The sequence below is a fragment of the Hibiscus syriacus genome, unplaced genomic scaffold, assembly GCF_006381635.1.
Source record: "Hibiscus syriacus cultivar Baekdansim isolate YM2019G1 unplaced genomic scaffold, ASM638163v2 tig00110384_pilon, whole genome shotgun sequence".
Taxonomy (NCBI): Eukaryota; Viridiplantae; Streptophyta; class Magnoliopsida; order Malvales; family Malvaceae; genus Hibiscus; species Hibiscus syriacus.
Genome location: NW_024062715.1, coordinates 3,099,379 through 3,171,467, shown reverse-complemented (window position 1 = coordinate 3,171,467; position 72,089 = coordinate 3,099,379). Strand labels below are relative to the sequence as shown.

The following is a 72,089-nucleotide window of genomic DNA, read 5'->3' as shown; positions in this document are numbered from 1 at the left end:
TGACTTCCTCTGACGCCACCATCAACAAATCTGAACCAACACAATGACCATAGTGACATCCATCCACCATCAGTTAGAAAAAGAAGAAAAGAAAAATGAAAACAAATCTTATCCTAAGAAAGTAGGGTAAAATTACCTACTAAATCCATCAACACCAAGCCATCACATGCGTCAAAATTAAAGCAGAAGGAAGAGAAGATGAGGATGCATTAGGTGAGAACCCCAAAGAAAAAAGAAAAACTACAAAGAGTCAAACGCAGAGCATTAGGTGAAAAATAGAGAGAGATCAGAGGGATAGAATCAGGGGGAAATATTTTTGAAAATAAGAAAAAAACAGAGAGGAAAACCAAAACCATTCGAACCACTTCAAAACAAAAGAAAAATAGAGGAGAAGAGCATACCTCAGTCCACACTCGTCAGAGGTAAAAAGGTGGTCATTTTTTCCGAAGGTATTCGTTTAGATCTAGTGGCTTAGGGTGAGTTTTAGGCTATGGGTAGGTCGGATCGAGGTAGAGGGATTTAGAGGAAGCTTTATGGATTTTTTTTTCTCCGGCCACCGTGGGCTCCGCCGCGAGCCACCGTGGCCACCGCCGGTGTAGGGCGACTGTTCCTTCCCTGATGAGGGAAGGTTGATAGAGTTCTCAACTCACACTCTCTTCATTTTTCCTGGGCTGAAACCAAATGAGGGAGTGTGGAAGAAAAGAAGTCGTTTTTGGGCTTATATCTACAAACCAAAACGAAGCTGTTTAACAGGGGTTTTCGTGTTTTCTATTTAGGGGATAATATTCCTTTAGGTCCCTAAGGTCTTGTAATCTTATTTTTGACCCATTTAATGAAGTCCTGTTTTGTTTGATTTCAAGCACTAATGTTTCAGTTTTTACGTTTTAGTCATGTGATTATATGTTATATTATTCTTGTTAATGTATGACTTTTGGAATGATATTTGTAAATTTATCATTTTAGTCACTGATTTACATTTGGTTTATTTATGATTCGGCTTTCATGTTTCTGTTTAATGCAATTTAATCCTAAGTATTATTTATGGGTTATTTACATTTCTGATGCTTGTATTGGTTAATATTTACGATTTAGGCTCTGGTTTATTTTTTAATTAATGTTTAGACCCTTAAGTTTCTATTTTTACTATTTTATCCCTTTAAATTTCTATTTGTGCCATTTTCATCCTTTAAGTTTTGATTTTTGCTATTTTAGTCCTTTAAGTTTCAATTTTTGCTATTTTGGTCCTTTAAGTTGTTGTTGTTCTTATTTTGGTCATTTTAATTTTAAATCTTTACTTTTTGACCATTATATTTTGGGTTACAATATTTGTTTGTATTTATTTCAATCCGTATGTATATTTTGTATGTTATGTATTCATTTGTATCATATGTAATTAAATATGTTTATCTCTACTTATTGTAAATATTTTTATTTCGCATGTTTCCAATCATCATTGTTTTAATATTAGAAAAATGAAAAATTTAATTGTGAGGGAAATTTATGAAGACTTCTCCCAACTAAAGGGAAGATGTCTTTTCGAGGACTTTTCACACAAATGTTGTTTAATATTCGATATTTTTATTCGTTCCATGTTTATTTATTTCGATTATTTTTCACTTTTATTTTGTTTTGTTTTATGGTATTTTATCTTTGCAAAAATTGGGAAATAATGTCTGTTGTGAGGGGAATCTATGGAAAAGTCTCCTAACTGCAAAGGAAGTGCTTTCCCGAAGATTGTTCACACAAAATGATATTAATTATCCGAAAAATTGACACTTTTTGAATAAAGTCAAATGAATAAAAGGATCGTAATTTAAATATATTTTTAGGTTTGTAATTCTCAATATTTAAACAATATATAATCGTTTGGGTACCAAAATTTGGGCGTTGTGGGGGTGCTAACCCTTCCCCACACGTAATCGACTCCCGAACTTTTATAAATGAATCTTTGGTAAAACGCATACCATTTTTTTATTATTAAAGGTTTCCAGCCTACCTAACTTAATGGCTGATGACGACTCCAAATCAAATTATTTTTCAAATCATATTCCATCGCTTTCCTCGAAAACCAACTTTTTTAGTCTAACGGATCCTCCGGGAAAACGCTATGACAGCTTATGTTCGTTTTATTAATTTTCTATTGCTTATGTGATCATTAGCTATAGATATGAGGAATTATGGAATTATCTCCTATGCATTAATTGCTTTAGTGTATGTTTTTTGTATTACCCATTAATTATTATATTTGAAGTTCTAATTTGTTGGGTATTTTGATGGTTATTAAACAAGTTAAACGCTATGACAGCTTATGTTCGTTTATTAATTTTCTATGCTTTGTGATCATTAGCTATAGATATGAGGAATTATGGAATTATCTCCTATGCATTAATTGCTTTAGTGTATGTTTTTTGTATTACCCATTAATTATTATATTTGAAGTTCTAATTTGTTGGGTATTTTGATGGTTATTAAACAAGTTATATATGTCTCTTATGGCGTTTCTTTAATGCACGAGTAAAACTAAAATGTTTTAATATTTTTATGTGAGAAATTATTGATAAACTCGTTTTACTCCAAATCAGGTTCAAGTTGAATGCATACTGATCTTGGTGGCATGTAACACCCTTAACCTGTATACATGTATTATTATAAGATAAAGATGGCACATTAATTATTCAAAACATTTCATGGGTAAATTTTTGTTTCTTTTAAATATTTCCAAATTTTAACATTTATTATAAACAATTAATCACAGAAAATCAAAAATATAATATTTCGACTTCTAATTCATATATGGTTCCAGGCAGTAACAGTCAGTACTATTCTGTTTCATATAATAAAAAAATTATCTAATTTTAAAATCCAATTAATTAATACATAAAACATAATTTAATATAATAATATTTATTCATATGATAAATTTTATATTGTAGACATTTCTTACTAGTATACATGCCAGCTAGAAAATTTAGAACATAATAGGATGTCATTACTGTTACATGTAAATATTCCTTGGTGATTGATGCCAAACTCAACTCCTTATCCTTCTTGCTTCTTTTTACCTACGCCTGAAAATTATCATATGCTAAGTATACACTTAATAAGGCAATCTTAGTAATAGCTAATGTAATACAACACATAAATATAAATAAATAATACTACTCAATGCATTATGATCACTTTACATGTATTTCAGCCATGTTACCATATATTAACATCATATAAACCACATATAAAATTTCTTACCAATATACTTGTCATTCATTCCAAAAGCTTATAAGCTTATTCACCTGTTTATTATTTATTAACCAATAAACCATAGCCCAAATATAAACCTATGAGGACTATGAGTACACGAGTCAAATATGCACCAAGTGTCAATACGCATAAGGTCGTGCCCACCATATACACTAAGTGTCCTTGATTATACACTATATTATTAAACCGAATATGACACGTAAGGTCATGCCCACCACCTGCACTAAGTGTCCTTTATATACACTATAGTGCTAAATCGAATATGACACATATGGTTGTGCCCACCACTTGCACTAAGTGTCCTTTATATACACTGTAGTGCTAAACCAGATATGCAGCCTACTGTTGGACTCTATGGCATGCAATCTATACCACCATCTCTCAATGACTTACTTGGATATATAATCTATATTCATTTCATCCATGGTAATGTATATCAATATAATTCAATATTGGGCAATTCATACCCGAAATAACATTCAATGATAAACATCATATATGTAAGCTAGTGATCAATGCATTTTATATTAACCTTTGACTTATTTAGAATATGTCAAATATATGATAAATGACATAAATATCATGTCAATATAAATAAGGTAGACTAATCGTAAGTCTTCCTAATGACATATGAAACATCTATGTATAATATTATGCATGCATTACAATCACATTGACACTTTATATACAAATAAAATATAAGCCTCACTAAGCTTTAACTTGATCCTTTGCTTTCGATTTTGTTCGATCCCAAATTTTATCATAATTTCCTATTTTGTTGTTATTATTTTGTATTAATATACACTTAAAAATTATTCCATTTATACCATTGGAAACTAGACTTGAGTACGAATCTAACCACATAAGACACTTCTTCTAGTTCAATTTGTACAATCTATAGTGAATTTTCAAAGCTGACTTACGGAAGTTGTTTTGAGCAGAATATTCTACCCTAATTTTGGACTTATCCTCGATTAAAAATTCATATCTTTTTGTATACTCCTCAAAATTAGTAGCTGCTTGTTTTAAACGAACTAGACTGATATAATAATCCAACGGTATAAATATCATCCTCAAATCACTTCTGTAAAATTTACAGTGATTTTCTAAACTTACTATTCAAATCAAAATTTCTAGGCAACTTTCACTAATTAGCATCCTTAGCTTATTCCCTAATTCTATTAGCTTACCAAACGAACATATATGCATGAATCACCAATCACATAACATTTAGAAGTCACTTATGACCATAGTAACTCTGTCACTAGCTCATCGCAAGCCAATGTTTGCTTGATAACATAAATACAAATTAAATATGCATTCACCTAGTGTCCTTGGCTTGCAAACTTTCCTTAGAATGTCACATTCATCCTTAAGCGTCTCCATAGATTTAATATTTTTTTTATCTTGAGTTCAATCACACAATCTAAATGATCATCATTTGCACAACATATATAATTTAACCACATGTTAGAATCTTACCAACATAGGTACAAATTAGAAAATAAATTCCTAAAAATCTTTTGATGCTCATTCGATACTAATTCCATGCCACAACTTAAATGTTGACCTCAAAACTTCAAGTTGACCACTCAAGTCCCTTTTTATCCAAATTCATCGAAACTCCACATAACATTTTTTAACTTTGCATTTTAACTACAAATTATAAATTCTTTTAGAATTCATCTCAACTTTTCCACTTCATTCAAAATGATCTTTTACCATTTCAATTCAAATTCAATACTAAAAATTCCAGTATAGTACAAACACAACTAAACAATTACACATTAACCACATAATTTTTGAATAGGTCCCTCAACTTTTGTAAATTTACAAATTAGTCCAATCAATATTTTGAAGCTTGTAGAACAATTCAAATATCATTCCTAAGCTTAGGGAAATTTTTTCATATTTTCCCTATTTTATTTCTCATGGTCGAATTTCTAGGGTTAGGATTCATGAATTTTCAATTTGTTTCAAGCATGAGTTCAACCTCTAAACAACATTTCAAGGCTTCTACAATTAAACCCCTAACATAATTTAACCAAATCACAAACTTCCCTAAACCCTAAGTTTAGGTCAAACTTTATAGATGCATTTCTAGGTGGTTTTAATCATCAAACAAGCTTGAAAATGATTCTTCAACATCAAAAGCCTCAAAATCCATCATTAATTCATAAAACCCTAACATCTTCTTCACCTACCAAATTTGGGAAATAAGCATTCAAGCAAGATTAGCATGCATAATTGGTACCAAATGATAGAGCTCTTCGAATATAACAATTTTCTATTTCATGGTTTAATCCAACTTCCTGATAAATTGGCTTAAAAATTGAAAATAAAATTTCCCCTTACCTTAGATGAAGCTCACGGCTTGAAGAAGAGAAATTGAGAGATGTCATGAAATTTCTACATTATTTTCATGTACATTTTTCATTTATTAAGCTTAAATGAATTTAAAACTCATTTAATGGGAAATGACAATTTCATCCTTAATGAAACTTGATAATTACAATCATACCTTGCCACTTATATATTATCATCTTCCAAAGTCAAAGATGAACAAATTATTTTTTCCTTTATAACTTTACCCATACATTTTTCCAAAAATTTCAATCTTGCCATTTTCATCCAACGGTACATAATGAACATGGAAATTAATTTCCAAATATAATGATTCATATTATTTTCCATCATTTTAAAACGTGGAAATAATATTTCCAAACCATATTTATCATCCTTCAAAATTTCTATTTGATCCGATTTATCGAATTTTCACCAGATTTTAACACTTTATAGCTTTTAACACTTTATAGCTTTTAACACAAATACCGGATCAAAAATCTGATTCCCACGAAAATGTCATTCTTGGGGTGAACTGTTCATTTATGGGATAAAATTTCTTTTTGGGAAAATTACCAATTTGGTCACTAACCAAATTTTTGGGGTGTTTCGTGGCCGCATAATTTATTGAACCTTTTATTTTGCATTGAAATTCTTATGTCATATGGTTCTAGCATTTTTCATATCCAGGTTTTATGCCTTATTATTTACTATTGTTATTGAACTTTGGGTATTTGACTGTATACTAAAATTTGTGATCGTTTATAGTCGAATGTGTGTATATGTATATATTTTGTGAATTTGGGTATTTTTGGGATAATATGTGATTGGTTTAATTTCTTAAGATCATGTCTTTTAGGACACAGATTAAATGCATACATGTATTTGGTTTTAATTTCTTGTATCATGTTTTGGTTTAATATGGTGAATGCATGATTAAGAAATTCTTGAGAAGTAGTTAAAAGTTGAGATTTACGATTTCTAATAACGTCATTTAGAAAACCTTATTATGGGTTACTTCGAAAATCAAAATGTGATTAGAAAATTCAATTTTAATTTTTGATAGTTCTGAATTATAAAATATATATTTGACATTGATATATTCGATTCAGTTTGATTATAGATTTAATTTATTAGTATGTATTTTGATTTTGACTTTTGGTTAAATATTGATTTATTTTGAATTTGATTTGTCTTTGGTAGTTTATGAAGTTATTAATTAAATAAATGCTTCAAGAATTCTTCAGAAACAATCAAAGACTCGAGTTTCCAATTTTTTATAGCACCATTTATGTAATCTTATTCTGGGTTATTTCGGATATTGTAATGTAATAAAAAATTCAGTTTTAACCTTTGATTGTTATAAAAATATTAAATTTGAATCCTAATTTTGAGACGGCTTACTTAAAGCAATAAGTCGTTAGAGTGACCTCAGTTATGGAAAATATTTGATTTTCATAAATGTTATGTACATGTAACTAAGGATATGTTAGTATTTATCGACCCAAAGGAAGATTAATAGTTGACATAATCACATGTACAACGTTGGTAATAAGCATGTGATAATTATTCAGTTTGATGTGTGAGTAATAAATCAGCATAAAACAAGATTTTGTTTGACATGTTCTTATTATCAGTATTTAATTACCACATCAAATTTCACTTAAGGTGAATATTTTGTTTAAAGATGAAATATTAATGCAGTTTACTTGAAAGATAAAATTAAGAGAAATTAATGGGTTGACAATATTGATATGGTTTTATTTATATTGTTAATGCAATATATGTATATATTCAATTCGATTTTTTTAGTTTTGATTGTTGGTTCTTAGAATATATATATAATTGAAAAAAATTAATTCATATGATGACTATGTTTAATATTTTGATAGATTAGTTCAAACATAATGCCACCAAAGTGACCTCTTTTGTGTAGACTGATTTATTTAAAATATTATGTTGATTATGTGTTTCTTGTGATTAATTCGTTTATTAATAGACCTAAAGGAAAGTTGATATTTTGTCGAATTTTGAACGACACTTGTGGTAATAATATCTGACAATTATAAGGTATTTTATGTGAGCATTACTTTAGTCCAAAGATTAGTCTTTTGTTTTACATACTTTATGTCAATGTTTTATTACTACAATAAGAGTATTGTTTACTGTTAATATTATTGTCCAAATACTTGTCATTGATGTGGTGTTTGGTATCTTGAGATGAGAATTAGTCATTATTTTTTAATTTATTTGTTTACTTAAGATGTGAGCTTCAATTTTGTTTATGTTTTGTTATATATTTAGCTAATTATTTATTTATTGCTATCACAATATCTGTTATTATACATTTTTCTATTCATGCTTAAGAAAATTAATCTCAATGAATGAGAAAATGAACTTTCATAAGGTTTTGGTTGTATGAACATAAACTTTACACTGAGGAAAGAACAATTTCCACCTTTCATGGGGGATCACATCCTTAATTGGTACAAAGAGTTTTGAGAGGTGAAAGTTTTTCAAATTGCATAAGCATAAGTTCAAAGGTCATAAAGCATAATATTTTAGAACCCTTTCATGGGGGATCACATCCTTAACTGGTTTTCTTAATGAAATTGAGAAAAAAAATTAAAAATAAGGTTTAAATGATTTTATATTTTTGGCTTCTTTGATGTCTATAAAGTAAAAGGGTCAAGGAAATGTGAGGGAGAATATTATGGATATGTTTCATATTGCTTCAAGACTTAAGACATTTAAGATTGAGTTTTTCTAAAGAATTTTTGTTCTTGTGATTTCAGTATCACTTCATATAGAGTTTAATCAACTCAAAGTGAGAAATGAACTCTAAATGAGCTCATTTTTCATTGTCATCAAGAGGAAGAAATGTTGAAGCATAATAAGTTTGAAAGCGCTCACTTGAAAAGTGAATATAAAGATAAGGGAAAAAATAAATCCAGAATGTAGTTGTTAAAGGTCTAACTCAAAAGAGACAATAATATGTTACAAAGGATTGTTTTCTTTTTGTAATAAGTTAGGACATTACGCAACTATTTTGGTTATTTAGCATGATTTAAGGATTACAAGTTTTATGAGCTCATAATTAGAAATATTTTTAAGATGAGATCTATAACATTATTTTTAAGGATGTTGAGTTTAGAGGGATAAATAAGGTTTAAGGAATTGCTTTTGAGGGAGAATTGAATTATAACTCAATTCCTATTATCACTTTTGATAATAACCATGTGTTCATACTTGTTGTTAATCAAGAAGTGACTTTAGAACCTCTACAAGATAATATTGAACAACTATCATTTTAAGATGAGAAATTATTACGGAAGAGCAAACTCAACAACCTTAAAGACAAGTGTCATTAAGAGGATCCACGAGATGAGAAAAAATATTAGATCATTATGTTTCTATAAGAAATAATGATGATAGTGGAATGATAAAAGATGATCTAATCAACTTTTGTAATTTCATAAAAGTTCTGGCTCTCAATAGTGGATAAATTCCATGAAGAAGAGTATAAGTTCTATACAAGATAATAAAGTTTGAGGACTTATCCCTTTACCTGAAGGTGCAAAGTTGATTGGTTGTAAATTGATATTTATAACCAAGATGGATGCAAATGGTGATATTGACAAGTATAAGATATGTCATGTATCTAAAGGATATACTTAGAAAAAAAGGCTTAATTTTGTAGAGACTCTATTTGATTTCATTGAAATACTCTTTTAGGATAATCATGATACTTGTTGCTTATATTTAATTTTGAGTTACTTAAGCTGGATTTCAAAATTATGTTTCTCAATGGTAACATTAATGAAATATTTTATACGATGCAATTAGAAATTGTATACTGGTACAAAATTAATGATATACAAATTAAGGAAATGCATTTACGATTTTAAGTATAACTCTCATTAATTATATAATAAATTTCACCAAGAGATTATCTCGTTTGGTTTTGAGATGAATTTGGTTGAATATTGTATATACTATAGGTTCAGTCTGAGTAAATAAAAAAATACACCTTATTGATAAAGGAAACAAGTTTAGTCTTGATCAACACCCTAAGGAAGATTTTGAAATTAAGGAAATGCACAAAAGGTTCCTTATGCTTCAAAATAAATAAATAATTTAAATGTGTACTAAGGTTTATACACATTCAGACATAACACATGATTTTAGGATATTAAGCAAGTATTTAATTAATTTGTGTATGGATAGTTGGATATTCATACAATAAATTTAAGAACAAAAATATTACATGTTCGTATATTGGAGGTCTAGTAAGTAAGAGATCATCAAGTTTATAGAATTCTACTTATTAGAATATGAATGCAAAAATTGTCACATGAACTGCTAATTATGGATTAATATGAAAGGCCACTTGAGTTATTTTGTGACAATTAAGTTGCAGTCCTTTATTCCACATACAATAGAAACACCTTAATGTAACACCCTCAAACCGATGCGGATGACCCTGAACTTTTTAGTTGCACTGGATCGATTCTTTTAACCTAAAATGGTGAGTAAAGAGTGAGCTTTGGGAATCTCAATAATACAAAACTACCAGATGATGCTAAAGGAGAAGCATATAAATAGTAAAACATAAATTTCCTTAGTTATTAAAGCATGTATAGGTATTAGTAATGAGCGGAGGTTCCACTGATATTTCTTTAGGTAATTAGACAGGAAGCTTACAGTTCAAGGGAATAGATTCAAGAGATCAAAATAGAATGTCTAGTTGTTCCCACAAAACCAAAATAAATGAAATCATAGAATAAAAACAGTAGTATTTTGCTTCAGTAGAAAAATTTTTAAAATCACTGTAATACCCTCCACCTGAACCTCCATATGCAGTCCCCAAAACTATATCCATAAGGACTTACCCTTAAGCACACAACAAATGGGCCACCCTAAGGGAGTACCTTGGGGCCTATAGGTACCCAAGGGTCTCCTTAGGTCTTTAAAGATTTACCAGTTTGATCAGAGCTGAACCTTCGTACACCAGACTCCTACCCATATAATATCCAGTAGAATTTAGATTGAGCAATAGCTTTAATAACAAAATCATGATCCAGTAGAACATTGTAAAAATGATAATGTAGTTATTTAAATCACATAAATACTCTCCACACATACACCAAAATACAGTCCCCTTACTAAGGGAGTGCCTTGGGGCCTTAGAGCCTACCAAGGGTCACCTTAGGTCTGTAAGGATTTACCAGCTTGATCAGAGCTGAACCTACATACTCCAGCCTACCCAGATAGTGTCCAATAAAATAGTTCAAGTAATAACCAATAGTTCCATGATCCATACATTAGGTATATTTCATTTTCCAGTAAAACAAGTAACTAATAAATCAGTATATCAATCAGTAAAAACAATTGTAAATTAACTAGATATAAATTTATAATTTCGATACAAATAAAATAGTTATATAGAACATAGGGAACAAACTAGAAGATTCATTTATTTTTCAAAGGCAACTGATCGTTATCAGGAAGGAAAAACGTATAACTTATGTAGATTAATGGAATTCAGAATCGAGGTCCCTATAAAAAGGGTTCGTTCATTAGCAGATCTAATCAACATTCATAAATTGATGTTTCAAAAATCATTTAAGATTCGAGTGTATTAGAAAGGTACTCAGGAACCTTTACATCATAATTTTTGAAGATTTAGATATAACATGAGTGTTTCCATTATTCATGCAAATAGGGGTATTTCAGAGATTTTAATTTATGGTGGATTCTTAGTAACTTAATCCAATCAGGGTAAAATGGTAGTTTTCATTATTATGAATTTCTATCAAATTATCATGAATTTGAGTCAAATCGTACTAACTAATCTCCACCCTATAAAACCTGTCAATAATCTGGACTGATATAATTCACGAATAATCACTTCTTAATATTAATTACACTGGTTGAACTGGTCACTTTCAGAATCACCACTGAACAGAACTTGAGGAGACGATAAGGTATTCGATGGTATTATGTATTTCTGTGATATATCAATATCAAGAATAATCAACATACTCGAGTTATTTTCCATAACCTCTAGGATGATAAACATTTAAGTTTATTGGTGTTTCTAGAATTTATCCAAAGTAATTCACTTATTCCAAGTCGTTAGGATATTTAGGTCACTTCAACACTCAAGGTTACTTCGATCATCTTAGAGTTCAATGTATTCTAATCTTTTTAGGGTTCAGGGGTATTTCAGTTAATTGAATATCGGAGGTTATTTTAGTTATTTCATAGCTCGATGACATTTTGGTAATTTTTTTCAATCCAAATATTTGTACTTTTTCTGGTAATTGGTCAAGTATGTCATTTCTGGGTTATTTTTCACCTTTAGGGGAAATTTTGGTCTTTTACGGTACAAGGGCATTTTTGAAATTTTACTCCATAGAGCTATTTTTTAATTTCTTAACCAAGTAATTCTGACATTTAACCTTTAAAGAAATTAATTAGAATTTTGGATCCTGAGATCAATTTATTTACTAACTAATCACTGAACTTAGAATTATTTTCGATCGGTCTACCAATTTCTTTTGTGAGTCTTCTGAGTCTTATAAAGTGTTTTGCCTTTATTCCATTTTCAGTTTGAGTCCGATGATAATTAAATACACCTAATTGTCTAATCATTTTTATTCATGCATTTACCAATTATCATTGAGTTCCGAAAAGCATACAAAATGTAGTAAAATATCACCTCTATTTACAAGCCACATTGGTTAACCAATTAAACTCTATTTGATCACCCTCGAACTTTAATTCCACATACCATAATGTCTCGGATACATGGAAAATCCAATTACATTAGAAACGAAACTTAAACATGAAAATTCGTATTGAATCGGAGATAAAATATCAAAAATAGCTTACCGAGTTCGAATTTGGCAAAACGTACTTCATATTCAAACTCAGGACGTAAAAAACATAAAATATGACTTTTTAGAAAATTTGACTTTTTGGTCAAAGTTAAATTCAATGTTGGTCAAGTCAAAGTCAACTCTGGTCAAAGTCGTTGGTCAGTCAAGTCAATGAGTTGACTTAGCTCGACCTGGTTCGGTCTTACTAGACTAGTTCCAGAAGGCTCCTGGATCGGTGGAGGAGTCTCATGCGCACTGTCGGCTCGTGGTCGCGCATGACAACGGTGACAGTGTTAGGTCGGTTGTCCGAGCATCCCATAAGTAATCAAACACCAATAATAACCCCAATCAACATATAATCAAGCCAAAACACGTAGAAAATATTTGAATAAGGTGACAAAAGGCTTACCCATGGCGGACGGTGAGAAGGCGACTGTGGACGACGAACCCGATTGGGTTTTGGTTGAAAATGGTCGGGGAACACAGTGGCGGTGGAGGTGAGGTGAGGCAAGGGGATAATCATGGCTATCAAAAAATGCGATAAACTGAGTAGAGAGCTTGTGTTTTCCCTGGTGAAACTTCACCCGTTCGTTCCCGGTGAATGACGCGGCCGCTGGACAATTGATTGGAGGGGTGTGACTATGCTGATTAGCACGTCGATGGATCTGAAAGTGACTCCCGCGGTGGAGGTGAGGCAAGGGGATAATCATGGCTATCAAAAAATGCGATAAACTGAGTAGAGAGCTTGTGTTTTCCCTGGTGAAACTTCACCCGTTCGTTCCCGGTGAATGACGCGGCCGCTGGACAATTGATTGGAGGGGTTGTGACTATGCTGATTAGCACGTCGGATGGATCTGAAAGTGACTCCCACATACGAGCAATAGCGGAGATTGAATATTGAGGAACCGAACGGTTTTTTCTTCTTCGCGATAGACGGTGGTTGACTTCAGGGGTCTGATGGTCGAGTTAAAGTCGTCGGGTGCTGCCGAGCTCGGTGTATGTGACGGTGCACTCCACATTCAATCAGAGCTGACTGGTCGATGGGACGACGTATGGTGAGGGGGTTTACGTTTGGGAGACTAGGAGAGCTAGCTCACGACCGGGGGAAAGGTTAATGGAAAGGGGGTTAATATGGTTTAAATATAATTTTCTATATTTTAAACCTCAACCTTGCCTAGCCTAGTTGGTTAAGGCATGGGCGGCCTTAATCCTAGGGGACATGGGTTTGAAACCCTTCAGTCACCTAATCATTTCTATTATTTTAAAAATAGTGTTGTGACACTTAAAGTCTAAGCACATAGACATTATGGTTGTAATTGTTAAAGAAAATTTACAGTAGTTATGTATTTATAGAGCATATTGATACAAACTCATAATAGCACGCTTAATAAAGAACTATCACCCAAGGTTCTTTCATGTGCACACTACTCATGTGGGTGTAATATCACTTAAGACGTTCAGTTTTAGTGGGAGTTTGTAACTTTAAAAATGCTCGTGTGTTTTGAACACAATTTCAGTTACTTCGATCTAAGGATACTTATTTTAAGGTTATTTTCTACAAAAATAAAGTTTGTTTTCGTTTATCCATGCTCTGGTTTGATAAAATTTGATCTTACTAACGTTTAAAGAATACCAGTTGGAAATAGACATGAGCAGTTCACATTGCATGTAATTTTCATGCTATACTCAATGATTGATATATGTCATTTAACTGCGTTTGTATATGTAATCATTATTAGGTTTAGTCATGATTGATATGTCAAATGTTGTTTTGATTCTATATGGAATAGTTGATGGATGAGATTAATGTAAAATACCTATTGCATGATAACAAAGTTTGAGCTCATAAAATTATACATTTATCATGAAACATCTGTTGCCCTAGTGGGATATTATTAGATTAAAATCCATAATTATGAGCACATATTTATAATGTATAGTATTCTCATAAAATATTACATAATTTAAATGACCAATTATGTTATAAAGTCATAAGGTATTAGAAGTGTCATGGAAATAAAAGTGTAGATACTATTAAAGTTTTAATTATAATTTGATGAGGGACAAAGTTACAAGTATAAACAATAGTGGATTATTAAATCAGCTATATAAAGGGATCATGGTCCTCAAGAAATATCTCGTATTTACTCTTATCCCCGTCAGAGAGTTTTACTTAAGGAAACTCTATCTTCTTGGAAGACCGCAACCAAAGAAAGATTCAAAGATTTCAATCAATCAATTAATCCAGGTACGCTTCCGCATATAGTATTTTTATTCTTGATGATTTGACATAATTAGATCATAGTTAATTTTTTATATTTATTTATGATTTAATTCTAACAATACACACCTAACTTTACATGATTTATGATTTAATGTAATGTTATAAATGATGTTTTGATGTGTTACACATTCAATTAAATTTGCTAATTAACTCATGTAGTGCATAGTATAGAAAGCGTTTGGAGGCTTTGAGTTGAAGTTTGGGGGAATTCTTGTGATTTTGAGTTTCAGTGTCGAAACTAAGCCCTTAATTTCAGAACTAATCCATTGATTTCTTGACTGGCCCTTGGGTTTTAGAACGAGAGTCCAATTATGGCTTTTCAAACTACTTTCAGCCCAAATAATCCAAAATATCTTTTTTGTGCTTAATTTAGGTCTTCTAACACTCCTAAAATGATCCTTTAGATCCGATTTAAAGTCTTAAGTGTTAAATCCTTTTATGTGTATTAAATTATCAAAATATACTTATATGTATAAAATTGCCAAAATATCATTGTGAGCATAAAGTGATTGATATAGGCTTATAATTTGGTTTTGGAGTCTTAAAACTTTAAGAAATAAGTAAAAGATACCTTTAAGGCTTAGTAACTAGATTTGAGACTCTAGGTGCTTAAAAATACTAAAATACCATTATGTTATAAAATCACCGAAATATCTTTATCATTGACTTAGTAGTATAAAAGTCTTAATATGTACATGCAATAATTCATGTGAATGATAACATATTAGCTATTATTAATAAACTTCATTAAATTTGAAATTTCATTTCACTCACGGGTGTGAGTGATAACATATTAGTTATTATTAAAATTCAAGAGTATGAAAGGGACAGAGTGGTGTTTGAGATAGACGTGGGTACATGACAAAATCATTTCATATCCTTGTATCATTGGTTATTGTCCATGCACAATTTGTTTATAACCCGTGTAATACCTATCCTTTTCATTTAATTCTTTTTATTAAGGCTTAAAATATTTGTACTAAAAAAAATTCCTCTAAATCATTACGTATTAGAGCAACAACCCAACATAATCACTCCATTTGTTAATACAACTCTTTCTCTCATAGGTTATACACAAAGTTGGGATTTCTTTTAATTATGTTTATTTAAAAACGTATTATTGGCATCAACGGAACGATTTCAATGGTTAAAAGGATTGTTGTTATTTTTAGAAATTATAGATTCAAGCATGACATCTGTAGGAGTGTTTGAGCGTTAATTGTCAAACGATTGAATATTTTCTCAAACATATATTATCTTATAATCACTCTAATTCAATCGGGAGAAGGTGTTATTCATTTTAGTCCACTAGAATGTCTCAATGCAATATAAAAATACAAATAATATATTATGTTATGTTTTTGTGCCAAAAAAATAGTACATTATGTTTTTAATTCATTAAAAAGAATTTATTAAATATAATATTTTAAAATGAAACATATTTTTAATACCTATAAACACCCTCAAACAGGATGAAAAATATTATTTGTATCAATAAATAGAAGTAATAAGTAGAAGTGGCAAACAGGTCATTCAGATCAGGTTTGGGTAGGGTTATTTCGGGTTGGGTAATTTCGTGTCTAGATTAAATTCGATTCAATTTTGTTCGGACCAGATAGGATATGGTTCGAATCTAGTTCGGGTGTACGGTGAATAAGATCGGCTTAATTTTTTGGTCGGATGATTATTGGATCAGTTGTTTTCCGGTTCGAGTCAATATCAGATCGGTTGATTTTTGGATCGAGTCAATATCGGGTAGAGTCAATACCATATCAATTGACTTTTGGGTCGGGTTAATACAGGACTAATTAAATTTCGGGTCTGGTCAATATCGGATCGTTTGATTTTCGGTTAGGTCAATCTTTATATCAGCCAATTCGGGTTGAATAGGTTATGAGTTAATCAAAATTAAGTATATATACAATAATTAATATATACTTGTAAAAATATGCCTTCATATTTGTTAATTTTATTATCTATCTTTAATTTCAATTCTCAATCGTTCAATATTTTGAATTAACCATCATTTAGAGATGATAATTTGACACAAATACAATCCTATAATATGTGTTAGAATTTGTTATCAAAATTTTATATTAATCTCGTATGAAAAGTTTATAATGAGAACTATTTGATAAAGAAATAAAAATTTTATTAAAAATTTATTTCTAATTATAAATTTAATATTTTTATTAAATTTTTAAAAATAATACATAACTCTATTTGTTAAGTTTTACTGGTAACATAAGTAAACTTTATATTATTTTTATTATAAATCTAATATTATTTCCTTTGTTTTAGTTGTTTTCTATTATTTTTATTATAAATCTAATATTTTTATAACAAGTAAGATAAGTAAACTTTATTTATTACTATTTTTAATCTTACAATTAAATTCTTACTTTTATATTCCTCTTAAACTTTCTATTATTTTATTATAAATATAACATTTTTAATAAATTATCAATTTTATTTAAATTAATTTATTATTGAAAATAACTTTTTATCGTTTAATAACTTTTATCAAATTCAATATGTTTGGGCTGCTTTCGGTTCGAGTTGCTTTTGATTCGGGTTAATTTCGGTTTAGGTTTGGTTAATTTTGATTTTGGTTAATTTCAGTTTCGCTAAATTTTAGATCGAGTATAGTTCGGATCGGGTATGGATCGAGTATCAGATCAAATTTGATTATCATACTCTTGTTAATATCAAATATTGAGTCAGATAAATTAATTCGGATAATCGGATTCGGGTCAAGTTTCTACTAATAAGGAAGAGATTAATCCTAATCTTGCTATCTTGTGTCGGTGGAACAAGGGTTTTCAATTTTCTTGGGTCTTTATTATTGCAATTAAACACTTGCTTTGACGCGTGGTGATGTAATAGTTAAACTAATATTAAATATTTACTAAATTTCCCATATTTATTTCGAACACATAAATGCTTACCATAAAAAAACTATAATAAAAAATATTTGAATTTGAATATAAATAATTTTAAACAAAAACATATATATATATATATAATGAGTGAGAGTCCACATCTAATATAAAAAATATTATATATATACTAAAATTTGTATCTAATCAATGAAGTTACTGAAATCATAAAAACAAAAAAAATTGATGGATTTGTCAAATTGCCCATTTTAATTCTTTCATAGTATTTTAGATCATAAATTCTAAACTTACTAAGATTACTTTTTTTTAATATTTTCTTCTAAAAATATCAACATTAAATTTAGAATTAAAAAAAATACTAAAATCATAAAGTTGCCACCACAACTAAAACCTCGTCGGCGGGCGTTAAGTGATAAAGTATTTTCTTGTTGATAGGGTTTTAACAACTAAATTTAAAATGAAATAAAAAGTAAATTTTAGTTATTAAAACAAAATAAAAGTGATAGTTTATGTATTAAACATGTAGTTTATCCAATTTTAAAAAAAATAAAATTTATAATATTTTAAGGAGAAAAATATATTATTAATAAAAAAATAAAATATAAAATATAAAAAATTCAAAAATTTTATAGGTGCGAGCCCTACCCACTTCCCTCAAATCATCTTTGGTCCAAAACCTATGTTAAACGGTGCCGTGTAGGTCAGACCTACCAACTTTTACCTAACAATTTTTGTCTCGCCACAGGGAAATTATTAACGAAACGCTAGTTAAAACATGTTTCCCACAGGAAAATTCCACTCGACAGAACATGGCATGATGTGTCAAAATGCCAAACATGTACTAAATTGAGACCCACAATTGTTGTTAAAACGATGTTGATTGTTCTCCTATCCGTTTCCATTACATTAAATCCTACGGCCAGAATCTCCTCCATCTGTTTGACGCTCATTTCTAGATTATTACATTATTATGATATTCAAAGCATTATAAGAAAATAAAGCTTAAGGTTAAGAAAATAAATTATCGGAAATGTTAATATTTTTTTAATATTTTTAATAAAATATTATTTAAAATATTATTTCTTTCTCCTAAAAATATTAATTTCGCTGCCGTACAACCGAACAACCTATAACATTCATGAATCCTTTTTATATATATATAAAAGAGAAAATAACCCCAGTGACCAAAAATGTCTTATAATATACGATTTTAAGAAGAATCGCAATGCGATAGTACAAATTAGCATTGCGATTTTCCAGAATCGCAACGCGAATATGAAAATCGCAACGCAACATATAAATTCGCAACGCGATTCTGACTATCGCAACGAGTATCCGTAAAATCGCAACGCGTATTCGTAAATCGCAACGACAATACGTAAAATTGCAACGCGTATCTATAAATCGCAACGCGTATCCGTAAATCGCAATGCGAATACGTATTCGCACGTATTCGTATTGCGATTTACGTAATCGCGTTGCGATTTAGTAAATCGCAATGAGATTCTAACTATCACAATACTGAATTTCAAATTTTCAACTCGATTTCTGAATTCGCAACAGGTTTTAATTTCGCAACACAAATGTTTTGGGTATATAACTACGCAGCAGCAGCAACTCATAACCTAAATCCCTAAATCGCAACTCATTCCATCTCCATCTATCACTCTCCGGCGACATCCGTTCCTATATCCAACGACATCCTTCCCCATCCGGCAACAGGTTTTAGTTCGTAGCTCGTTTGTTTAGTAAATTAATTTACAATAATGAAATCATCTAATGTTGATCATGTTTGGATAGATTTGTGTTTTGGAGGGTCAGGGGAAGGTTCATGGTGTTTTACATATATGCCTTTACCCATGAATCTTCAACTAAAACTGTCATTAAAAAAGTTAACTTATAAACTCTAATGTACTTGTTTGCAAATAAATTGAATTTAGAGCCCTAAGTAGATTTAGGCTATCTTATCAGAGAAATTGTAAAGTTTATTTGTTAACCGACAATGAAGATGTTGAACGATTCATTGCTTACATTAGTGTTTCAAGTGATGATGTTACATTGCATGTTGTTAAACCTAGAAGTAGTGAAGTTTGGTCAGTAGGGTAGTAATCAACTAAGTTTTCAACCCCAATTTATGGTGCTCAAAATTTAATGGTTCCACCACAATTTCATCACCAAGCAAATATTGTTTCACCATATTTCCAATACCAAACACAATCACAAAACCCACAACCTTTCCCTAATCCAAATCCCAATCAACTTTCAGCACCAAATTCCGGTTTTCGTATTGACCAGTTAGACGATGATGAGCCAACAGAAAAAATTGTGAGTACTAGTCAGTATTCGAAATTTGATCTTGGTCAATACCCAGACTTTGATCTTGGTCATACTCGGATTTTGATGATTTTTCAGAAGAAGAAACAGACCTGCGTGTAATGATTTTGATATTGGTCATACCCGAATTTTGATTATGAAACAGCCGTTGTCGAGGAAGATGTTGTTGATGATAATGAGGAGGAAGTTACGACTGTAAATGAACATGTTGAACATCCATTCTGTAATTCATAAACATTGAGAAGAAAAAGAAGAAGAAGAAATCCCAAAGAAAAGTCCCCGAAGAAAATACCACAGGAGTATAACTGGAATATGCCAGAATTACTTCAGATACCGGAAGAAGAGTTGGTAAAGATAGCAGTTGATTGTTACACAAAAATTATTCGTATCAAGAAAGATGATTGTTTTGATACAAATGAAGACTTGAAGATAGCTTTGTATACGAAATGTGTGGAAGATGGCTATCAACTAAAAGTTAACAAATCAAGCAAAGATCGTTTCGAAACAAGGTGTATGATTGACAAAAACTGTATGTGGCGTATGATTGCAAAGAGAATAAAAGATTGCGAAATGTTTCAAGTTAGGACTTTTATTGATAAACATACATGTTCAAGAACCCAAGTTTTTCCTCACCATAGACAGGTAAACAAAAAGGTATTGGGTGGTTTTCTGGCTGAGTTAATGTTTTTGAATGGTAGGGTATATCGGGGACATGAAATTATGACTGACATGAATGCTCGGTTCAAGATTAGTATCTCATATTCTCAAGCTTGGAGAGCCAAATGTTATGCCTTGAAATTATTGAGGGGGTCGCCAGAAGCATCGTTTGCCCAACTGCCGGCTTATTGTCACAATTTAAAGTTGAAAAATCTTGGGTCGGTAACTCATATCAAAACAGATAGAGATGGATTTAGGTCCTCTACCAATAATATTAGCTCCTGAGGAATATGTTGTATGGCCTCTCTGCCTAAAAAGCCGGCATACAAAAGTACTAGAAGGCATACTCGGACAACATCGACGTCATTCATTCGAGTAAAACCATCTTTCTTATTAAACAATTTCTTCAGGTCGTCGACGTGTAAGTTCGGCTTCTCTATTGACTCATTAGGAAAAACCCGGGATAACCATGATGGGCGGGTGATATGACGAGTGTACCGGCCTACATCATCGTGTCCGAATCATAGACCAGTGATTAAGCATAACTCCTTCCGCCCAAAACAAGTATACGCCGGTGGAAAATGAAACCATATCTCTTCCTCACCACGTTGTATACTGTCGGTAGATCGCTAGTCATGGTCTGAAGCCACAAATGGGTCAAATTAGCATCTCCACCCGGATGCTGTACTCTCAGCCATGGCCCGAAGCAGGTTTCCTCAAACAAATTTCTTTGTGCAGGTGAAAGCTTCGAAACAATTGTAGTGGCTAGGCTAACTTTATTCCTTAATGTCAATGAAGCCGAAAAAAATTATACAAAAACAATAAACATACCAAGTTAGATATACCAAAAACTACATGAAGATATACCAAAAAATAAACATAAAGTAGTAGTTTATTCTTGAAACTAAAATTTGCAACACTGTTTTTTCTTTTGGTTGAAATGAAAATCGCAACGAGAGAATGACTATCGCAACGCAGAAATGACTATCGCAACGCGAAATGAAAATCGCAACGAGAGAATCGCAACGCGAAATTAAAATCGCAACGAGAGAATCGCAACGCGAAATGAAAATCGCAATGCGATTTTGGTTTCGCGTTGCGATTATCTCGTTGCGATTTTCATTTCACGTTGCGATTCTCTCGTTGCGATTTTGATTTCTCTCGTTGCGATAGTCATTTTCGTGTTGCGATTTTCATTTTCATGTTACGATTTTAAGTTTAGAAACTATTTTTCTTCTGCAAATTGAAACTTTAATGGATTGCATTACTTCAACCAAAAGACAAAACAAAGATAAATACTAACTTCACAGGGTTAAAGACTAAACTTTAGCAGTTTGTATTGGCAGCAATCGAATGAATTTAATAAGAAATCTAAGTGAAATGGTTAATCTATTATTGAAATTACCAGTAAACTTATCATCAATTTCAATATGAAAAACCTAAAATAATGCAAAAATTTCAAAATAAAAATAATTAAAAAAATAACCCTCGGAGGTTGATTTTCCATTTCTGAATGATTGTGAGGGATTTCTGACCGTGAATGGTTGTGAGGGATTTTGTCTGAGATGGGGACGGAAATCTTTGGAAATGGGGACGGATTTCGCCGTAGAGAATGAGAGATGGAGATGGGACTGAGTTGTGATTTTAGGTTTTAGGTTATGAGTTGCGATTACGGGATATACTGTGGACGGTTCAGTGTTCCGATAATTAATATTCGTGTTTGGAATTTGAAAATAAAATACGCGTAGCGATTCTAATGGCGCTTTAAAAATCGCGTTGCGATTTTACGTATTGTCGTTGCGATTTACGGATACGCATTGCGATTTACGTATTCTCGTTGCGATTTACAGATACGCGTTGCGATTTACGTATTCTCGTTGCGATTTACGGATACGCGTTGCGATTTTACGTATTGTCGTTGCGATTTACGGATACGAGTTGCAATTTTACGGATACTCGTTGCGATAGTCAGAATCGCGTTGCGATTTATATGTTCGCGTTGTGATTTTCATATTCGCGTTGTGATTCTGGAAAATCGCAATGCTAATTTGTACTATCGCATTGCGATTCTGGGAACTGATTTGCGATTCTGGAGATCGCGTTGTGATTTTTATTTCGCATTGCGATTTTGTTGGTCATTTTGGCAAATCCAAAAAAAATTGATTAAAATCGTATATTATAAGGCATTTTTGATCACTAAATTATTTTCTCTATATAAAATAACATTTTTGTATGTGTCCTTCCAGATTTAACTTTTTTCCGATGAGGGAAAAAAGCAAACTTATTTAAGCAACCTTCAACGGAATTGAGGATTTTCATTTCCTGAAAAAAATAATAAATCGCTTTTCTATCCATGCTTTTTGCAATAAATTACATTTTTCTTATTCTTTACTTCTTAATTTGTATGTGTCCTTCCAGATTTAACTTTTTTTCCGATGAGGGAAAAAAGCAAACTTATTAAGCAACCTTCAACGGAATTGAGGATTTTCATTTCCTGAAAAAAATAATAAATCGCTTTTCTATCCATGCTTTTTGCAATAAATTACATTTTTCTTATTCTTTACTTCTTAATTATTATATGTAATAATTTAATTCTCTCACTAAGAGTCAGTTTGATAGAACTTTTGAAAAGTGATTTTTAAGAGTATTGTAAAAAATATCTTTTAAAAGTATTATTGAAAAGTGTAATTTAAAATTTGAATATTTAAAATTATTGTTAAAAAGTGAGTTTAAAAATATAAAATTTTTATTATAGACATCATGTTAATATTAAATTATTAAATTAAAATGTAAAATATAACTGAGTGAAGCTCATGCACTAGTAAGGATAAAATTATAATTTGATTCCAAACGCAAAGTTGAAAATGAAAAATATAAAAATCATAGCTTTTGCGGTTGATTTGAAACCATCGTTTGCACTGTGTTTTTTTCATCCGTTTAACATTGATTTTGTGGTCAAAATAAACTTTTCAACTAACAATGCTTTTAGAAAGCCACACCAAACAGGACCTAATTCATATTCAATTAAGTTTCTGTTAAAAAATAAAATTATTAGTCACTTAATTATTTTTTATTATTCTGTTTTGATCATCCAACTATTTTCTTCTCAAAATAATCATTAAACTTAAATTTTGGTTCTCATTTGATCTTCGCCGTTAAAAAATAAACAAAAAATATTATTAATATAATATAAACAATCAACCATGTTAAATATAAACCAACCGTTACAAAATGAATTATTATATTATGAATTTAAAAAATAAATCAAATCAAATTAGAGTTAAACTTTTAATATTGAAAGTCCATATCAATTAATTTTTAATAATTTTTTATTTAAACTATTTATTTAAATCTTATATTTAAACAAATAATCAATTGTTTACATAAAAGTCAATAACATTAAAGTACAAATAACATAATTTCATTAATGCTATGATAAATTTAGCCTTAAGCATACATATATATAATTTAGGTAGTAAACCTGGTTGAGTTTGAGAATTAAAAATGAGATCGAAATGGAACAAAAATTTCGGCTTAATGATAATTTTAAAGGAAAAAATAGTTAAATGTCCAAAACAATAAACCTGTTATAATTTTTTTAAATATAAACCATCAATCTAATATTATATTTTTTTTGTAACATAATTACATGATATATATAAATTAAGTAAAAACTAGTATATTAGAAATTTTAGAATAGAAAAGGATGTCATACGCTTTATTTTCTCTTTAGGTGTACGTCAGCAAGATTAACGAGTCCAAAATTTTCTACTCTATCTTTGTTGTTTCTTCTTTATAGATTTGATTTTGTGTTGAGATTTCATTGGATGTGGAAAATCTTATGTCTGGTGAATTTGGCAGTGATTCTTGGACTAGAGGAAACTCTTTGTGGGGGCAGATGAGCAATCCCTTGAGTTCTTTCCTCCGTCAAATGTCGAGGGTTCGATTTTAGTTAGACCTCCTCGTGCAGTTTTTGAGGAAGACATATTTGAGTAGTGGTATTCTTTAGTGGGCAATTCAATGGCAATGCCCCTAATTTCAGTGTTATGCAGCGAATTGTTAATCTATTATTGGATAAGGATTCTCCTGTGAGTGGTGCAAATATGTATGTTTCTCTTTGTATATGCAACTGCTAGGGATCGGGTATTAGAAATCATTAATATTTACAAAATTAAGCTCACTAAACACTAATATTTACAAGAGAAAGGAAAACAGAAATAAAAAGTTATTCTCTTGTGTTTGATTTCTTGGATAGGTGTTCTAACCCTTCTTCAAGTGTCCTCAACTTGTTTTTATATGTTGGAATGAGTTTGTGGTTGTTTCTAGACTTTGGGGATGATTAAGAGCCGATAGAGATCATTTTTCTGCAAAATAAAATTGTCTAGGACATGGAGTATCGGTACTCCTTTAATGAGTATCAATACTTCCTTTGTTATATTTAAATAAACTAGTCGGTACTAGCTGTTAGGCATGATCAGTATCGATACTAAGATCATGGTATCGATACTCCTTTGGGTATTGATACTACTATGTAAGGTAGTATCGATACTCCTTTGGGTATCGATACCTATTTTGCATTATGGAATTTGAGCAAGCTGATAGTATCGATACTACCTTGAGAGTATCGATACTCCTCTTACATTTGGTATCGATATTACATGAACATTATCGGTATTGTTCATGCAATATCGATACCGTAAGTACAATATCGATACTTTGTACTTTGAAAAGCAGTTTTGTGCTTAAATTCTAGTTAATAAACTTTGAATTATTTTTGAAATCTTTTGAAAACTTTGAACAAATTGAATTAAGCCCAAAAATATTTTACCTTAATTTGTTATATCAAAATATTATAAAACATGGTTCAACAGGTAATATGGTATAAGCAGGGTTGAAGTTACCTCAATACCCCCTTGTTGCTCTGAGTGTGGTATTTTTGGACATGCTGATAAGTGTTGCCCTAAGTTGCGAGAGAAAAAAAGTGTGGAAGCAAAAAGATATTATAGGGGGTCAAGTTGAAGGGATGATATTTCTTCTCCTTATGGTCTTGAACTTGGTTTTTAAGAGCATACGGTGCATCAAGGCATAAAATGTCCTTGAAGCATAGGTACAAGGCACACGACTTTCGTATGCATGGCACACCGTTTGTTCTATATGATATAAATCAAGTGTAAGTTATATTTTATACTCTAAATAATAGTATAGTTATTGAAAGATCAAAATATTCAATATCATTGCACTATCAACTAACAAATAACAATGAGCAACACACAAACTAAATAAAAAAACATAGTTCAAATAGAAGAAATAAAAAGCAAAGTAAACATCATCATCTTAATGTTTTGAATTGCGACACTTAAACAAAAAGCAAAGCAACAAATAACTACATCATTACATCCTCACCCCAAATTATCATCATCATCGTAACCATCGTTATTATTGTCATCTTATTCTTCATCTTCACAAATATGCTATTCTATCTCACCATTGTCATGCATTGGAGTCGAAGTCAAAGTGGGAGACAATCTAGAAATAGAGCTAGAAGATACACCTTTTCCCTTCCTAAATTTGGAGGAATGTGCAAAACTTTTATTTATAATCCTTGATGCTTTAATCAAATAGCTAGGACTGTGTGCTCCGATAACTCTACTAACTTGACTCCATGTCAAGTCATCATTTTTAAACATAAAATCATCTTCATTTTTAGTGTATCTTCCATCTTCCAAGTAATCATTCATTACTTTCATCAACAACTTCCAAGAGAATAAGATCAATGATGTCTTTTTTTTTGGTATCGACATGTCTGTGCACGATTATATTTTGCAAACACCAAATCATTTAATTGGCCTTGTGCTAGTATGTTTCTATTCTTCGTATGAAACTGTAAGAAGCAATAATTATATATGTTATTAAGTAATGAAACAGTAAGTGTTACAACATGTGACAAAAATTATACAAACAAGAGTTTCTTACTAGTTGAAAAACACTCCAATTCCACTCGTAATCGGAGCACTACAAGTGAGACAAAGAACTCTTATAGTAAACTTTTGAAGCTTGGGAGTCTATGCTCCAAATGTAGACCACCACTATGCTATTAAAACAAAAGCCAAACATCATATAAGCTTTAAATAAGTGTATGGTGAATTAAAAAACTTTTAAGTATAATATAATATAATATTATAACTTACTATAACTTTTAAATTTAATACCTGAAGATTTTGGCTTCATTATCCTAATGGCTTTTAGTAAGTCAAAAAGACCTCAAACATTTTGATATATCTCTAATTCTCTAATGATCTTGTTTAAAACTAAAGGTAAACTATGCCAGTAGTCCCCTTTGTTTTTGCTCTGATCGACTTTGATAACCAGTTTTTTAATTAAATGCGCTTGGTCCCTTATGTTATCGATTCGTCTGGCTCATGTCCCTCAACCGTTAACTTCCGTTAACCCATTAACAGAAGTATGAGTTGGCAATTAAAAAAACACGTGAGTAAGTTGTCATGTGGATGTCTTTTTCTTCTTCTCTATCTTCTTCTTTTTCTTCAAAATAATGGAGTCTATGGTATAGTATTTTATTATTGACATTATAAAACATTCTTAATTACCTTTTACCTCATTCCCTAGCCTTTCCACTACCTCCCAAATTTCACCACCTTATTATCCATGTTTTCCCTTTATCTCTTGCCCCTCGATTCTGCCACCGCTCTCTTCGATGGCCTCCCCACCCCTCTATTTGCCCTTCCTCTTTCTCCGGAGCTTGTTGGGAACTTGCATTATCCCATAAGCCCAAATTAACAATGTTCCCATCCACAGCCAATTGGTACTGAAATTATCAAACACAGTTGGTATATAATCCTGGAAAGGAAAAAAAAAACTTTAATCCCTATCCTGAAGTTTCAAAAACCCCGGGAGTTAAGTGAGAATGAAAGTGAGGTAAGTGTTTTAAGAAAATAGGGGTAACTTACGTTTGGTAACTCTATGAATACAATGTGTAACACCCTTTCGACATCATTTTCCTTGCAGTCAATGCTGATGTCACATTGGATGGTAATTTCACTTTTCACTGATTACTATGATTTTTGAGCCTTCAACATCCTTCAAAATTAATCGTTTCTTGCGAAAAATCAACCCATCCATGATGTAGAGATAACCAATCCATGCCCAATATAATTTCAAACTCATCAAAAGAAATTCCATCAAGTTTGCTGGGAACACAACCCTTTGAATCTTTATTTGCATTTTCTACATACCTACGTTACTCTTGCACTATGACCCATAGGGTTTACCGCTATCATCTCACTAAAGATTGGTTCTAAAGGAATTCCTCTATATCTAATCAACTTTGTACTAATATAAGAGTGCGTAGAACCAGGGTCAACAAAAAAAATGCAGGTTCATCAAAAAGATGAAATGTACCTGTTAAAATCTATGGGTCATCCTGATCCTCATTAGTCTTAATATTATAAATTCTGGCTACTCCCCAAGTCTCTTGTCATAGAATTTACTCAGATTGTCCTCTGGATTTACCTCTTTCTCTTCTTCTATTAGATGTTGTTACTGATCTCTCAGTTTGCATTGAATTATCCCCGTGTCTCTTAGGACAATTTCGAGCATAGTGACCAGTTTAACCACATTGGAAACAAGATCCATTGAGAAATCTATATACTCCACGGTGAAATTTACCACACGTCTGACATGGAGTAATTTTTTCTCCATATGCTCTACCCAAACTAGTAGCAAAATACTGTGATTGCTTATTTTTCTGCGAAGCTGCAGCAAAACCATCTTTATTATTGTATCAGGAACTCAAACCCTTGCCTCTCTTAGCACGATAAGAAGTTGAGGATGTTCCAACTCTTTTTCCTGTCTGCATACCCTAACCTGCTGCTAGAGTCTCCTCTTGAGCTCTTTCAATGGCCTTAGATTAGTTTATAGCTTATTACAGGCTAGGCAAGTTTAAAGTCAACATCATCTCTTTCAAATTAGGCTTCAAACCTTCGGTGAACAAATCACGTCGATCTTTGTCATTGGGAACTACCTCAATAGCAAAACGACTCAGCTTGTTATACTTAGCCTCGTGCTCATGTACTGCCCGATCACCTTGTTTTAGATTAAGAAACTTTAGCAGCATTGCCCGCCTAAATTCTCATCGATGTACTTGTTCTTAAATTCATCTTGAAAGAACTGCCAGGTCACTTGCTCAGGTGGTGCATACATCGTAGTATTTGTCTACCACACTTGAGCTAATCCTTGAAGTAAAGATACAAATCCGCAGTTTTTCAGAATCTGAGCGGTGAATACTTTCCAGCATCACCTTGATGTCGTTTAACCATACATCAACATCTATAGGACCTTCATCCTCTTTTCCCCGGAACTCAGGAGCTCCCAAACTTTTCAGCTCTTTTAGAATCAACATCCGTGGTACTAGAGGAGTATTGGGGGGGAGGAGGAGGTTGAAATCAAGTCAAAATTACATCGAGAGCCTGCATAAAAGCTCCAAACTTTGGCACTAGCATACTCTGATGTACCAGTGCACTAGCGTTTTCAGACTGGATCTGATGCTCACTATTAGCTTCATTACTCTCGCAACCCGACCATTCTCTAACTTCTTGATCAGTCGCTCTCCACGAATTCGTTCCGACATCTAGTAGAACATACATAATGATAACATTCAAGTTAGTAAGGAGTGACATCAATCATATTCTAATTGCACCATATCATTAACCTTGACATCTTAGTGGCATGTAAACCATTTTAAAGTAAAATACTCTCGGTTTCGGTCGAGAATCGATTAAACCTGCAGCTCTGATACCAATAAATGTAACACCCATTTCCCGTATATGTTTCCGTACACAACTCACAAGTGTCACATGACTTTTAAAAACATTTCCTTATTTGTAAACCCATAAAATTTTGCTTCTATAAATAAAACATTTTAATATAATAATAAAACATTCGTTAACTTCAACATGTAAAATAGTCCTAAAGTTATAACATATTAAATATTACAATCATCATAAGTCAAATACATTCCAGAACACTTTCATAGGTGTATTACATGGCATCTAATAATATCTAAAGTAGACATATTTGTCATACAGTTATTGATAAGGCAACCTTGGATTGATGATATCAGCTGCACTCTTTACTCCGCTCGTACTAATACCTACGTGTGAAACCAACACAAGCTAAGTTTTCACTTAGTGAGGCATAATAATACAAATGAGGTATAACCTAAACATAAGTATATCATAAACTATCAAAATACGAATTTAAATTGTATAAATCATAATAATACATAAATTGGCTTGGTATACCAAGTTCACTCCCATAACCTGCAAAACAATATTTAGTTTGCCCAACATACCTACAATTCAGTATATTTCCATATAATTCTTTATTTACCCAATGTATGTTGAATGAGAATGCAAGGTACATGCTTTGCACCTAAGTGCCGAAATGGAAATTCACAAACTTATTATAAATTCCATGATGCACATAGTGTCGAAAGTACATATAGTACTGAAACGAAAATACAACATATGTATTAAACAAAATCGATCGATAACCTTCATACACAAATGTATGTCAAAATGGTAATTCACAAACTCATTATGAATACCATGGTTGCACATCTAGTGCCGAAAGTACACATAGTACTGATACGAAAATGCAACATATGCATTAAATAAAATCAATTGATAACCATCATATACATTGTATATCGAAATGCACTTATGACTCTCAATGCAGATGCAATGGGCCTTTAAGTCCAATTCACAAATTAAACATTTATTTCTGAAACATCAATAACTATTAAAAACCATATAAAAGTTCATTCATTCATTTTAGAGCAATTCATACTCTAAAATTAGTCATAAAATCATTTCCATAACCATTATGAAATTATATCAAAATACTATAAATCATACTTTTTTCAAAACATTTAAGGTTGGCTCATCGCAGGTCATCCTCATCTCATATAAGTAAATAAAAATGCACTCACCTGGTATGCCTTATTATTATGGCTTAATGATGTCCGACTATTATGCTACTTTATCTTTGTCTTTCTGTTTGCTTGACTCAAGAGCTTGATTACGATCTACACAAGCATCCATAATCATACATACAAATATGATGTTAGTATACTTACTAACACTTATCCAAATTAATAATACTCAAAAGTACCATAAATTTCGAATTCTATTAAAATTCATCCTAACTTAACATTTCATACTGAATAGTATTAGTACCCATCCTACAGTATTGATACTTTCTTTTATGGTAACGATACCCACTTCGGTATCGATACCATTCTAGCATTCTGTAATTTCATTTTTTATTACGGTATCGACACCTTCCTCTTTGTATCAATACATACACCTCAATATCGATACTTCTTTAAATCGGTATCGATATTGTTCATCTAAATCCTCTAATAAAAACCTTATAGTATCAGTATTGTTCTTCCAGTACTGATACCCTTACCTAGATTTTACCTTTTTTACTTCGAATTTTACACAAATTTCACCTAAATCTCTTACTCTTATCTCCAACCATACCATTAAACTCACTATCACTTATCCAATCTATCTTACATCCAAAAATCCTTATAACATCCAAAATCTCCAAAGAACACTCAAAACTAAGAATCACAACAAAATTTCAAACATGTTTTCAATCACTTCTAAGGATCCAAATATGTTATTTACATCTTTGAAAAGGAAAAATGCTTTTAAACTCCAATAATTGATCATATTTCATCAAATCATTTAAAACCCCATTTTACTGAATCATTAATTTCTTAGTTTTATTCACTCTTAAGCATTCCTTAGCTTTTATATCACTTATGGCTTTAAAATCAACCCAAAAAATGAAAGGAAAAGCCAACTTGAAGAAATCTTACCTTTGCTATGGAGGTACAAGGATGAGAAGAAGAAGAGTTTTTAGCTTTATGATTTTTCTCATATTTATCCCTTAATAAATATCTCTAACAAAAAATAATACTAATTTCATTTCCTTCTAAAAGACTATAATGTCCCTATGTTCTTCCACTCTTAATAATAAGTCTTAAACATAATTTCCCAAATAAATCCTTGTACTTTTAAATTTATTCAACTTAACCCACCAAATTTTAAATCCTTTCACTATAATCACTGACCCGATATTTGGGGCATGAAAAACATTGTGGATCTTGTCTATATTGGGAGGCAAAGCTAACTAATAAGCTACTGGTCTGACCATTTTTAAAATCTCATAAGGTCCAATAAATCTCATACTCAGCTTTCCTTTACGCCCAAACCATAATACTTTCTTCCAAGGTGATACTTTCAAAAATACCTTATCTGCCACTTGATATCCAATCTCTTTTCTCTTTAGATCAAAATAAGACTTTTTTCGATCGGAAGCTATCTTAATATTATCTTGGATAACTTTCACTTTATCTTCCATTTTTTTTATTAAATCCGGGTCAACTAGATTTCGATCTTTTAGCTTAAACCAATTCAATGGTGTTCGACATTTCCTCCCATACAAGGCTTCAAACAGAGCCATCTTAATACTCGATTGGTAATTGTTATTATAGGAAAATTCTTCTAAAGACAAATATCTTTCCCATGATCCTTTGAACTTAAACACTCATGCCCTCATCATATCCTCCAATACATTAATAGTTCACTCTGACTGACTATCTGTCTGCAGATGAAAAGTCGTACTGAAATTCAATCGAGTATCAATGCCTCGTGTAAAAAATTCTAGAATCTTGAAGTAAACCTTGGATCTCGATCGGATACGATCAATATAGGTACTCAATGAAACCAAACTATCTTTTTTTTATACAACTCTGCATATTTATCCATCGAGTAATCCATCCGAGATGGAATAAAGTGAGCTATCTTGGTCAATCTATCCACAATTACCCATATTAAGTCATTTTTACTGGGTGACTAAGGTAGCCCGAAAACAAAATCCATAGTTACTCGTTCCCACTTCCATTCAGGAATGGATATCGTTGCAGCAATCTGGAAGGCACTTTATGTTCAGCTTTCACTTGCTGACACGTCAGGCATTTTACAACAAACACTTATATAACTCTTTTTATGCCAGACCACCAATAACGACTCTTTATATCCTAATACAACTTATTCCCGCCTGGATGTGTCATCAAAGGACTATAGTGTGCCTCAGAGAGAATATCTTTCCTTAGTTATTCATTATCTGGAATGCAAAGTCTTCCACGATAATATAAACATACATCAGTCCTGATTTCGAAGTCTTTGGTCTCACCTTTTTCTACTTGTGCAATTCTTGCCAAACATTTTCCATCTTGTCTTTGCAACTCTTTTATCCGATCCAACAACATCGGCTATAACTTAAGCTCAGTAATCAAGGTGACATTTCCTTTAACGACATATGTGCATCCAAAGCCCATAAAGCTACAAAAGTCTTTCGGCTAAGTGCATCAGCTATCACATTAGCCTTCCCTGGATGATAATCGATGATCACATTATAATCTTTTAAAAGCTCGATCCATCTTCTCTGCCTCAAGTTTAGTTCTTTTTGAGTCAACAAGTAATTTAGACTTTTGTGATATGTATAAATATGACACCGCTCGCCGTACAGATAATGATGTCAAATCTTCAAAGCAAACACGACCGCTGTTAATTCTAAGTCACGTGTTGGGTAATTTCTCTCGTGGGTTTTTAGTTGTCTCGAGGCATAAGCCACAACTTTCCCTTCTTGCATAACCACACATCCCAACCCATTTTGAGATGCATAACTAAAAACTACATAGTCTTTACTCGACTCAGGTTGTACGAGCACTGGTGCCTCTATTACAATCCTCTTATTTCACCTATTCAACACTTAAATATCTCTAAAAGAAATTAATATTAAATTCATTTCCTTCTAAAAGACTATAATGCCCCTCCATTATTTCATTCTTAATAATAAGTCTTAAACACAATTTCCTAAATCAATCCTTGTACTTTTCAATTTATTCAACTTAACCCACCAAATTTTAAATCTTTTCACTATAAACACTAACTTGATATTTGGGGTATTACACAATGCTTTGCTTCAGGTTAGGGATTTCTCTTTATTGTTGGTTGGGGTTACTTTCTTCTTAAATATTTTTTCAAAACTAATATTATTGTCTAACCATAAAATATGTTACAAGCAATTGTTTTTCAAATAGTTTTGTATCTTGAAACAAATATATTATAAATTAAATCTATTCATAAATTAAGTTGATTTTATATTTGATATAAATATATTTTATATTTATTCAATATTAGTATGATTTAAAATACGAGATATAAATTTTATCTAAAACATATATTTATAAATGAGTAATGACTTGTTATTTTTATTTTTTAAAAATATTTATGGTATTTTTACTTAATATTTAATATTTTTATTAAAATTTAAGTACAAAAAACTTAATATATTATTAATTATTATAAATTAAATTTATGAGTCAAATAAAAAATATGTGATATAAATGAATTTTTATATATTACAAATTTAGAAAATAATTAGGTGATCAAAATAAAATCGTGAGACTAGTAGAGTGGAGCGAACCAAGCGATCTTTGTGGTAAAGACATTATTGTTATTCCTTGAGGCCCCGAGTTCAAACACAATGAATGTTGGGGTGTGAGCATTCAATATCAATTAGTTAACAGTTATCTTTGAACATATACTATTTTGTACTTACCTCATATTAATAAAAAAAAAGAGTAGTAGAATAACTAAATATGTAGTTTTTTTTTACGAAATTAACGAAATGAGGCAAATAAAGTAATTATTTCAACTTCAAAAGACAAATGGTCCTGAAAAACATTTTAGAAGACAACTCAATACAAAAAACCATAATTTAGGGAGTAATAGTAAGCCAAACTAAAATACATATATGAATGGACGAACGTAAGATTTTATATTTGAGGAACTTTTAAAATTTTAAAAAGAGATAAATTTATAAAATTTCAAGAGACAAAAATAAATATTTTTTATAAAAATTACATTAAAAAATATAAAATATATGATAATTTCAGGGAACATATATTTATTTTGTAAAAAAATATATTTATGAATAAATGTTACCTATATTTACGTATACACGTGTGTTTGCATTGTAGACGTTTGAAAATTTACTTGCCTTATCTAATGGACGTGTCAATTAGGATCTACTTGATTTTAAATATTATTTATTTATTAATTAAAATTCATTTAAAAATGTAAATATTAATAACAATTTTTTAAATGTTAAATAAATACTAAATTTAAGCTTACCGATTAGATGAAAATCAAAATTAATAAAAAGTATAAATTTCTTTTAGATCGAAACATAAATACCGATGGAATATTAACTTAATTAATATTATTATTTCTATAATATTGAAAATAACTTAATTTTATTATTAAAAATACATAATTTTAGCCATAAAAAAATTACACGTCGAACTTTCATAATCTATACCACAATTCCCACTCAAATGTTTTTAATAAGAAAACTATAAAATAATAAATGGATAAAGTACAAAAATGATCCCTTGAATATAAGATTTTATTTTATTAAATCTCTTGACTATTAAAAGTTACAAAATGGTCTCTTAGTTTCGACAGTTGCTTTGTTGAGTCATTCGATTATTAAAAGTTATAAAATGGTCACTGGACTATTTATTATATTCTAAATTCATCCTTTTTTATTAAAAAAATAATGGTCGTCTAAGCTAGACGTTAACCTATTGATTGAGATGTGCTAGTCATTCCATATTATAAGATCAGATTATATCATATCTCAATCATCAGATTAACGTACAGTTTAGACTATTGTCAAATTTTTAACGAAAAAGAATAAGCTTGGAACATAATAAATTGTCGAGTGATCATTTTATAACTTTTAATAGTTAAGTGACTCAACAAAGTAACTCCCTATAACCACATGACCGTTTTATTTTTTTAATAGTTAAAGACTTAATAAAATAATATTCTATAATTGAATGATCATTTATATATTTTACTCATAATAAATAAATACTAACATTAAAGACTTAAAGTGATGCACCTTCTTGAACATCTCTACCAAATAAATTCATTTTTCAAAGTTCAAACCCAGAAATCACCATAACATTATTATTCTCTCTCACACACACAACATACACACATATATTTTGAAGAAAATTTAAAAAAAATCGAAAATCAGAAAAATAAGTAAAGTGACTAAAGTGTTGTCGTTGTTATTATTTGATAAACAACTTATTATTGAACAATATCAATAGATACAGCAAGTATAGGAACTAGTAAGTTCCTAATAACTTTCTTTCCGAAAAAAAAATTCTTGTCCTAAAAGAAAATAATAAATTATACTTACTGTATCCAAATTATTGCACAAGATCCGAGGAGCCATCCGAATCCAAATCAGTATACCCCCGTACAAAATGCCAGTATGAATCCAGAAACCAGAGCCAATAACCCCACTTCCAAATTCCTGCTCGCACCACCAAAATTTTGCTGGATAGGGTACAGCTCCCCTGGTGGACCAGTTGTGTATACATAGGGTGGAGTAGGTCCAGCCGGACAGCAACTGGACGGCGGCTTTTTCGGTGACGGTGGCTTTTTCGGTGACGGTGGCGGATACTGCACAGGTGGTGATGGTGGAGGATAAAACACCAGTGGTGACGGCGGTGGAGGACATGCCGGAGGTGGTGGAGACGGTGGAGGTGGGGAAGGCGGTGGAGGACTTTGTGTACATGATGGGGTACACTTGATGCCTTGATCGTCACTTGGTGGTGCTGCGTTCCCATCGAGCTCCCTTGATTCCAAGCCGTTGGTGGAGTATGCAACGGTGGTGATTACGAAGAATATTGCCAGGGCTGTTACCGGCAGATTGAACCAGTTTGCTTTCATCAACATAGCAGCGAATCGATCCGATAGACAGAAGATCAGATGAGAAGGAAGTTTGTAAAAGATGAAGTGCTTGTGGTTGATGGTACTAATGATGTTATTAGGTAAATGAAAGACTGAGAGGACGAAATGTGAAATTGGGATATAAAAGCAAAGGATTCCATAGTGCAAAATTATGGAGTTAATTGAGACGTGTCTCTTAAGGGCTCTCTATTATTATTATTTATTATTTTCTACTATGCGAATTCCATTACATATAGGACGGTCCAAAAAGTATAGGGTCCCCCACAGGCCACAATCCTTTCTAACTAATATGGTAGTCTGAAGGAAGAACATCACCTTATAATAAAGTAGCCGAATATTAGTTTAACTGATATTGGTAAAGATTTAAAAGGAAAAATAAGTTTTTAATGTCTAATGACTCCTTTACCGACAATGTGTTGAATACTTTTGTGCAACAAACCTGCAAATAGTGAGAATTATACATTCATTATTTTATAAATAAATAACATGAACTCAATTTGGAGTGGTCCATGTGGAGCACACATGATTCGTGTTTTTGAAAGTGAAGTCTAATAATTGAAGGTTTGATAAATGCCTATGAGGACGCCAATCAAATCAATAAATTGAAATTAAGAAAGTGCAACCTATCAACACCACAAAACAATTTGCATGAAATATTATGAGCATATATGCAGTGGGCAAGAAACTAATTGTTTGGGCAGGAATTGCATATAAAATTTTGAAGTTGTATGACTTTTTTTTAATATTCTAGGAATTATAAGGAATATGTTCATAATCTTTTTTTTTTACTATTTACAACGTACACATCCTGCAGATGTAACTGTCAAATCCAAAATTTCTAGAAAGAATAACACTCTCTTCCACCTTATATGATTTAATTTATCTTTAAGAGAGGAAAGTATTTCTTTTATTCATTGTCAAGATGAATATGTACATATTAAGGTCACAAATAGTACACATAGTGGGTGAGAATGGGTATCATAAGTGGAATATAGTCTTAATTCAATTGCAATAGCTTAATTTGCGTCAACAAATTATTGTGTTAATTATATATAGTTAGGAATGCAAAATGAAAACATTATCCGTAATAATAATAATAATAATAATAATAATAATAAAATAAATCTAATATAATTATTTTTAGGCATTTACTGTCTTAAAAGTAATTTTATCTAGATTGATATAATTCTAAAAATCAGATGCTGCACTCAAGATTTATATAGTCTTTCAAATTTTTACCACATAAAATAAGAATGTAAAACTATTATAGTATTGCTCTTTTGTGAAATTAAAGGATGGTGTTGGGGCTCTAAAGATCAATCGAAATATTACTAAGAGAGTGTGAATTGGTCTTTTGAAAAATTTGGGTATGGAGGAGAAAGGACAAGAAAATTTGCACAAAGATTTAAAGTGGTTCAACTTCCTCAATGAAATCTACATCCATTATCTTAGCTGCACACTAAGTGTAATACCCTAATTTTATCCGGGCAATTTAATTAATTTGAAGATGCTTGAGAATTAATTTGGAGGTTTTGTGTTCGAGGATGAATTAATTCAAGTGATAAATCATGGGCATTTGCGTTTGAAAGCTTGAAGTGCTTAATTGGATTGATCGTATATGTTTCATTTTGGAGATTGAGAGGCAAATTAAAATTCAACCCCGAATTAATCATCTAGAGTCCATCTCACAAGCTCAAACCAAATTACAAAATAATAGATCCAATTACAAAGCCCAACAGTAATTACATTCAAACCCAGGCTTCAAGATAAGACCCGGTTTTGGCAGCTAGCTCCCACTTGAAGGCTTTGTTATGCTCCACGTCACTCGGTCACCAGTTGTGCAGATCAAACAGCAGTCTTGAGCACCACTCCCAACAGCAGCCCCTGTCGACCACCCGTGAATCCACAACAGGAGACCCATGCATTGCAGCAGCCCCATGCTGCCCACGTTAAGACCCTGTGCCCATGCTCCAATGTAGCACCCCAACCGAGAAAACACACTGCTCCACAACACTATGCCCGAGCAGACAGGCTCAACTCCCCATCTTATTTTCCATGCTAGCCCGTGCTTGAGACGACGCCCTGCAGACACACGAAAAGAGGAGAACTGAACCAAGCAGGGGATATAACCATTTTTCAACAACGAACAAGGGGGGGGGCTCTCGGTTGAGGAAGCAAAAACCAACACAAAAATTCACCAACAGACATAAAACAAAGTAGCCCTTCGAAATAGAAATCATCAACAACAGGGGGACAAAAAAAAGGGACAGACACGAGAGAGCTAGAAAAGAAACAAACACAGAGGAAGGAGGGGGTTCTCGGCTAGCAATCAATAACAGAGGGGGCAGTTGAGCAAAAATCCATCAAAGAAATGAATAACCGAAGCAAAATAGGGGACGTAGGTCATTTTGTACGGTTCCCTCAACTCTTCAAGGAAAGATAACCTTTGTAACAGCACTCTCATTTGATGATTGTATTAAAAAAAGAGAAAGCAATAGAAAAAATTTAAATCTGAGGTATCTCAACTTTTCCTTTGGTTTTTTTTTACATGCATTTTTTTAAATCTAAAAAAGAAACTAAGGAAACAGGAAGATGAGTGTTTGATTACCGTGAGTTGGAGTCGTTAGTCAAGGCTAGGGCTGTCGGGGGTCGCGTCCTTAGGCAAACCAAGTGCTTGCATGTAGGTTTCGGAGTCGGTCTCTAGGTTTTAGGAGATAAAACAGGGGGATTCGAGGGGCTTAAGTTTAGATTTTGCTTGCGTCGTTGTTGATGGTTGGTTGGCCATGGAGGCTCTAGTTTAGTTGGGGGATATAAAAGGAGAGATGGAGAGTTGAGAGTGAGGGAGAGAACGGCGCTGGGGAGTGTTAGGTTTAGAAAATAAGTTAGGGCTTAAAGTTTTACCCTAATATTACACATATTAAGACACCAAAACGGCGTCGTTGGATGCCCCCCAAAACGGCAGCGTATCGATCAGCTGGGGGAAACTGCGCGTTTTAGGAGTAATGGTGTAATAGCTATTTAGGCCATTGTAACTTCGCTCCGTTCTGTATTGCTCCCTGTACTGAACTTTATTATCTTTTGATTTTGCCTCATCATTTTTAGTTTGTTACATTTTGGTCCAGTATCATATTATGGCTATTTTAGCGTTGTTTTTACTTTGGACGTGTATTTTTAAAAGTTTTTATTTTGGTCATTGCTTCGAGTTTCTGTGGTGTTTTGATATGGTTCTTAAGTTTATGCGTATCCTATTTTGGTCCCAAATGTTATCTTATTAAACTTTTACTGTTTAGATGTTCGACCTTTACATTCTTTGCATTTTTCTTTTGGTTCTATGTATGTTTAATGTTTATTATAATTTTAATCCTTCAAGATGGTGATTTGTTTTATTTTAGCTGCGTCGTTTATTTTTGTATATTATTGGTGTTTTAGTTTTTAGTCTATTTGTAATTAAGTTTGTAAAGTTTTATTTAATATTATTTAGTCCTCGTTTTAGTAAACATGATTATTATCTTAAACTTATAATATGTTGTGTTTTTATTTGTTATAGTCATATTTGTTCTTTAAATATTATTATGAACATAGTATGTAATTTTTAGTTATAAAATATGTATATAATTTTTATATTAAAGTGTTGCATTGTTGGAATATTTTGTATATATTTTTTGCTAATTGGATGATTATATCTGATAATTTTTAAAGCATGTTAGCCTCATTTTCTTGACCTAACCTAATCACATAATTGGATTAAGGGTAATACTCTTTTAATTTAAAACTATTGAAACGACTTCTCTTAACTTACTAGAGGGTTGTTTTGACGATTTTAAATTAAAAGTGTATCCCAACAGTGTCACCAAAAGAATTGATTAATCATTTTAAAATTTAGGAATGAAAGAAAAAGAAATATTCGACTATTTAAATTATTTGAGAAAAGATCGTTAGAACTCACCTAAAGATCTGGTCTCGATATTTTTAAATAATCGAATATCCTTTATCTTTCTAATGACTTGGTAATTTTTAAATTAACATATTTTGTTGCTTTTCAATGTTACAAATTTTCATTTTTGTTGTTTAAAGGGATCATAAATCAAATTAAATTCGAACTTGTGAAATTCGTTGCAAAGACAATAATTAATCGACGAGGTACCGATTTAGGGCGCTGTGGGGGTGCTAATCCTTCTCCACGCGTAACCGACTCCCGAACCCATATTTGGGTAACATAGACCGCAAATTTGTTGTTTTAATTAAAATTAATTTTTATTTAAAATGACAATATTTTTGGGTGCCCAATCACACCCTAATCAAGGATTGGTGGCGACTCCTCGAACCATATGTTTTTATCGTAAAGGGATTTCCAAATTTTCGAAACGAGAGGTTTTCTAAAAATCACATTGTTTTTAATTAAAAATTCAATTGAAAAGAGAATAATTAAAAATGACGTGTTTTCCAAATCTCGCTCCCCGCGTTGAAAATCGTTTCGACAGCTTGGCGACTCCGCTGGGGACTTTTTTTTTAGAGAGTCAGGCCGATCGTCGATTAATTAATTGTCTTTGCAAACGAAATTTATAAGTTTGCTTTAATTTGGTCTTTGATCCCTTGTTTGTTTGAATTGTTTTATTTACATCTTAATTTATAATTTGGTGAATGAATAAATAGTTGTACTAACGTGTGATCTACATGTTTCAATTTTCTAACCTTTAGTTTGTTGAGTTTCTTGGATCGAGGCAAAGGATTATGAGTTTACCCACTGTTGCTAAACCTTCAATATTCAGAGCCTTCTAACTGTGCTCTGTCCCATTAAGTAGGGGTGAAAGCTACGCTTACGTGAGAAAAATTATTTTTCTCCGCACGGGCTTTAGCTAGTAACCTCTGGGGTATATACCTTATGTCTACGAGAAAACATTGAGTTTCCTCGCATGGATATGGGGATATGTATCCTCTCGAATTGAACTTGATTTGTTTTAAGCCTATAATGGGTGAGAATCGAGGGTCTGGCAAGCCCAAGGGGGCACCAGCAAAGGACAATTCGAGGGCCCTGTTAGAATTCTGCCTGTTTTATATCGAACCTCTGTCCATTTTTCTTCAAAAGTCGCAGAGGGGGAAACTCATTCTAACCTTTTCCTCGAATTTATTTTTGCAAAAAGTATGCGAACTAGAGATCATGTGGTTAGGTTTATTTTTTGAGCAAGCATGTGAATTAGATACCATGCGGTTAGGATTTTTTGTGAACAACAAAGCATGTGGGTAGATATCATGTCGGGTAGGATCTACTAAAACATGATTGGGTAGTCAGCATGTGAGGGTAGGTTTTATTCGATGTTCACGGTACTTACTATCTTGTTGTTTATCTTATGCGTACTAACCCATTTTTGTTCTATGTCGATTTTATTGTGCTTTTATTGCATTTGCATCCTCATGTCATCAAGGGGTGTTAATTCGCAAGTGATTGACTAACAAGAAGGCTGACCATATTGAGGCAATAAATTCTCCACTATGTAGTCAAAATCGGGAGATCCAGAGATGTTCAAGTGATCCATGAAGAATGACACCCGATGAATGACGATATCTGAAGCTGATTGAAGAATTCCTTTAAAGCTGCAAAGGACGAGATGTTGACTCAAGAGATAGATACAATCATACAAGGGACGAGAAGATCTTTCACAAAGACACGAAGACTGTTTTGCGTTAAAGTGAAGATGGAGATCCCAAGATTCAATTTAAAGACATCTGACGTCATCAAAGGTGATGAAATACGCCGGCAATTTTGGAGGTGCAATTCCAGATCCCAGGAAGAGTACGACTCGAGAAAATGAAGAGATGAAGAATCACATTTGTATTTTGACTACATGGTGTACTTACTGAATTCTTGTTGTCTAAGTGAACGGTTGTTCAATAAGTGGTCACTTTTGAATTAACACCTTTTGCATTTGCATTTTGCATCCACATTTGCATTTGCATCGCTTTAATTTAAGCATTTTTTACATGCATCAATCATGAAAACATGAGAGTAACTCGTAAAGGAACTGTGACAGAGAAATACTGGAGAAATCCAAGCATCATTATAATACAATGGAGAGAACCATGGAAGATAGGATTACTCAAATTGAAAAAATTCAACTGCAGTTGCAAGATGATCTAAGGAAAATGCAAGAGGACATGCTTAAGGCTCAAGAAGATATGCTGTCTAAGTTGGCAAGTTTGTTGGAAGGGAGAAACCTGGAACATGGAAAGGCCCCTGAGCAAATGACTGGAGAACCACTTTATCCTCCAGGGTTTACCTCGGTACAGTCTCAAAATGTCCAAGGAACGTCTGTTCCTACCAAAGTGTACATAGATCCTGTCGGCGTTACTGTGAATCTTCAACCAGGACCTAGTTCGCACCCCGAAGAAAGTCTCTGTCACCAAGTCCCGGACCTTGATGAAGTGGCCAAAAAGAATAAAAACAAACACTTTCGGGAACAATTCGAACAATTAGCAAGTGAAGTCCAGGTTATGAAGGAAGACACTAGTATGTATCGACTGGACGCTAAAGAATTTCGTCTAGTTCCTGATTTGGTCCTGCCTCCAAAATTCAAAACTCCCGACTTCGAGAAATTCGACGGTACTAGATGCCCTTCCGCCCATATTACAATGTTCTGCAGGAAAATGACTGGTTACGTAGGGGACGACCAGCTGTTGATCCACTGTTTCCAGGAAAGCTTAGTAGGCTCAGCATTGCGATGGTATAATCAACTAAGGTGAGTTAATGTCAGGACATGGAAAGACCTGGCCAAATCTTTTCTTGACCAGTATAAGCATGTGAAGGACGTCAGACCTAACAGAATGGTGCTGCAAGCAATGGAGAAGAAGCATAATGAAAGTTTCAGACAATATGCTCAGAGGTGGAGAGAGGTAGCAGTACAAGTCCACCCACCGTTGGTAGAGGAGGAAACGAACCTACTTTTTGTTAATACTTTGAAGGCTCCTTTTCTCTCACACCTTATCGGTATTCCTTCCCGAAGTTTTGCTGATATAGTTACGACAGGAGAAATGATCGAAATGGCGATTAAAAGCGAGAAGCTCGAGGGAGGAGAGTCCAGCAACAAACCGCCGATAAAGAAAAAGGAAAACGAAGTCACCCAGGTGAGCCAGTACGATTCCAGTAACATCACAATGTCCCGATCTCAGGGAACGGTGGCACCACCTCAAAATGACAATAGACAAGGGGCAAGGGACCCGAGGAGAGGGAGGCCTCAATTTGATCCAATTCCTGTAACCTATAAGGAATTATTTCGCGATTTATACGATCGACATCTAGTCTCTCCTTATCATGTGGTACCTATACAACCTCCTTATCCCAAATGGTATGATGCTAATGTTAAGTGTGATTACCATGGTGGGAATCCTGGACATTCCATTGAAAATTGCACTGCATTCAAAAAGGTCGTTCAAGCTTTGAGAAGGAGAAATGTTATCAATTTTGGTGACAGTGAACAACCAAAGGTAGCCCAAAATCCATTACCAAACCATGCTGGAGCCGGGATTAACGCAGTCGCTGAAGAGAAAGGAAAGAGGATGGTTATGGATGTTAGTGAGGTGGAATCACCCATGCTTTGGGTATGGTGCCAAATGGTTAAAGTGGGATTGTTGAAGCCTAGTCTATCATGTGACCAGTATAGCAGTGAAGAGGTGTGCCACTACCATAATTGCGTAGGACACAATATACAACAGTGTCCTGATTTCTTAAAATTGGTACAAGGGATGATGGACAAGAAAGAAATCGAATTCTTCAAAGAAGTGACTAAAAAAGAAAAAGCACAGATTTGCGTTTCTGAAGGATCATCCAAAGGGATACATAGTGTTGGTTGTCCCATCGTCATTACTCCCAAGAATCAAGTGAATGAAAGGGTAGCTCCTTCAACTCCGTTCCCATACAAAGATAATAAACAAGTGCCCTGGAGGTATGATTGTCAAATGAGAGAGGGGGCAAAACAACAAGAAGAAATAAATGAAGTAGGGCACTTGACCAGAAGTGGTAGGTTTTTTTTCAAAGAGACAGAGAAGAAGATTGCTGCTGAAAAAGGAAAGAATGTCGATGTTCAGATAAAAGAAGACGAACTCATTATCAATGAACTGGGGTCGAAGGATGAAACAGTGGAATTCTTAAAATTTTTGAAACATAGTGAGTTCGGTGTTGTAGAACAATTGCACAAGCTGCCTGCCAGTATTTCTGTCCTATCACTTCTTTTGAGTTCAGAGGCTCATCGCAACGTCTTGATAAAAGTTTTGGACCAGACCTTTGTCTCGAAGGAGTTACCCACAGAAAAGCTGGAGCGACTAGTTGCCAAAATGCAGGCTAATAACATTGTATCTTTTTCAAAGGATGAGATCCCTTCGGGGATGATTGACAATCATAAGGCTCTACACATTATAGTTAGGTGCAAAGGGCACGTTTTATCCAGAGTACTTATAAGCGATGGTTCAGCGTTAAATGAAATCCCCTTGGTGACTCTAAAAAAACTGCCAGTGGACAGTACCCTGATGAGGAATTGTCAAAGTATGGTTCGATCTTTTGATGGAACAGAAAGAGAAGTGTTAGGTAAGATTGATATTCCTTTGACTATTGGTCCAGCGACATTTGAAGTAGAGTTTCTTGTGATGGACATCAAGCCTACATACAACTGCTTATTGGGAAGACACTGGATTCATCAGGCTGGGGCAGTTTCATCAACTTTACACCAGAGGCTAAAGTTCGTATTTGATGGAAGGCTGGTATGTATTCATGCGGAAGAAGACATTATTGCTTCAGTTCCTGCAACCCCATATCTTAAAGTGGAAGAACAAGTTGTTGAATGTCTTTTCAGATCGTTTGACAATGCCACGTTTGTGGCCGAAGGCAAGAAAATCTCAAAGCCTAGATCGTCATACTGTACCAAAACGGGGCACAAACTAACCCTTGGAAGAGGGACCAAAGGTAGCCAAGGGCTAGGACGTCAGTTGCAAGGACCAGTTGGGCCAAATTACCCTATTGCTAAAAGAGACAGGTTTGGTTTAGGGTATCAACCAACTTTGAAGGAAAAACAGAAGGGCATCAAGAGGAATCAGGAATTGAGAGAGGCAATATTGACTGGTGAAGACCCAAGTTGGGGACCCATGACCTTCCCGCCATTGAGCAACATTTTCACATCAGCAGGGCATGTGTTTCAAAGGACTTCAAGAAGTGGTAAAGTGATGATTGAGAATGCCTTGGAGGATTTTGGCATTAATGTTGTAACCAATGAGGAGTTTGAAGGAATGAGAGCTATAGGTGTCTATCTTGTACCCCCAGGCTTTGTGTTGAACAACTGGACTATGGAGGAATCGCCCTTAGTTTACAAATCTTTTGCAGAGTAGCACACTAGAACTTTTCCCTATTGTTCGTACCCTGGGGCAATAGAGGATCTGATGCAAAGGGTTAAGCTGTGTGTTTTTACTTGCTTTCAATAAAGGATGCATTTCATTGGTCCAAAATGGCAAACACTCTCCCATACATTTCATGTTTGGTTGTATAATATATGTATTATTTCTTTCTATTTATTTGTATGGGAAAAGATTCTTCCATATATATATGTATATATATCTTCGCTTCCGTTATTCTTTCAGGAACTCAGATATCAATGATACAAATGCTAATGAATCTGACCTGGAGATTGATTTCGAGATGCCCATGTGTCAAGGAGAAATCGAAGGTTGTGATGACGATGAGTGATGTGAACTACCTTCGGAATTACTGAAGATGGTGGAACAAGAAGATAAACAGATTTTGCCTCATGAAGAGCTTATAGAGATATGGAATTTGAGTACGGATGAGGATAAAAGAAGTAAAGATTGGTACCACCCTGTGTGCAGAATGAAGGCAGAGCTTAATAGAATTACTTCCAGAATTCAAGGATGTATTTGCTTAGTCGTACACGGATATGCCATGTTTGGACACAAAATTGGTGGTCCATAAACTACGATGAAGCCTGATTGCAAGCCTGTATAACGGAAGCTGAGAAGAATGAGACCAGAGATGCTGCTCAAAATAAAAGAAGAAGTGAAGAAATAATTTGATGTCGGGTTTCTCACAGTGGCCAAATATCCTGAGTGGGTGCCGAATATTGTCCTAGTGCCAAAGAGGGATGAGAAAGTTTGAATGTGTGTTGACTACAGAGATCTCTACAGAGCAAGTCCAAAGGATAATTTTCCTTTGCCACATATAGACACTTTAGTGGATGATACTGCTGGAAATTCTTTGTTCTCATTTATGGATGGTTTCTCTAGCCACAATCAAATTAAAGTGCACTCTGAAGATATGAACGATGCTTGTCACTAATGGGAGTACCTGCATTGTCTGAAAGATTAGCCAGTTGGAAAATCCTGTTATCCGAATTTGATATCCAGTATGTAAGCCAGAAAGCGGTTGGAGGGAGCGCCATAGTAGAATTCATTGCAATTAGGGCTTCTGAAGAATATGAACCGTTGAATTTTGATTTCCCGACTGATGATTTAATGGCTATCTTGGTGGAAGAAACAATTGCATCCACCGGGAGATACTAGAAGATGGACTTTGATGGCTTCAAACGCCTTGGGGCATGGGATTGCGACAATCTTGGTCTCACTATATGAAGAGCATTATCATTTTACCAGTCGGCTCAATTTTGATTGTACAAACAATATGGCCGAGTATGAAGCTTGTGTCATGGGCTTAGAGCTTCCATTGAACTCAAGGTAAAAATGCCCAAGGTATATGGCGATTCAGTTCTCGTAATCTACCAACTCAGAGGAGAATGGGAAACGAAAGGTCCCAAACCGGTGGAATATCATAAATTAGTCTTGGAACTTATTGAAGAATTTGAAGAAATGACTTTCAATTACCTCCCCAGAGAAGGAAAATCAAATGACAGATGCTTTGGCTACTCTGACAGCAGCCTTTAAGATGAACATGCATGCAAATATGATGCCTATTGAGATGAAGGCTTATGATTATCCAGCCCCACTGCTTTAACGTTGAAGAAAATGAAGATGGGAGACTCAATACTATGATATCTTGCAATATATAAGGTATCAAAGTTATCCCAAACAGGCGACCGAGAATGACAAAAGAGCCATTAGAAGAATGACAGCAGGGTATGTGTTCAATGTTGAGACCCCGAAGAAGCATGGATCAGATCCTATTAAGGTGTGTGGACTCTAAAGAAGCTAAGACCATTCTTGAAGAAATTCATGACGGAGTATGTGGTACCCACGCTAATGAATTTATGGAGATATAATGCACACCCCTCCTCATCAGTTGCATATAATGACAATTCTGTGGTCGTTGGCTATGTGGGGCACGGATGATGGACTCTGACAATGCCTTGAACTTAAACAACAAGATAATGGACTATGTCTGTGAGCAATTCAAGATAAAGCATCATAATTCTACTATCTATCGCCTAAAGATGAATGGGGCAGTGGAGGCGGCTAATATGAACATTAAGAGGCTTATAGAGAAGATGACTGAAACTTATAAAGATTGGCATGAGAAGTTGCCATTTGCTCTGTTTGCCTATCGGACTTCTGTACGGACGTCAACTGGGGCAACTCCGTTTTTTTCTCTAGTTTATGGGATGGAAGCTGTCCTCCCTATTTGAAGTGGAAACTCCCTCACTTCGGGTTTTGTCAGAAGTGAAGCTAAATGAGGCAGAGTGGGTACAGGCCAGATATGACCAATTGGATTTGATTGAAGAAAAGAGATTGAAAGCTATTTGCCATGGTCAGATGTACCAGAAGTGGATGATACGAGCACATGGTAAGAAAGTTCGCCCTCGAGAAGTCCACGAAAGGGATCTGATACTCAGGAGGATATTGCTCGTTCCAAAAGATTTCCGAGGGAATTGGATGCCCAAGTGGAAAATACCCTATGTTGTCAAGAAAACCTTTTTGGGGAGCTCTAGTCTTGATTGAGATGGATGAGTTCGAATTACCTTATTCAGTGAACTCCGAACGCAGCTAAGAAAGGTTTTGCATGAAGATGAAAAATGAAAAAAAAATGAAAAATAAAAATTAAAAAAATGAAAAAATGAAAAAATGAAAAAAAAATGAAAAAAATAAGAAAAAAACAAAACAAAAACAAATAAAAGGGGGGTTCAAGATGCAAACTTGAAAAAGACATCTTGAAACCAAATGAGGTCAAGTTGAAAACCCGTAGAGGGCGGCTTGAGTTTTAAATTCAGAATTCGTGCACGGTGGAGGTTCTGAATTATTTTTAGAAGAGGAAAGAGCTTATGACGTGAGTAGTAACAACGACAGTTGGTGATCAGGATTGAGACTAAAGATTAATGAGTCTCTATGAAAGCAACCAGAGGAGAAATTGAATGCACATGAGATTCAATACTGGTTTACGGCATCCAATAATGGGAGATTTTGGGGTTCAGAAGTAGCTTTGCACTCTTAGGTGTCATCACAATTTTGGAGTTCCTTTTGATAGAAGCTACGCTCGGGTTATTCTAACGGCGTGCCAGTTCAAAGGCATTTGTGTTATTGATATTTGAATGCGCCTATCCTTTTGTTCTTTTTCCAGTTAAAAGTTTGCCATATAGTTGCTAAAAATTCTTTGCATTTATAAATAAAGTAACATTTCCCTTTTCAATTTCCCTTTTACAAGCATCTAATTTTGAAAAAGTTAAAACGCATAACTTAACTTGTGGTACGTGAGATCATTTTGTATTGTTATGCAAAAGATGTTGAAAAGACATGTATTCTGAAGCTAACATTGGTTTTAGCATGTATGTTTGTATGGTTATGGGAAGCAGAAACCTTGGGATTCATAGAAAATTCCAGCCATTAATAGGTGGCCCAAAGAGAATGTCATTCATCAAGAAGTTGGTCATGGGTAATGACAGGCTTCAAGAATGAGAGAAGTCAAAGTTATGTCAAGCCGAGAGATATGATTTTGAGATTGTTAACTGGGGTGAACTGGTCAAATGTTCGGTGCCCAAGACAAAATCGAGGTCCATCAAAATCAAATAAGACGATGTTCCTTTGAAGAAGAAAATGTGTTGAATTGAATAATTGCATACATTTTAGGCATGAATAGGATCATGACATTGCATGATGACTTAAATGTCTACAGGTTTCCCCATGATAGTGGAAAATTTAATATATTGAAGCATCAAGATGAGGATGACTAGTTTTGAAATCCTAAAAAGAATGATGACAACAATTGAGCCAAAGTAGATTCACATATCTAAGGGCTTCCAGACAAGTTTTCACGATGAAGATGAATTTTCAGAAAATTTCTCGAACTCAGAATTTTTGAGTTGGATATTTTCGAGCATACATTAATGATTGATAATGTTTGATTTTCAGGTTCAACCTTTAAAGCGAATCAAACTCAAGCCTTCACGAAAGAGTAGTGAAGTAAATCATCTATAAGCCTTCACAAGGAGGTAGTGAAGCAACAGAAGATTGTTCGAGTTCTACTCCCTGAAGAAATAGAGAGCGGACCCATAGGAAGATTATTGTTCGAGTTATACTCCCTGAAGAAATAGAGAGCGGACCCGTAGGAAGATTATTGTTCGAGTTCTTACTCCCTGAAGAAAAAGAGAGCGGACCCGTAGGAAGATTATTGTTCGAGTTCTACTCCCTGAAGAAATAGAGAGCGGACCCGTAGGAAGATTATTGTTCGAGTTCTTACTCCCTGAAGAAATAGAGAGCGGACCCGTAGGAAGATTATTGTTCGAGTTCTACTCCCTGAAGAAATAGAGAGCAGACCCGTAGGAAGATTATTGTTCGAGTTCTACTCCCTGAAGAAATAGAGAGCGGACCCGTAGGAAGATTATTGTTCGAGTTCTTACTCCCTGAAGAAAAAGAGAGCGGACCCGTAGGAAGATTATTGTTCGAGTTCTACTCCCTGAAGAAATAGAGAGCGGACCCGTAGGAAGATTATTGTTCGAGTTCTTACTCCCTGAAGAAATAGAGAGCGGACCCGTAGGAAGATTATTGTTCGAGTTCTACTCCCTGAAGAAATAGAGAGCGGACCCGTAGGAAGATTATTGTTCGAGTTCTTACTCCCTGAAGAAAAAGAGAGCGGACCCATAGGAAGATTATTGTTTGAGTTCTACTCCCTGAAGAAAAAGAGAGTGGACCCGTAAGAAGATTATTGTTGAAGTTCTACTCCCTGAAGAAATAGGGAGTAGACACGATTGTTGAAGATTGTTCGAGTTTTATACTCTCTGAAGCATAGAGAGCAGAGACGTTTGTTGAAGATTGTGCGAGTTTCATGCATCCTGAAAAATAGGAGCGAACCTGCTGATCTAAGATTGATCAAGTCCTATACCCATTGAAAGAATAGGGAGCAGACATGTTATCCGAAGATTTTTCAAGTCTCACTTACCCCGAAGATGGAGTGGAGCAGATCTCTTATCAAATTTTAAAGCAAGAAGATGGGACTGGACAAAAACGCCCGAGTACAATATAAGTTATCCGAGCCATTTTTAGCCTTTTAGAAGAGTGTTGGAGCAAACCATCAGACCGTCAGATATGGGAAGAAATCGAAGATTCTCGGATATGAAGAAGTGGAATAATCCATTAAAATGGTTCGTGCAAGTGACGGAAGCGAAAGTCAAGAAGAAGACTGAAGAAAGGGAAATGACGTTGCAATCAAGCAAAATTAGGTCATTATTTTTGTCTTTGCTACATTCTTGTGGTCACAACAACGAGCAAAGAGGGGCAGCTGTAATACCCTAATTTTATCCGGGCAATTTAATTAATTTGAAGATGCTTGAGAATTAATTTGGAGGTTTTGTGTTCGAGGATGAATTAATTCAAGTGATAAATCATGGGCATTTGCGTTTGAAAGCTTGAAGTGCTTAATTGGATTGATCGTATATGTTTCATTTTGGAGATTGAGAGGCAAATTAAAATTCAACCCCGAATTAATCATCTAGAGTCCATCTCACAAGCTCAAACCAAATTACAAAATAATAGATCCAATTACAAAGCCCAACAGTAATTACATTCAAACCCAGGCTTCAAGATAAGACCCGGTTTTGGCAGCTAGCTCCCACTTGAAGGCTTTGTTCTGCTCCACTTCACTCGGTCACCAGTTGTGCAGATCAAACAGCAGTCTTGAGCACCACTCCCAACAGCAGCCCCTGTCGACCACCCGTGAATCCACAACAGGAGACCCATGCATTGCAGCAGCCCCATGCTGCCCACGTTAAGACCCTGTGCCCATGCTCCAATGTAGCACCCCAACCGAGAAAACACACTGCTCCACAACACTATGCCCGAGCAGACAGGCTCAACTCCCCATCTTATTTTCCATGCTCGCCCGTGCTTGAGACGACGCCCTGCAGACACACGAAAAGAGGAGGACTGAACCAAGTAGGGGATATAACCATTTTTCAACAACGAACAAGGGGGGGCTCTCGGTTGAGGAAGCAAAAACCAACACAAAAATTCACCAACAGACATAAAACAAAGTAGCCATTCGAAATAGAAATCATCAACAACAGGGGGACCAAAAAATAGGGACAGACACGAGAGAGCTAGAAAAGAAACAAACACAGAGGAAGGAGGGGGTTCTCGGCTAGCAATCAATAACAGAGGGGGCAGTTGAGCAAAAATCCATCAAAGAAATGAAGAACCGAAGCAAAATAGGGGACGGAGGTCATTTTGTACGGTTCCCTCAACTCTTCAAGGAAAGATAGCCTTTGTAACAGCACTCTCATTTGATGATTGTATTAAAAAAAGGAGAAAGCAATAGAAAAAATTTAAATCTGAGGTATCTAAACTTTTCCTTTGGTTTTTTTTTTACATGCATTTTTTTAAATCTAAAAAAGAAACTAAGGAAACAGGAAGAGGAGTGTTTGATTATCGTGAGTTGGAGTCGTTAGTCAAGGCTAGGGCTGTCGGGGGTCGCGTTCTTAGGCAAACCAAGTGCTTGCATGTAGGTTTCGGAGTCGGTCTCTGGGTTTTAGGAGGTAAAACAGGGGGATTCGAGGGGCTTAAGTTTAGATTTTGCTTGCGTCGTTGTTGATGGTTGGTTGGCCACGGAGGCCATGGAGGCTCTGGTTTAGTTGGGGGATATAAAAGGAGAGATGGAGAGTTGAGAGTGAGGGAGAGAACGGCGCTGGGGAGTGTTAGGTTTAGAAAATAAGTTAGGGCTTAAAGTTTTACCCTAATATTACACATATTAAGACGCCAAAACGGCGTCGTTGGATGCCCCCCAAAACGGCAGCGTATCGATCAGCTGGGGGAAACTGCGCGTTTTAGGAGTAATGGTGTAATAGCTATTTAGGCCATTGTAACTTCGCTCCGTTCTGTATTGCTCCCTGTACTGAACTTTATTATCTTTTGATTTTGCCTCATCATTTTTAGTTTGTTACATTTTGGTCCAGTATCATATTATGGCTATTTTAGCGTTGTTTTTACTTTGGACGTGTATTTTTAAAAGTTTTTATTTTGGTCATTGCTTCGAGTTTCTGTGGTGTTTTGATATGGTTCTTATGTTTATGCGTATCCTATTTTGGTCCCAAATGTTATCTTATTAAACTTTTACTGTTTAGATGTTCGACCTTTACATTCTTTGCATTTTTCTTTTGGTTCTATGTATGTTTAATGTTTATTATAATTTTAATCCTTCAAGATGGTGATTTGTTTTATTTTAGCTGCGTCGTTTATTTTTGTATATTATTGGTGTTTTAGTTTTTAGTCTATTTGTAATTAAGTTTGTAAAGTTTTATTTAATATTATTTAGTCCTCGTTTTAGTAAACATGATTATTATCTTAAACTTATAATATGTTGTGTTTTTATTTGTTATAGTCATATTTGTTCTTTAAATATTATTATGAACATAGTATGTAATTTTTAGTTATAAAATATGTATATAATTTTTATATTAAATTGCTGCATTGTTGGAATATTTTGTATATATTTTTTGCTAATTGGATGATTATATCTGATAATTTTTAAAGCATGTTAGCCTCATTTTCTTGACCTAACCTAATCACATAATTGGATTAAGGGTAATACTCTTTTAATTTAAAACTATTGAAACGACTTCTCTTAACTTACTAGAGGGTTGTTTTGACGATTTTAAATTAAAAGTGTATCCCAACAGTGTCACCAAAAGAATTGATTAATCATTTTAAAATTTAGGAATGAAAGAAAAAGAAATATTCGGCTATTTAAATTATTTGAGAAAAGATCGTTAGAACTTACCTAAAGATCTGGTCTCGATATTTTTAAATAATCGAATATCCTTTATCTTTCTAATGACTTGGTAATTTTTAAATTAACATATTTTGTTGCTTTTCAATGTTACAAATTTTCATTTTTGTTGTTTAAAGGGATCATAAATCAAATTAAATTCGAACTTGTGAAATTCGTTGCAAAGACAATAATTAATCGACGAGGTACCGATTTAGGGCGCTGTGGGGGTGCTAATCCTTCTCCACGCGTAACCGACTCCCGAACCCATATTTTGGTAACATAGACCGCAAATTTGTTGTTTTAATTAAAATTAATTTTTTATTTAAAATGACAATATTTTTGGGTGCCCAATCACACCCTAATCAAGGATTGGTGGCGACTCCTCGAACCATATGTTTTTATCGTAAAGGGATTTCCAAATTTTCGAAATGAGAGGTTTTCTAAAAATCTCATTATTTTTAATTAAAATTCAATTGGAAAGAGAATAATTAAAAATGACGCGGTTTTCCAAATCTCGCTCCCCGCGTTGAAAATCGTTTCGACACTAAGTATTTCTAACAAATTCACTAATTTGTTCTTTATTTTTCTAGGATCAAAAGTAACCTTTACAAATTCTCTAGTTTTCAAAGGCTAAACTAGAACCACTCCCCTTTTACAAATGATAAGAAATGTAAACAAGAAAATCTCACAAAGGTAGGTGTCTACAAGAATTGTGCTCACAAGAAAGAATCTTAAAGATATACAACTAAGATCAAAACACTTATGTAAAAGAGAAAAGAAAAAATTAAAAGTGAAAGAGCCTTTCTCTTGATTTAGATTGTTTGGATAGGTGTTGTAACCTTCTTTAAGTGTTCTTGTGTTGCTTTTATAGGTTGTGATGAGTTTGTAGTCGTTTCTAGCCGTTTGAGGAAGTTTGGAGCCGTTGGGATGATTTTTCTACAAAAATAAAATAGTTCAGAACAAGGAGTATATGTACTCGGGCTTGGAGTATCGGTATTGTCTTTGTTATATTTAAATAAACTAGCCCTTAATGATCGTTGGACTTGACAACTGTCGATACTAAGGTTTCATGGTATCGATACAACTCTGTAAAGTAGTATCGATACTCATAGAGTATTGATACCAATTATTCCAGAATGGAAAATTGGTTTAGAAGAAGTTCTACCGTGCGATAGTCTTAATATACGGCTAAAGAAAGACGCTACCAGTTTTGTTATTATTTTTTAATAAAACCAATAAAACATTACCTAAAACATTATTATATCTATCTAAAACATCAATGTTTTTTAACATTTCCGGTAAAGTGCCCAATAATAATAAAAAATGTAAAAAAAATAACAAAACTGGTAGCGCTTTACCGGATATGTTAACAAAACTGGTAAAGCGCCCAATAATAACAAAACATGTATAAATAATAATGTTTCCGGTAATTTTTTTTACCGATTTTATTAAAAAATAATAACAAAACTGATAACAATTTTCCTTAACCGTATATTAATTCTGCCGCACGTGATACTTTACCTTTATTTAGGGGTTGGATTGCATATGAAATTTTGAGGGGATTTGTATTATTATTTTCCAAAAGGATATATATAAATTGATGTCACAATCAGTAGGCATGGTGGGTGAGAAATGGCCATCGTCAATGTAGTACATCCATTATTTCAATTGCAATAGCTTAATTTCATCATAAAAGTTATTTCACTATTTTTTTTAATAGAATCCACTAGTATTATTTAAAAATAAAAATATTTAAAATTATAATAAGAGTAAACTAAATATATAATTTGGACTTTTCCTATAACATTGAAACTAACCACTTTAGATCATATAAGGACCATACATGAAAAAGGTAAAAAACTCAACCAAGAGACTAAAATAGATACGAATAAATCTGATTGCATCGACAAACGAACCACAAAAAAGAATCAACAAAGAGACTAAAATAGATACGAATAAATCTGATTGCATCGACAAATGAAACACAAAAGGGAATTAAGCTATTGAAATACCATCAGGAACTGCAGATCAGAGTCATGAGAAACTATCCATAAATTGAAAAATCACGCATCCAAATTCAATCCAAATGTCCATAACAGGGAAGTTCAACAAGATTTTGAATAAGTGCCTGTTAGATTTGTCTAGAAATTAAGTTGACAAGTTGGAAATTTCATCTTGGTTGGTGGCCAACTTATTGGAAATTTCATCTTGGTTGGTGGCCAAACTTTGAACATGTGAATTTCATATTTGGTGGCTAACTTGTACACATTGGAAAATTCTTTGGTAGGTGGCCAAAATTTGAACATATTGTTCTTGAAACTCAACTATAAATAGGCCTAAGTATTTCCATTAGAAATCATCCCAAAAACAAGTTCTCTCTTCCTCTTGTATTCTTCATTCTCCCATTTTGGGAATTCCAAAGAATTCCATTTGTTGTAATATTGGCGATATAGTGAAGTTATCATCCGGTGTAGTGCCCGAGGAGTAGACGATATTCTCGTCGAACCTCGTAAATTTGGTGTGTTCTCTTCTTTATTGTTTTTTATTCGGTTCTTTTCCATTGTGTTTCAATATTCAATAGTTTGACAGGTTTATCCGCTGTGCAACCTTTGGTGGTTTTAATCTTGACATTTTAGGTCAATTTTAAAACTACGTTCGTGTGGGAAATAACCCGTTTTCCCCAGCAATTGGCATCAGAGCTTCGGTTGAGGTTATCCTGGTGGTTCCGTTGCTGAAAAGATACATTTCGTGATATTGAATATTGTTCGTTAGAATTAAAATGCCAAAATACAGATCAGTTGAGACATCAAGCTCTTCATCTGGACCGGTGAGGAGGGTGATGTCAAATGCAAATTTCTCGGGTGGAGTTGTTCGATGGATCTGGTCATTTTGGCATATGGCAAGGCGAGGTGTTAGACGCTTTATTCCAACAAGGTCTAGATATCGCCATTGAGGAAGAAAATCCCGAATATATGGAGGAGAAAGAATGGGGAACAATCAATCGTTTGGCGTGCAGCACGATTCGATCTTGTCTTTCCAGGGAGCAGAAGTATGGCTACAAGAACGAGACTTCTGCAAGTAAGATGTGGAAAGCTTTGGAGGAAAAATTCCTGAAGAAAAGCTCTCAGAATCGTCTCCACATGAAGAAAAGATTGTTCAGATTTGATTATCAACCAGGCACCAGTATGAATGAACACATCACTGCGTTCAATGAGCTAGTGGAAGACTTATTGGGCATGGATGAAACCTTCAAAGATGAAGATTTGGCTTTGATGTTGTTGTCATCTCTTCCAGATGAATTTGAGCACCTTGAGACAACGTTACTTCATGGTAAGGATAATGTTACCCTTAAAGATATAACTGCTGCTTTGTATAATTATGAACTCAGGAATAAAACCAAGAAGGAGAGCAAGTACGAAGCAGCAGAGGCCATGGTGGCAAGAGGTCGCTCGAAAAGTCAAAAGCCAAAGTGGAGAGGGAGATCAAAGTCGAAGTCCAGACTGGGAAAAGATGAATGTGCCTTTTGTCATGAGAAAGGCCATTGGAAGAAAGATTGTCCGAAGCTGAAGAAGAAAGAAAAAGCTGCTCCAGATGCATGTGTTGCAGAGCATGATGCACATGACTCTGACATATCATTGGTTGCTTCATCAACAACATTCCATTCCGATAAGTGGATATTAGATTCGAGTTGCACCTATCATATGTCCCCTAATCGGGAGTGGTTCTCCGATTTAGTGGAACTAAATGCAGGAGTTGTTTATATGGGAAATGACAATGCCTGTAAAACTGTTGGGATAGGTTCAGTTCGATTGAAGAATCAAGATGGATCAACCAGAGTTCTGACGGATGTCCGATACGTGCCCAGTTTGAAGAAAAATCTCATCTCGTTGGGAGCTTTAGAATCCAAAGGCTCAGTAGTCACTATGAGAGATGGAGTTTTAAAAGTAACATATGGCGCACTTGTGATGATGAAGGACATCAGGAAAAATAATTTGTATTACTACCAAGGTAGTACAATTATTAGAGCAGTTGCAGCAGCTTCCGGAGGTGATGATTTGGACGTAACTCAGTTGTGGCATATGCGGTTAGGATATGCTGGAGAGAAATCCTTGCAAATTCTGGAAAAGAAAGAATTGTTGAAAGGTTCAAAGGCTTGCAAATTGAACTTTTGCGAGCATTGTGTTCTGGGAAAGCAGAAGAGAGTGAAGTTTGGAACCACTATACATAATTCAAAAGGTATTGTAGATTATATTCACTCAGATGTATGGGGTCATTCAAAGACATCGTCTTTGGGAGGAAACCATTATTTTGTAACTTTTGTAGATGACTTTTCCAAAAGAGTTTGGGTGTATCCGATGAAGTTTAAAGATGAAGTGCTTCAAATTTTCCTGAAATGGAAAAATATGATCAAGAACCAGACTGGTAGAAAGATCAAACGTCTTAGGACGGATAATGGAGGGGAATATAAAAGTGACCCATTCTTTGTCGTTTGCCATGAGTATGGTATTGTTCGACACTTCACTGTTAGACATACACCACAACAGAATGGGGTGGAAGAGCGTATGAATCGAACACTATTGGAGAAAGTTCGATGTATGTTGTCTAATGCTGGGTTAGGCAAGGCATTTTGGGCTGAGGCTGTGACATATGCTGGCCATCTCATTAATCTTCTGTCGTCATCAGCGATAGGAGGAAAAACACCATTGGAGGTATGATCTGAAAAACCTGCTACTGATTATAATTCCTTACATGTATTTGGATCCACTGCTTATTATCATGTGAAGGAATCCAAGCTTGATCCGAGAGCAAAGAAGGCTCTCTTTATAGGAATCACCCATGGAGTGAAGGGATTCCGCCTTTGGTGTTTAGACACCAAGAAGATAATTTGTAGCAGAGATGTTACCTTTAATGAATCTGCCCTAGTAAAGAAGGTAACAAGTGAAGCAGTCCAGACAAGTAGTACTTTGCAGCAGGTGGAGCATACTCCAAAACAGGTGGAGTTTCAGCAGATGATGATCCTAGAAGTTGATGCAGCTGATTCTTCAACTCCAATAGAAGAATCAGAAGATGAAGAGGTTCAAACCCAAGAACCATTGGAGACACCAGAAACACTTGCAGTTACAAGGCCAAGGAGAGAAATTCGTATACCTGCTCGATTTGTTGATATGTTGTCCTATGCTCTTCCAGTTGTTGATGATGATATCCTTATCACTTACCAAGAAGCAATACAAAGCTTGGAAAGTGATAAGTGGAAAAGTGCCATGGATGAAGAAATGTAATCTCTCCAAAAGAACGACACTTGGAAACTGGCACAATTACCGAAAGGTAAAAGAGCCATTGGATGCAAGTGGGTATTTGTAAAGAAAGATGGATCACATAACAAGAAAGATGTTCGCTACAAGGCACGGTTGGTAGCTAAAGGCTACGCTCAAAAGGAGGGAATCGACTACAATGAAGTATTTTCCCCTGTTGTGAAGCATTCCTCCATTAGAATATTGTTGGCCTTGGTAGCACAGTTGAATTTGGAGCTAGCTCAACTTGATGTAAAGATGACTTTCTTGCACGGTGATTTAGAAGAGGAGATCTATATGACACAGCCAGAAGGATAAGATGGTGGTTGTGAGAAATGGGTTTGTAAGCTGAACAAATCGCTATATGGATTGAAGCAATCTCCGAGGCAGTGGTACAAGCGATTTGATAGCTTTATGAGGAGGAAAAAGTATACTAGAAGCAAATATGATCATTGTCTGTATTTGCAAAAGCTCAAAGATGGATCTTTCATTTATCTTCTCTTGTACGTTGACGATATGTTGATCGCTTCAAAGATTCAAAAGGAGATAGACAAATTAAAGGCTCAGTTGAATCAAGAGTTTGAGATGAAAGATCTAGGTGAGGCCAAGAAGATTCTTGGTATGGAGATAAGCAAAGATAGACAGAGAGGGAAGCTTTGTTTAACACAGAAGCAGTATCTGAGAAATGTATTACAATGTTTTGGCATGAATGAAAATACCAAACATGTAAGTATCCCATTGGCTTCTCATTTGAAACTTAGTTCTCAATTATCTCCTAAAACTAACGAAGAACGAGTGTATATGTCAAAAGTTCCATATGCTAATGCAGTTGGGAGCTTGATGTATGTAATGGTGTGTACGCGTCCTGACATTTCACAAGTAGTTGGAGTTGTGAGCAAGTACATGCATGATCCTGGAGAAGGACATTGGCAAGTTGTGAAATGGATTCTACGGTATCTCCAACAAACCGTGGATGTTGGTTTAGTTTTTGAACATGATGAAGTACTTGGTCAGTGTATGGTTGGATATGTTGATTCCGATTATGCTGGTGATTTGGATAAGCGTCGATCAACTACTGGTATTTGTTTACTCTTGCTAAAGCCCCAGTAAGTTGGAAGTCTACATTGCAATCTACGGTGGCCTTGTCTACTACAGAGGCAGAATACATGGCAGTTTCAGAGGCTGTAAAGGAAGCCATTTGGCTTAACGAGTTGATGGAATACTTGGGAGTTGTTCAAAGTCACATTAGTCTCTATTGTGACAGTCAGAGCGCTATTCACTTAGCGAAAAATCAAGCCTACCATTCAAGGACTAAGCATATCGACGTGAGGTATCACTTTGTGCGGGAGATCTTTGAAGAATGAAAGATTCTACTTCAGAAAATTGCGACATCAGAAAATCCTGCAGATATGATGACCAAGGTGGTAACAATAATCAAGTTCAATCATTGTTTGAACTTGATTAACATCCTGAAAGTATGAACACCTTCGGGTGTATGGCGCTTGTGAGTGCAATTAGAGGCACTACAAATTTGGGGAGTTGAAGAAGTTGAGTAGGATTGGTAATTTCAAGCCAAGGTGGAGATTTGTTAGATTTGTCTAGAAATTAAGTTGACAAGTTGGAAATTTCATCTTGGTTGGTGGCCAAACTTTGAACATGTGAATTTCATATTTGGTGGCTAACTTGTACACATTGGAAAATTCTTTGGTAGGTGGCCAAACTTTGAACATATTGTTCTTGAAACTCAACTATAAATAGGCCTAAGTATTTCCATTAGAAATCATCCCAAAAACAAGTTCTCTCTTCCTCTTGTATTCTTCATTCTCCCACTTTGGGAATTCCAAAGAATTCCATTTGTTGTAATATTGGCGATATAGTGAAGTTATCATCCGGTGTGGTGCCCGAGGAGTAGACGATATTCTCGTCGAACCTCGTAAATTTGGTGTGTTCTCTCCTTTATTGTTTTTTATTCGGTTCTTTTCCATTGTGTTTCAATATTCAATAGTTTGACAGGTTTATCCACTGTGCAACCTTTGGTGGTTTTAATCTTGACATTTTAGGTCAATTTTAAAACTACGTTCGTGTGGGAAATAACCCGTTTTCCCCAACAGCGCCATCTTGATCAGTTGTGGCATCGTCGAATCCAACCCTAAGCAATATAAATAAAAGAACAGAAAAACAACTGAGAAAAAAAATCAAATAACGTGCTACAAAAACAAAGATAAACATGCAACACATGCAAAATTATCTTTTATTAAAAACCAAAAGAGAAAATAAAGAGAAAAGAGATTTGACGGTCGACAAGCAACATCAAAACTAATGTCATCTCCGGTTAAAGAAAATAAAATAAAAAAATTGATATGATCTATAAAAAATGATACAAACTTAAAGAGGGAAAAAGAAATAAAGGAATACAAAGGAGGGAGAGAGCAGCTTTAATAAATTTTCTAGTTATATATCATATTGCTATAATTTGTTTCATAATTTTTATTATAGTTGTTTAATTAGATAAATCTGAAATACGTTACATCATCTAAGCATTTAGCCCTACGATTGGTACATCATTCCTACTCAAATAATATTGCTCTCAAATAAAAAGAAGCATGGTATAATTTTAAAATGAAAAATACTAATTTATGCGGATTGTGCAATCTTTAAGATAAATTAAAATATTATTTAAATAGGAAGAAAATTATGCGATAATTACAGACTTGTCCCTCTATATGATCAAATATTTCAATACAGTACATGGATTCTCTGGATGTATATGCCCCTCCACTTTCATTCTGTAATCTAATCTAGTACTTCGGTCTAACGTCAGTTATGTGTAACCTATCATGACACGTAAGCCATTCTTATGATGCCACATTTCACTAGACAAAACATTTCATTAAATTTTGTTGACTTTGGACCAAATGCCTATGGATCTTAACAATTTGTTTTTTTTTAATTAGACATTAACGGCATTTGACCCAGTATTAGGTTGGAAGATGCAATAAAAATAAATGGGCACATTCGATATTTAAAAGATATAGGTGCCATATCGAAAGATTCAACAAAGTACAAGGGATAAATCTTGTATATCCCTAAAATTATATTAAATATAACAGTCGGTAACGTTATTCATTACTTTCAATACATTGAACAAAATATGTTTACAATTGATAACTTCAAAACATATTTTTTTAAAAGCATTTGTTATTAAAATCAGCAAAATAATCGCTAATAAATGATTTGCTGGTACTGAAAGAAAGAAAGAAAAAGGATAAAACAAATGAAAATGAAAGTTTGAAAAATGGTAAGGGAAAGCATTAGTGCCAGTTTGGCAAAGTGATTTTTAAAAGTATTGTATAAATAAATTTTTAAAATTGTTGTATAAAAGTGCAGTTTAAAATTAATTGTTTGAGGTTGTTCAAAAAATAAGTTTAAAAAGATAAAATGTTCATTATATATTATATTGTAAATTAAAAATATAACATTTAGATATTTACACAAAGGCTAATTTTACTCAATTATAATGTTTACAACGATAGTCCGATGCATGTACATATTAAGATGAAGATGCGGAGGATTGACCATATCTTCCATTGCTTTGGTTTGTTATCAAGGTACAATGGTTTGGCTCTCTCCTCCATTGATTGCCACGAAACTCGCCCTTTTCTGCCAGAATAAACAAAGACAAAAACAATCAAATGTTTTTTATTTGAAAATATATTAAATATTTAGATCTGATAATTAAAATGACACATTTAAATATGATTTATACAACATATTCATTATACATATTATATTTATATCTAAAACTTATTACGTTGCATTATATTTATGTTTACTTCCAAAAACAAATAAATGAGAGGCGTTCATTTAATTCTAGGGTCAATAAGAAATATGTTGTTGTCCTAAACCAATTAATTTTGGTAGGCAGAACAATATTAATTTCCTAATTAGTAGAGCTTTGTTTTCGTCCACCCAATTTAAAAATCCCCTTATCCCCTATATTAGTTCACATTCATACTTAACAACTAAAACGATAGCAATATTTGCACTAACTAACTAAATTAAGTGGTTAAATGAATCGTTGTTGTTCTTAGAGGTTACGGATTCGAACACCGACGGCTACAACAGATTGATTGAATGTTAAAATGTCAAATGGTTGAGAGTATTTGATTATTTTATTTAAAACTATATAAAAAGTATTAAAACATGAAAAATGTTATGGCAAGAGGGTAATTATGTGGTGAAAAAATCAATCTCACGGGGCTTTTTGAAACCTGCTCCGTCTAAGCTTCCATTGCTAGCCTTCCAATGCAGAACTCGTCGCTCCATAAATAACCCATCCTTCCCCTTCACCGCATCGCCGCCGTCTCTGGGCGTACCAGCCATGCAAAGCTCCATGATCTTCTGAGCTGCCACCGCCTCGCTTTCACTCTCTTTCATCAACCTCTCCACTTCTCCCCTGGGAACCCTAATCTTCAACCTCATTGCTCCACTTCCACCAACTTCAGCCACGGGACTTTGCTGCTTCATCAGTGTCAAATCCGACACCGATCTCCTGGACATCATTAGGCTCTCCAGCCTGTCTTTGGCACTCATGTTCAAACCCGACCGAACCCTCCTCAGAACCCTTTCTTTGGGAGCTTCGGGCAACTCGACCAAGAAGTAAAGCCTTTTGGGCTCGAGCTTCTGACATGATTGCAATGGCTTAGCTCGAATACCATAATGTTTAACAGCTTCTGATTCTAACAAAACATGCCCCGGATAATCTTTAACTACCTCCTCAGCTTTCACCGGTGTCTTCAACTTGAATGTTTCACCATTTATCTTCATCACTTTGCTACTCTTTTTCCCACCAAAACTATTCCCCATTTTCAAAGCTACAGATTTTGTCTCTGACGGATGATGATTAAACAGCAGAAGTGGTTTGGTTTCTGTTATACTTACTTTAAAACACACAAGATTCTCGGTGGGTTTATTGCAATATAAGAATTATATATAATTAATCAAGTGTGCGTGGTTGAAGATAAGGGTTCAAGGTCAATAAAGAGCACGAACCTTTTCAAAAAGGCCAAAAGTTTGTGTTTAACAAAACCAAATAACGAAGCACGTCAAACATCGCTTTCCTCAAGTTAATTAAATTTCTGGCTTGAAAATAAAGCCCCTTAAACAATCCAACAACCTTGCAATAATTATAATTATTTTAAATGTCACGGCTTTTCATGTTTTGGTTCCTTGATAGTTGTGAGGTATTGAATTTAAAGCTATTAGATACAGGTTTAATCTATTTGTATTATATATTAAATGATTAATTGAGTTTGTATGATAAATTAATTAAGAGAAAATAATATCAGTGATAAAAAATCCCAGATAATATATGATTTTGACCAATTTTTTTTGGATTTACGAAAATGACCAACAAAATCGCAATGCGATCTCTAATTCGCATTGCGATCTCCACTATCGTAAATTCGCGTTACGATAATTGAAAATATCGTTGCGATAGTTGAAAATCGCGTTGCGATTTTCCAGTTCGCGTTGCGATAGTTGAAAATCACGTTGCGATTTTTCAGTTCGCGTTGCGATAGTTGAAAATCGCGTTGCGATTTTCCAGTTCGCGTTGCGATAGTCTACAGTTGTCGTTGCGATTTTCCAAATTCGTTGCGATAGTCTACAGTTGTTGTTGCGATAGTCTACAGTTGTCGTTGCGATTTTCCAAATTCGTTGTGATAGTTAAAAAAAAGATTTTGTTTCTTAAGAATTTTCTCTAAAAAGATAGTATCCGCGCGGACGTGTCGAAGACACGTATGACCACGACCACGACCACGACCCGAGACGAGACGGACGGCGGCGGCGGCGCGCGAGAGTCCCCTTGTTCTCTATCACTCAACAAGGAAGTGGGAAAGCCAAGCCTTAAATACAATTCTCAATAGTGTTTCCAATACTATGTGCGATTGAGCATTAACACTTGTTTCCAATACAATGTGATTATTCAAGAAACAATTAACAATCATGCACCTTAAAACAACTGAATCAACACCCAATTGCATTAGTATTATACGATTAAATATGTCATAATTAAAAGTCAATCTACAATCAATCGCGATTATTGCAATTTTAAGCAAAATATTCAAAAATAATATCACTATTTAAGGCTCAATCCCACATAGTATTGGGAACAAGTGTTGGTAATGCTCAAATCCCACATAGTATTGGAAACACTATTGGGAATGGTATTTAAGGCTTGGCTTTCCCACTTCCTTGTTGAGTGATAGAGAACAAGGGGGACTCTCGCGCGCCGCCGCCGCCGCCGTCTCGTCTCGTCTCGTCTCGGGTCGTGGTCGTGGTCGTGGTCGTGGTCCGCCGCCGCCGTCGTCTCGTCTCGTCTCGTCTCGGGTCGTGGTCGTGGTCCGCCGTCGTCTCGTCTCGGGTCGTGGTCGTGGTCGTGGTAATACGTGTCTTCGACACGTCCGCGCGGATACTATCTTTTTAGAGAAAATTCTTAAGAAACAAAATCTTTTTTTTTACTATCGCAATCGCAACGCGAATGCGATTTTCAAGTTGCGAATGCGATTTTCAACTAATTTACGATAGTGGAGATTCGCATTACGATTTTGTTGATCATTTTCGCAAATCTAAAAAAAGTTAACCACGAAGTTGATGTAACATTTTTAAATTATTATTTACTTTCCACTTAATTGTTCTTTTGTTATTTTTTTGACAAGATGAAGAAGGTTACAAGATGAAGAAGGTTACAACCTAACATCTATCCTTTTAAAAGAGGATCATACTTGTTTTGTGTGAGTAGTTGGGTGTTTAATACATTTTTTATGTTTTCTATTTAAAATTTAATGTATTTTTTAACTAGTTTATTAAATGTAATTTAAAAACAATTTACAAGTAAATTTATTTAGTTTTATTTTATTCTTACAATTCAATTTTTTCATATTTGTTATTAGGGTCTAAGTTCTATTTTCGTCCCAGACCACTAAAATTTCAGAAACGGTCTGTCAATTACAAGTTAATTTGAACGCCCTTAATAGTCATCTATGAAATTTTTAAATTTTCTTATATTTTAGATTTTTATATATTTTTTATTTATAATATGTTTTTCTCCTCCAAAACATTATAAGTTAAATTTCCTCTAAAATTTATAACTGTACTCTCTAACATAAAAGTCTACCTTAATCCCTTAATACACTGATAATAAAATACTCCAAGAAAAGGACGTTAGACAATTTTCGAACTTATGCCGTGATTTCTGGGGGTGGGAACTTGACGTTCACGTCGAAAGAGGAATCATTGTTGTTGAGATTACTGTCAATAATAACTTGTGTGATTGAGAGTTCGATTGACAATTTAAAAGTAACAGGAAGATGATGGTTGTTAGTGTCTAATCTTTAACGCGAAAGATTAATAACTATATTTGTTCTAGTTGATATTTTTGAAAATTAAAAAAACAGTTTACAATAATCAAGGCATGGGATTAAGACATTTGTTTTATTATTTTATTTAAAAAACACCCATAAACTTGAAAATTATTAGATAATCCCTGCTCATCATATTATCCGTGATCCCAATCAATAATATTTGTTTATATCATTTTTTTTAAAGATGAATCTTCACATTTTTTCTACATGTAAATAAGAAGTAAGAAATTATTTGAAAGTTATTTTAAAATTTATGACTCTCACTCACAAGAACCACAAATGACATGATAAGCCGAATCTATCTCTCCGTGTTGACACAACACGTAAAAAATGACGTTATAATGGCTATATCACCGTTAAATTCAACTTGACAACAATGGAACATGCTTGGAAAAAAATTTCCACCATTCTGACGAGGCATTAAAACGACTGCTAACGTTGGTTTTGTCTCATAGCGACAGATTAGTTTTATGCTTGCTTTTTTTTTTAGTATTCCCTTACATTGATGTTGAATAAAGGTCTAAAATGACAGTCGGCTCATCAACTTGGGCTTCATTTAAACGGTTCATTCACTTACATATTTTCATGCATTTTTCTCATGTTCTTTGAGTTTTGAAACTGGATAAGCACGTAATTGGTTCACTTTCTCTCAAATGGATATAAGCATTGTCATAATTGTTGAATTAGTTTTTTATTGTAGGAAAGGCTTTGTTTTCAATTCATTTAAACCTTTTTTACTAAAAAAAGAAATAATCTGTTTAATTTGAATATGAAGAGTTTTTGCTTGGGTTCACCTAAATAAATGAATCAATTATGTTTCATGAGTAGTTTAATCCTTAGATAAGTTTAGTGATAGTTAAATTATCAGAATTCAACATGTTTTGATTTGATCCAATTTTATAATTTCGTTTTCTATAAGAGTAAAAAAAGGTCAGGTGTTTTATGAATGATAGAGTCAAATCGATTTAAGTTGAAATTTTTTTGATCCGACCTGGGATAAATAATATAATTGCTATGATGTTTATTTATAATTGTTATAAAGATCCATTTCCACTGAATTATAACAAGAAATCAAAGATCCAATTCCATTTTTCAATTGAATTTATTCAGTGACGTAAGTAAAGAATACCTGGCCTAATGCTTGGATGGAAGTAGCTTCCAGTACACCTTCCTGCAAGTCTTTTGACATACTTTGCCTGGGAATATTTATGAGATGTTTATATGATATTGAAAAATTGTGCTAGTACGTGAAATAATGTTTTCAAGAACTCTAAATTTATGTACATACTTGATTTCCGGTGGTATAAGACACAGTACGTTCCGGACACAAAATTCCAGGTACCCTGCAGCCTTGAGCAATAAAGCAACTGCATCTCTCTTATAATCTGGTGGTGATTAGTGCATATGGTTTTCAGTGATTAGACTAAGAGTTAAAGTAAATCATAATTGAAAATTAAGGCATAAACCTGTAGAAACGACCCGTGAGCCAGAACCAGAATAATCCTTGGGGATCATAAGTGTGTCAGCCTCAGATAATGTGAGCATAGCCATCATATGAACAACCGATAACAATTCAAACCAGACGTTTGCTAAAATAGTCTCCTGCACGTTTCGGATTCGATTACAATTGTTTACAATTACATGCCAGGCAAGGACAAAATTATAGAAGAAACCATGCATGGATTCCTGGAAAAACATACTTGTCTTCCATCTTGTAAATTTTTCCACTTGAATTCCACCAAGTCCTCAAGACCATGTTCAAAAAACAATATTTTTCAAAGCATGAGGGAGACATATTTTAACTCTAAATTTCAGACTGGATAAAAATAATAATCAAATATTGAGTTAAATCATATTCAGATGAAAATTTTAATTTTTTGGAAATCGCAAGAAATATAACCTTACCCTATTTATACCCATCATCAGACAAGTCTATCTATTAAAATAAAAGAATGAATTAGAAATGTTTGAATCAAATGTTAGTGTCGACACCCATTTTCATCCCATTTTTATTATTATTATTTTATCATTATCGTTTTTTTACAGACCCAACAGTACCCAATGCCACATCCCACAAGGATGATACCACCACCAAATTATAAAGCCCAAAACAGTCCAACCCGAAGCCCAGGAATAAAGTCCACATTGTTGATGAGCCCAATACCTGCTAGGGTTTCTTCCTCTTTGCCCAACGCCACCTCCAACGCCAGTTGTTGGATTTGGGCTCATCCAACGGTCCAGATCACTCAAAACTTAGGGTTTTTACCCTAACACCACCAGCAGCAGCCACCGCCAATGATGACCAGACACCCTATCGACGCGTGAAGCCCACCGTTCGTCTCTCCGGTCGCGTGGGTTGCCGTTGACGAGTCCCATCGCCACCATTGTCATCAAATATGGTCAAACAGTGCGAAAGATCACCCCCAAACACATCTAGTCAGTAAAAATTCCAACTTAATCTGAAAAACTCATTTTAAGAATGAAATAAATCCTGAAAAATTGGGATTTTACCCACTCAAATCAGAGAAATCAGATCCCTACCCACATATTTCATTATTTCTACCCATAGTACACCCTTAAATGGAGATGCAACTAGAAAGAAGGGAGAGAGGCGAAAAAAACCCCAAAGAGAAAATCAAACTAATATTCGAACCAAGAAAAGAAAAATAAAAGACTAAAAACGATACAGGAAAAAGCTTGAAAAACCTACCTTTTTACTTATTCATCGCCGTCGTTGTTCGCTTACTAGGGTCAGGGAGGCTCCAAGGTCAACAAAGATTGTTCCTTTATCCTTCTGTTGCTTGTTTTTAGGTTTAAGGCTTTAATGAGGTTCAATCTAGGCTCATAGAAGCCATTAGATGGATTTTCCTTTTGTAATGGCCAGCGATTTATGGTGGCCGGAGGGGGTGGTGGTTTATTTTCCTCGGTGTGGGAGAAGAGAGAGATGAGAGAGTTTTTTCTCTATCTAAAATCAAAAGAAAGAGTGAAATGAGTAGTGTGAAGGATGACCGGTTTTTTGCCTTGGTATCGATCATATATATATGGCGCTCGGAATGACGTCGTTTGGGAGAGGACCGAGGAGCATTTTTTGTGAGTAGATTAATCACGTATTAGGTCCCTTGGGCTTTGTAATTTCATCCTTTAGTCATTGAATGAAATTTTTATATTTTTATTTTGAGCACTTCATTTGCTTCATATTTATTATAGTTCCCATAATTTTGTTATTATGTCTGCTTAGATGTTTAGACTTTTGTTTGTTAATTTTACATGAATTTTGTTTCAGTCCTTTATATGTACCAATATATGAATTTGAGGTTTATGTTTTGGATCCTCTATTAGCTTTCTATTCATTTTAGTCCTTAATATTATTTATGACTTATTTTGTTTCCAGTACATGTAATGTTTAGTATATCCGATTATGTCTCTTGTTTGGTATTGTTGTTTGGCCCCTCAAATCTTTGTTAATATTATCATGATCCTTCAAATACCTTTTATATTCAAATAAATTTTTTAAATATATTTAATATATGTATTTTATTTAAAAGCTAAGACAATATTATTTTGTACGGGGAATCTATGAAAACATGCTTTAACTGACGAAGATCACGTTCCCAATGACTGTTCATACAAAGTAACACCTTTTTATATTCGATTTTTTTAAAATTATTGTATATATGTATTTTATTAAAAATTAGGGAAATATTATTTTGTATGTGAAATCCATGGAAATGCTATCTTAACTAACAAGAAAGGTATTTTCGATAATTGTTCGTGCAAAATAACACCCCTTATATTTTTTCTAAAAAGAAACATAATTTAAATATATATTCGAATTTTCAAATTTCAATATTTAGATGACGTATAATCGCTTAGGTACTAATTTCGGGCGCTGTGGGGTGCTAATCCTTTCCCATGCGTAATCGACTCCCGAACCCTTTTTCAAAACGAATTTCTGGTTAAACCCAGACCATTTTTTATCTTTTAAAATTATTTTTCTTAAATTTATTCTAAAAGATATTTTTAGGTATTCGACCTACCTAACCCAAAGGTCGATGGTGACTCCAAATTTATTTATTTATGCATTTATTTTAAAACCCAACCATTTTCAAGATTAAGTTGGATCGATCCCTGCCATAACCCCAAAAAGCTTAAGGATCGTTCCGAAAGTTAGTCCTTAATGCATTGAACCAACTGAACAAGCATTGGTAAAATAACCCAAAATTACCAGAATAACATTAATGACTTTCCATGGCTTTATGAAACAACTCAAGCTACCATGACCCATGGGGATGGATCCGAGCAATTTTCCCTTCAAAATTTTAAATATTTTAGATTCTTTTTATATTTTTCATTGATAATCTATTTTCGTTTCTCTAGAATTTTATATGTTTACTCTCTTTTAAAATTTCAAAAATTCAATGTAACGCCCCGATTTCTGGATTTATAGCTCTAGGTAAACCTGAGTGAGTTTTAACTAGGCCAAGGAACCTATTAAGAGTGTTGGGTTAAAACATAGCTAGTTTGGGTTGGGCTGAGCCCATTAAGCTTAAAAAGGGTGTTTTTAAAGTGAACATGAAAGGAGGAAGACTAGGAGTGTATTTTACCCCTATATTATTTCAAAGGCTGATTCTCTTTTATTATGAGATGAGGTCACGACAGAGGATACACAAAAGAGGAAGAGACTTTTCTATCTCTTTTTCCTCACCACTGTCTTTTTCCCATTCAAATTTCTCTATTATCTTCTCCTCTTCCACCCATCAAAGGTGAAGACTCTATTAGTGTCCACTCTTAGTTCGAAATTGTGAATGTAAACTTTGAAATCATCTCTTCTAAAGCTTCAAATCAAGCTCTCAACCTTAGAGGTTAGCCATGGTGGCCATAGTTGGGTTTAAGGAGGGTTTTGTGTTTTAGAGTTTGTGGGTGACTCTAAAACATTCCTAGACCTTAAGAATCATATTCCTAATGTTTTTAATCCCTTAAGTGAGTTAATAACTCACATTCATTTATTGTGATTAGTGCAATAAGTGGGCGAGAGCTCCAAGGGAAAAGGCAAGGAAAAACTTGCTCTTGGATAGTTGAAGGTGCTTTTCTCAACCCCTAGTTGAAAGGTAACACATTTTTAACCCTTCTCTACCACTTATAGATCAACATTTATAGTTTGTTTCTTGTTTTGTGTGTATGAGACATAGGTGTGCACTTAGGGGCCTTAGGATAACTTTAGAAGTGATTTAGGAGAGTTTTCATGAGGGAAAACAGAGTTTTGGGTTGAGGGTATCAGTACTATAAGAACAATATCGATACTACCTGTTATAAGAGGACAAAATTCAAATGTTTGTGAGGAGAGTATCGATACCCCATCAAGGAGTATCGATACTGCTCATGTGTTATCGATGCTTAGGAGCTAGTATTGATAGTATCGATACTCGAGGACTCAATTCGAATTCTAGTAGCCAATTTTAGTATCGATACTCAAGGGAGTATCGATACCACTAGAAGGGGAGTACCGATACCCAAGGAGGAGTCTCGTGCCATCGTGAATTGTGATATAGTAAGAATAGTTAGAGTTAGAGGAACAAAGTTGGGGTTTT

The 72,089-nt window shown here is 33.9% G+C and overlaps 3 protein-coding genes across 4 annotated transcripts; 1 reads left to right on the top strand and 2 right to left on the bottom strand.

Annotated features, from left to right (window-relative positions):
• Positions 1–35,934: 35,934 nt before the first annotated feature.
• Positions 35,935–36,671, bottom strand: LOC120122135 (formin-like protein 16). 2 transcript variants are annotated; one of them, XM_039141366.1, is made up of 2 exons: positions 36,321–36,668; positions 35,935–36,275 (listed from the first exon to the last, which is right to left on the bottom strand). In XM_039141366.1, exons 1-2 carry the CDS (start codon positions 36,572–36,574, stop codon positions 36,080–36,082), a joined length of 450 nt encoding a protein of 149 aa, XP_038997297.1. In that variant the 5' UTR covers positions 36,575–36,668; the 3' UTR covers positions 35,935–36,079. The 2 variants fall into 2 exon arrangements, with proteins under 2 accessions (XP_038997297.1, XP_038997296.1); XM_039141365.1 differs by having other exon boundaries at positions 35,935–36,671.
• A 6,071-nt stretch (positions 36,672–42,742) lies between these two features.
• On the top strand, positions 42,743–46,556 carry LOC120122178. Its single transcript, XM_039141395.1, has 4 exons — positions 42,743–43,141; positions 43,754–44,747; positions 44,823–45,934; positions 46,341–46,556. Exons 1-4 carry the CDS (start codon positions 42,743–42,745, stop codon positions 46,554–46,556), a joined length of 2,721 nt encoding a protein of 906 aa, XP_038997326.1.
• A 5,069-nt stretch (positions 46,557–51,625) lies between these two features.
• Positions 51,626–64,004, bottom strand: LOC120122177 (uncharacterized protein At1g66480-like). The gene is made up of 4 exons (XM_039141394.1): positions 63,582–64,004; positions 63,418–63,548; positions 63,334–63,387; positions 51,626–51,921 (listed from the first exon to the last, which is right to left on the bottom strand). Exons 1-4 carry the CDS (start codon positions 63,941–63,943, stop codon positions 51,626–51,628), a joined length of 843 nt encoding a protein of 280 aa, XP_038997325.1. The 5' UTR covers positions 63,944–64,004.
• Between the last annotated feature and the right edge of the window lie 8,085 nt (positions 64,005–72,089).

Bases quoted from the DNA above. Each gene is read 5' to 3' on its own strand.
- LOC120122177 (XM_039141394.1), bottom strand. From the start codon at position 63,943: ATGGGGAATAGTTTTGGTGGGAAAAAGAGTAGCAAAGTGATGAAGATA. The intron at 63,549-63,581 runs TGAAGTTGGTGG...AATGAGGTTGAA, and splicing joins AAGCAGCAAAGTCCCGTGGC to GATTAGGGTTCCCAGGGGAG. The intron at 63,388-63,417 runs AGGATGGGTTAT...AGCGACGAGTTC, and splicing joins CGGCGATGCGGTGAAGGGGA to TGCATTGGAAGGCTAGCAAT.
- LOC120122135 (XM_039141365.1), bottom strand. From the start codon at position 36,574: ATGTTGATGAAAGCAAACTGGTTCAATCTGCCGGTAACAGCCCTGGCA.
- LOC120122178 (XM_039141395.1), top strand. From the start codon at position 42,743: ATGCTTAAGGCTCAAGAAGATATGCTGTCTAAGTTGGCAAGTTTGTTG. The intron at 44,748-44,822 runs GTGAGTTCGGTG...TTTTGAGTTCAG, and splicing joins CTTAAAATTTTTGAAACATA to AGGCTCATCGCAACGTCTTG. The intron at 45,935-46,340 runs GTTTACAAATCT...GAATTACTGAAG, and splicing joins CTATGGAGGAATCGCCCTTA to ATGGTGGAACAAGAAGATAA.